This window comes from Euphorbia lathyris, chromosome 7, assembly GCF_963576675.1.
Source record: "Euphorbia lathyris chromosome 7, ddEupLath1.1, whole genome shotgun sequence".
Taxonomy (NCBI): domain Eukaryota; kingdom Viridiplantae; phylum Streptophyta; class Magnoliopsida; order Malpighiales; family Euphorbiaceae; genus Euphorbia; species Euphorbia lathyris.
Genome location: NC_088916.1, coordinates 36,993,211 through 37,062,260, shown reverse-complemented (window position 1 = coordinate 37,062,260; position 69,050 = coordinate 36,993,211). Strand labels below are relative to the sequence as shown.

Sequence of the window (69,050 nt, the reverse complement as noted above, 5' to 3'; positions counted from 1 at the left end):
GTGGTTGGGGAGCAGAATGAGAGGGAGCAGAAGGAGAAGGAGATTGGGATGGAGATGGAGAAGGAGACAGAGAGGGAGATGGAGGAGAAAGGGAAGGAGGAGATGGAGAGGGAGGAGAAAGAGAATGAGGAGAGGGAGAGGGAGAGGGAGGAGAAAGAGAAGGAGGAGAAGGAGAGGGAGAGGGAGAGGGAGAGGGAGGAGAAAGAGAATGGGGAGAATGAGAGGGAGAGGGAGAGGGAGAAGAAATAGAAGGAGGAAAATGAGAGTGAGAGGGAGGAGAAAGAGAAGGAGGAGAAGGAGAGGGAGAGGCAGAAGGAGAACATGGAGAGGGAGAGGGAGGAGAAGAAAATGGAGACGGAGAAGGAGAAGATGGAGAGGGAGAGGGAGAGGGAGGAGAAAGAGAAGGAGCAGAATGAGAAGGAGAGGAAGGCGAAAGAGAAGGAGGAGAAGGAGAGGGAGAAGAAGGAGATGGAGAGGGAGAAGGAGAATGAGTAGAAGGAGAAAGAGAAGAAGGAGAAGGAGAATGAGAGGGAGATGGAGAGGTAGAATGAGAAGGAGAGGGAGATTGGGACTACACCTAGTGTTATTGAGATTGATGTAAGTTTGTTTTTATGTTTTAAGTTTGTGATGTGTCTATATCCCTATGATATCGACACATTATCGATTGTGATGTGTCGATATCCCAACGATATTGACACACTATCGTTTGTGCTATGTCGATATCATTTGTATATCGACAACTTAAAATGTCGATATCTCCATCTACTAATATGTGTTTCTACTTGGTTTGCTATTTTAACAGGATGAGAGCTATGATGCTGATATAGACTATGGACAACTTAATGTTGTGGTCAATCAGGCCATCCAATCATCTTTAGATATGCGTCAAGACAAACGCATATTAGGAGAAATAGAAGATTTGACTCTTGAGGAGAAAAAGGAGGAGGAAGGGAAGGGTAAAAGAGGAGGCAGTGGAATATGAAGCATGGGAGGAGGAGGCAGGGGAAGAGGAGGAAGGGAAGGAAGAGGGATAGAGAAAGCAGGTGAAGATGAAGGGAATGGTAAAAGAGGAGGCAGAGGAGGAAGATGAGGTAGGGATGGAAAAAGGAAAGGGGAAGTTGAAGGGAAAGGGAGACCCAAACAAGAAAAGAAAAGTTGGGAAAGTCTGCAAGTCACCGTTCACTGATCCTCGGAACAATTTTCACTTTAATGATGATGATGATCAGTATCCGATTACACAACCGGATGGGCGTAATCATATAAGATTACATCTCCTACATGACTAAGATGAATGGAAGAAGAATACACCCCATGATGATTTGAGGATCGTGGGTGGATGTGATTGGGAACAGACTGTAGGGTGGTTTGTAGAGGCAGAGAAAACTGGAAACTACATAGACAATCAAGTAAGATACTACTCACCCTGCCTGTTTTGGGGTATATATCAACACATTAGCATTGGGATATCGACACATTATCGATTGTGATGTGTCGATATCCCTATGATATCGACACATTATCGATTGTGATGTGTCGATATCCCCATGATATCAACAATTCAAAATGTCAATTGGTCCTTAATAATATGTGTTTCTACTTATTTTGTCTTTGGCGTAGCTCGTAAATACATTTTTTTTGGTTATTGAACCATAAATATACTGACCAGAGGCCGGATTGGACTGCCATCGACTCAAATTTCTTTGGATTCATGGAAATGGAAAATATGATCGAGAATTACGACACACTCGGAGAATGGGAACACGTTGGTCTGTTTATACAGAGAATCAATGGAGACCAAAACTTTGGAATCGCCCATGTCATGAGGTAAAACATGTTCTAATACCGATCAACTATAAGTCAGAACACTAGATACTCGGGGTGTTCTATGTGGAAGAGATGAGGATGGAATTGTATGATAGTCTAGAGTCAAATGCCTCTAACGAATTGATAGACAAATGGCAGCAACCCTGGTTTCTTAAAATGACCAAAGCAATGGAAAAGGCCGATTATTGGAAGAACAGTGGGCGTCATGATAATGGGATTCGACGGATAGAGTGGTCGAGGGCTCGCGGGTGCCCACAACAGCTTCGCAAATCCAATGGTTGTGGTATCTTCTGTTGTATTTTTGGACAATATTATGTTGAAAAAGGTCCATTGAGTACTGACTATGGCTTCTCCGGGTGTGATGGGCGTCACTATAGGTTGCGTGTGTGCTTGGAAATCTTTAACCAATGTTTGTTCGATATTAACGATCTAATTGTCGGGGCTAATTTGTTTGGAGATTTTTTTGCACAGCCTTAAATCTTGTAAATGTGTGTTGGATATTTGCCTTCTGGTCGACATTTTGTAAATTGTAAATGTTTATAAATGTTTCCTCTATTATAAATGTTTCCCTTAAATCTTATAAATCTTGTAAATATCGGCAGATATCGACAATCTTTGTCGATATACATATGATATATCGATAAATATATCTGTGATATCGACAATTGCATTATGTAAGGTTTCCTCTGTGTCGATTTTGGAACAAAATATGGAAGGATATCTACATATTTTGTCGATATACCGGTGATATCGACAAGTTGCATTATGTAAGGTTTCCTCTGTGTCGACGTTGGAACAAAATATGGAAGGATATCGACAACCTTTGTCGATATACCTGTGATATCGACAATTGCATTATGTAAGGTTTCCTATGTGTCGACTTTGGAACAAAATATGGAAGGATATCGACAACCTTTGTCGATATACCTATGATATCGGCACATGTCGACAAATTAGTACATCACATATATAAAAACATAAAATACATAAACTCTCAATTCCAAAGTCTTCTTAGACATTAGTACAATATATATGTAAAAAACATAAAATACATAAACTCCCAATTCCAAAGTCTTCTTACATATTAGTACAGTACATATATAAAAAAACATAAAATACAATTATTTTCCAGATGCTGTCTTAGAGTAGCTTGCAGAACTTGAGATTGTAGGTGGAAGCCGTGAAGGAATTCATAGATACTAGTACAATTCGCTCGATTATGACCAGTATTCTCGCACCTAGTACATCTTGTTTGAATTACCTCCTCGCCCCTCGATGGTATTCGGTTTTGACTTCTCGGACGACCCACTCTTGGTGCAGGCTTTTTAGGAGGGAGCACCTTCATAGGAGTCTCACAAACTTTCCATTCAGATTGGTGGCCAAGTGGATGTATGGACTCAACATATGACAATCGTACAGTCTCATTTTTGTAGTAACGATGTACCCACGCATATGCATTATCTAATCGATGCATTGATGCAATTTTACATACGTGTTTGCATGGAAACTGTGACAATTGCCATTTCCTACACGTGCATGTTCCCTCTTGTAAATTCACAATTCCGCCCTTTCCTCGATCGCCGATTTGAAAATTTTGATTATCGATGGGGTTATATGAACAACGAATTGATTTATTTACATGACGTTGCATCTTCTTGTTATAAAACTCGGACAAATATGTCTCCCGTTCTCCTGAAAACACATATTTCTTATGTTAGCCATATATAATAACTAGATCAACTCTTAGTACCTTACAACAGAAATAAGTACCAATATCAAACCTGCTTTTGTGCGTCTCTCATGAAACCATGATTGGAGGATTGCCCTTATATACTCAACCATCAATGTGATCGGTAAACGTCTACCTTCCCCCATTCTAGATTTTAATGATTCTGATATGTTTGTCGTCATAACGTTATACCAACGAGCGCAAAAGTACGCACGTGTCCATTTCTCTCTTCCAGCTTCCTCTAGGTAGTCCGTTGCCCCCGGGTATAGTGTACGAAGTCTAGCGAATCTTTCCTCAAAATCAGAGATCCGATAGGCTTTTGCAACTCGCCAATACACTATGTCTAACTTTTTACCGCCTCTGAATTTAGCCTTCACATTCTGTTTTAAATGCTGAGCACAACTTCCATGTACCACATTTGGATACACCAAATTGACTGCATAATCAATGCTCTTATTCCTGTCTGATATTATGGCTAAATCTTCAACATCACCAATACATTCTTTCAACTTGGTGAAGAAATAAGTCCATGATTCATTACATTCATTCGGACCAATTCCGAATGCAAGTGGATAAATTTGATTATTACCATCTTTGCCAACTGCAACATACATCACTCCGCCATATTTAACTTTTAAGCGTGTTCCATCTACACATATAACGGGGCGAATATGTGCTAGAAAACCCCGGATTGAAGCACCAATAGCCATGAAGAAGAATTTGAAATGATCTTCATCATCAGTTTCAATATGTGTCACCGTACCTAGATTAGCAAACTTCAACGTTTTATATTTTTCAGGTAACAACATATACGTTTCTTGAGGTGAACCATTAGCACTATCTACCACCCAACATCTTGCTCTCCAAGCTTGCATATAGGATAGGTTAATTGAAAAATCTCTTTCAATATCCCAAATGATGTGACTTGGATGGTACACTCGATTCTCCATATCTAACCTATCTCTAAGTATGATACCTACGACTCGTTTCCCCGCTTGCCTATAATGCGGCAGTAGTTGTCCACCCCTATCGCAAGTGTGACTGTCCATACTGTCAATTCTTCGGAGCATGAACATATCTGAACCTAGTATGACTCCAGCTCTAGCCTGCCACTTGCATGTGTCAAAATGTTTGCATCGAACCTCAAACAACGACTTGTTTGGTTTGTGCACCTTCCATTCGAACATATTATCAATTGCATATCTCCCAAGTGCATCTTGCATTTCTCGTTTGCTTTTGAAAATTTCGTGCGCCTTCAAACCACCCTCCCCTGAAGATCCTGTAATATTCATCAGAATAGCCGGTTCCTCTAGTACCTTTAGAACATACCGAAATGGATCTGTTATCCTTCTCCTTCTGGCTTCCTCATCAATCTCATTCAAACTTGGTTGAACATTATCTATCGATGGGTCTGAAACAGATTTACCGCGATCACGATCATCGTATAAGTGATTGTCATTATCATATCCATGATCATCATTATCATAGCCATCATCATCCCCGTTCCCTACATTTTCATACCCAAACATTTGATCCTCAATAATATCGTCTAACCCAAGAGGAGATTGGGTATTTGGATTCATGACATGTTTTTCAAGAGGCCCACGAGTCTCAAGTTCTATGTTGGGAACACAAGAACTTAATCTGGATGGTTTACTTGGCCCAACATGCTCCTTGTTACGCGGCTACTGTACTTCCACAACACTTGTTCGCCGTACTTCCGCAACACTAGTTCGTCGTACTTCTGCAACACTTGTTCGTGGTGTCATAGAAACATATAATGGCATCACATCAGGTTCATTCCATCGACAAAACTCTATGAATCTAGCAATATCATTGTCCTCCACTATGGCTGCTAATCTTCCAAAGAGTTTATTTGGACCGTATGTTGTGTACATTGCCATATGTATGTCATGTGAGGTTGCATCAACATTCAATGAAGCGTAAATTCTCTCTCTTAACGTTTGATAATCAGTTGGCGTTGAAAAATGGAGCACCTTCGATTGACCATCAATGTATATCATTGTGTCCATGGGCCCCTCTTTTTTCCATTCTCCATTCCAAGAAAGCATACACAAACAAGTATTCGGGGTGGACATATTTCTGCATTTCATAAACAATGAACTATATATTATTTGTAACTTAAAGAAAGCTACCGAAACATATCAATGGATATCGACATTTGGGACTATAACTTCGGTCGATATATGTCGATATCGACAAATATCGACATTGAAGACTATAACTTCGGTCGATATATGTAACCCCCCTCACTAGGATCACATGATATCTCATACAACATCAGTTACAGACATGCTTTCAAGTCTCAATCATATAAACTTCAATCTCATATAAACTTTACATATTATACATAAGAGAAACCGGTTACAATTTACAATATATGTTTACGTCATTATCCTACATAGAGGATTTACAAAACAAAAGTACATCACAATACTCCAAAATGCCTAGACGAGAATGGACTGACACTGCCGGTGCAACCTTAAACAAGAAGAACTCCACCTAACCTGTAAAAATATGTTGGCAAGGGGTGAGCTGCCTACTCAATAAAAATATTACGCATATATGTATACAAAAGTAATGTAAAGAACAGAGATCAAAATATATCATCAATACTAAGTTAGAATTTTCAATGGAAAGATATTCACTTGTTTCATTTATTATAGTAATACTTATTCCAGTAAGTAAGGTCTTGATGTACTTAGACAATATATATATAAAATGGTCCTTGGGCCCAATCTGTATCCCGGCTCACTAAATTTGGAATACAATCATCTATGCTACGAAGGAGTTAAACTCAACTCACGTACTCATATATCTCAACACATGTGCTTTCGGCTCACAATATTCAGATAGCACTCTCAACTAGGACCATTTCACATATCCATCTAAGCAAGCTCATATTCATTTCTAATCCAACCATTATTCAGTTCCAGTATGTGCACAAGGCTCAACATGCCACATTTACTCATAACACTGCAACATACTCAATCATATCACTTTCTTATCTATCACAACGTATCACAAATGTTGGTCCCATGTAACGTGACAAGATTAGTTCCAAAGGGGGGGGGATAAGAACTATTCAAAAAATTTGTCCGTTAAGGCTGACTTCTTTTCTTTAGGAAAAGGTTTACACAGCAGTGCTGAGTAGTTTAAGACACAAGCTTAGTCAATTGGTGACTAAGTCTGCTTCTTTTCTTGAGTCAGGAGATAGCACTTGAGTCTATTCCTGAACTCAGCTTCTCAATGCACTTAACTCAGCGTGAGTTCGTTACTTGGTCAGTTTTATAGCAAGCACTATATAAAGGAGTTAAGGGTTAGAAATATGTTACTCAGCAGACATATCATGGTTCGGCCTCTCCGCCTATGTCCAGTCCCCGGAACACGTCCGAGCTTTTTGAATCCTCTACTGAGCTCTTTAAAGGTAGAGCACGAAACCTTTTACAACAAAAGCTGAGTATACAAGAGTACCTTCCTCTATTCCTCTACTCACTCCTATTACTACCGCTAAGTACTATAACCGAGTACTCAGCTTCTCCTTTCTATACTTCTAGAAATGATAAGTGTTTGTCCTAAACAACAATTGCTAAGACACTTTTAGATGAATAAAATCACTCTAGACTTTTACACAAGATTGGAATTGGTGTAAGATTTGCTTTGCTTTTCTCACAGAACTTCAAGTATTAATTTGGTCAGCGTTTCGACTTAATTGAAGATCTGCATCGAATGAAGCATTTGAGAGGCCTATTTATAATGACACTTCAAGCACCGGTGATTTTGAATTTCGAAATAACCGTTGGAGGCTAACGGCTTCCTGTCGCTTTCACTCAGTACGTGCTCAGCGTCCTCGGCCAATCATATTCTTGTATCTTCTGTCTTCACCAGTGCTCACCGGCTTTTCGTCAGAAGAAACAGAATGTTCCCACATTTATGGCAAAGTCTTCCAGACAACTTCCTGCGCCTTCTGAGCTTTACCCAAAGTAGAAATACTTTGTCTCCAAGTTTATTCTGTTCTGCCGCTGACTTGAACTTCGTGTCGTTTAACTCAGCAGCTTCATCTTGAAGCAATTGGAAAAAGGCTTCTAGATCCTTCTTGTTGCTGGGCTTATGTCTTACTCAGTACGACAACGTTTTGTCTTCATGGGCCGTGAGGTCTTGATCTGTTGACTTGGGTTGACTTCCACTTATTGGGCCTTTAGGCTTTTTATCTTAATGTCTTATAAATCAAATAACTCAACATTGAACAAACACATTAGTATGAATAAATCAAAGCATTTAAATTTAATGTGTTGGAATATTTTTATCATACATAAATAATTTTGTCAAATTAAAATCATGTGGAAAGGTGTTTCAATAAACTCCCCCATTTTGATGTTGGCAAAAATATTCAGTAAGGAACTCAGTGTTGAGCTCCCCTATGATAGTTGACCTTGTTTTTCTAAAGATACTCTCCCGTAAGGGTTAAGCTACTAACTTAGTTTTACTTTAAACATTTCAAGGTTTAATCAAGTAAGTCTAAGATCAGTTTTTCTGAATTAGGTCAGCTCATGGAACATATTCTTTTTACTCAGTTAAGTTATGCGAAAGATTGAGTTTAGATATCAAAGTACGCTGAGTATATCTTTGTTCAATGAGGTTTAGTTAAGAAGATATATAAACGAGGTCAATGAATAGATCAACACAGTAGACAGTCATAAAGCAATGTGAACAATTAACACAATTGATTTAATGAAGATACGTTAATGTTTAGCACAAAACATAATTAAGCATCACATAAGATTAGTCAATTTGAAAAATAGATGCATGCATAGTTTTGGATTAATGGTCAGCACAACAGAATACATCAGGAAAAGAATACAAGTTTTAAAAGCTAAATCTAGCAATTCTAGTCAAGCTATTTTTTCTTGTTGACTTGGGCAGAATGCTCTTTGGCTTTTCCCTTTTGTTTCTGCTGACTTCCAGATGCTTCTCCTGTATGCTGAGTTCTATCAGCTTGTTCTTTCTCCCCTGTTTTGCCAGCATCGGGAGGAGGAGGAATGAAGGTGTCGTTGAGAGCAGCACGAGTTAACCGCACAGAATATGCCTTAAGCTTTCTCGTGCTTTCATTGAGACCATCAAAGACAGGAACACCATCATCCAAGACAGAACCGGGAACCCTGACCGAGGCATTGAGCATACTCAGAATGTATTCTTGAGATTTCCCAACCCAAGTGATAGTATCAGTCAGCATGGCATATGCTTGATGAAACATTTTAAGTAAAGCCGAGTCATAAAACTGACGTTGAGCATTCGTGTGACGCGCATGTTTGAAGATGGATTGGGAGTATTGCAGAAGCTCATTTGTCTTGAGTTGGTCAGTTTCCATCTCTTCCTTACTCAAGTTGAGTAGACGAACAGCCTCACTAATTTGCTCAATGGAGCATTGGGAGGAGGAAGAGAGTTGAGCATTGGTTCTGGCCTGCTCAGAGTGAAGCTGGGTAAAGAGTTGATGAACTTCAGTAGAAGTTGCATACATGGAGTTCGTGTTGGGGTTTAGTGTCCTATAGACAATTGTTCTAGGATACGAACTTAATGTAAATGAAGTGTTCTTTATATCGTTTGTTTTAATGAGATATGTTTTCATAACTATATAAAGGCAATCCCTTTTAAGAACTAAATAAAGTCTAATAAAAGGAAATCCGTAAGTTCGTTTAAAGTGATTATAAAGTGTTCATACAAGCATGAAGTGAGACGAAACTTTATAATAAACTAATAAACTTAAAACCACCCCAAGTCAAGTAATATGTTCAGGATTGACATATCACTGTTGAGACTTGCATGTAACAATGTCTTCTGTCCCGACAGAAAGCTGATCTCACAAGCTTCATATATATAGATATCTGGACAGTTACATGTATCCAATGAAAAGAAGTTCATTAGGATTGGGGACCCAACTTGAGATAACAGGATGGGTAGATTCATCCTTGTCACCTGTTCATCTCATTGGTATTAATAGGTATAAGTAATCCTCAGACTCAAATGAATGTTAATTAGTAATTCTAGATTACGGAATGTGACGCTTTGATCTTGTTGTAACACGATCCAACAGAGATGACTCTGGGGAGTGAACAGCAGACGTTGGGTATCACAGGAAGTAATTGCAGGATAGTTATACATTAGATTGAGCATTTATCACTCCCGATAAATGGGAGATATGTCCATGAATCGCTTGTGGAAGACTTGACTCTAAATCCTTGCAAGGTGATAGCTTAAGATTGAAATGCAGATTTCTCTTAACCTATCTAATTGGAGTTGACTCAGCCTGTACAAGTAAAACGAACGTCTCGCTATATGTGACTTGACATTATCCATAGTCATAAGATTCAGTTCAAGGACGTAGTTGATAAAGGATCGAATTATACTGTAACTAATACGGAAAGGTCAAACGACAGAATCAACCTGTCTTCTTATAGCTCTGGAGGAATGATTACGGACTTGCCAATCACATTTTGCGTACATCATTCCGTTATGCAAAGATTAAATATAATTCTTTGAAAATTAATTTAATAGTTGCATACGGCTAGAAGCAATAAGAACCTAATGGGTCACACATAAGACTTGGAACCCAAAAGAGAAACAGATGTTAATTAATTGATGGAAGCCCAACTGAGCCCAATAGGGCCCAGTAACTAAAGGGGGGCGAAATTTATGTATTAATACATAAATAATTAATTTGATTTTATCAATCCTAATTAGATTAGGATTATGAATTAAATTAATAAAAAGGATAATTAAATTAGGAGTTTTAATGAGATTAAAATTACTCCTATTATTATCCAATAAGGTTATTATTATTATCTTTATATTTAGATATATTAATAGATAATAATTAAGAATTCTATTCCGAATTAAATTCTTATTCAGTAACCTAATTCTATCTAACTAGGGATTGGATACAAGAGATTATAAATACCCCCTAGTGTGATTTTCGAAACACCCTCAAGCAAACCAAGAGAGAGAATTTCGACCCCCCTGTTCGAGGACGAGATTATCTACCGCTTCCTTCCGTTCAATTGATTTCATCTCTTTCTCTTTATCCTTGATCTTGTGTTGATTAATTAGAGACAATCTACTTTGGTTGTTATAAACGGTTGATTCTAACTTGATCTTCCATTGTCTTGTTTTTGTGCTCGGGAACTCGAAGTAAGAGTTGTGGGCACTTCATTTGCAACAGTAGATAGAACTTCTGAAAGATATTTCTTTTATCCCTCTTTATATGAAATAACGATTAACGGATCTTGGGTTAATGGAAATAGGTTAAATTTTTTATATTTCCGCTGCTATACGTTAGCCTATTTTCCTTCAGTGGTATCAGAGCCTGTGTTAAATCCGTTATTTCATATATGAAAATTTAGAAGTTTTTCAATCAGGTTGAATAAATATTTATAGTTAGGTTAATTAACAAAACTGTTTTGATTAATTAGTTCTAAAGATAAATAAGTTTTAATTAATTGTTAATTAAAATAGTTTATGCATATGTTCCTAATTATTTCGGTTGATAATCATTATAACAAAATCTATTAGTTTTATAGTTAGATTGATAAAAGTTAATTTTATTGATTCTAAAGATAAAACGGAAAAATCTATAATAGGTTTTCTTATTTTCTGAAAATCGTTTTGAAACCGTTTTAGAACTGATATATATATATATAATTTTAAAAAAAAATTGACAGCAGCTCAGGTCGCGCCTCACGGCGCAACCCGGCTGCTGCCTCGCGGCAGCAACCGCGCGCGGCATTTGGCCACCGCTGCCGCAAGGCAGCGGCGGGCCAAACGTTTTAGGGCTGCTGCCAAACGGCAGTAGCCCACCCTTGGGCCCGACGCGAGACCCACTTATTTTAAAACTGTTTTAAAATTAGTTTTAAATATTTATATATATATATGTTTCAGAAATTAATAGTTTTCTGTTTTGATTATCGAATGAAAATTTATTTAAAAGTTTGTTTTACCTAATCAAAAGTATTAAATGAATTGAAATCAAAATAATTGGGACGTGCATAAATTAAAGTTTCGTATAGTTATATCAATCTAAAAGGTTAATATAGAAGATACGAAACTATTAGAAGTAAAATTGGATGAAAGTTAATTTGATTTGTTAATGTGATTAACCTAAATATTACATAAAGTAATTATGTAATCAACCAATTAAATTTATTTAATTGAGTCAATGCATGTTTGGAGTTATGGACATATTTGGACCCTCTTTTAGTCTTTTGGTATTTTTGAAATAGGGCATGCGAGTCCTGCCTCTCTACTATCTATTGTAATTTCTCCTCTCATCTAATTCCCTTCAAGTTAATTGAAGTTTTCTTTAGTAGAATAGAAATTAATATGTAATTTCAAGGCGCCATGGAGAAGACGGAGGACCTAAAGAGAAATATATAATAGTTAGTATTTCCCTAGGTTTGGCCTTTTATTCCGTCTCTAGCTCGACGGAATAATTTAGATAATATGTCCATAACACCAATGTATGTGTCTGATGTATGCTAAAGCAAATCAAGACTAAGTTAGATTATGAGACTTAAAATAAAAATCCCTCACAAATTAAAAGTTAAGTAAATAAGCAAGTTATTAAAATCGGTTGCCCCTCCCTAATATTATAATTCAGCCGACAGTACTGGGGGCCTTTGGGTTGAGTAAACTCAAGCTCGGGGTCTTATGGTAACACCTGAATTATTGAAAATAATCTTTTCATGAATATGGGGTAATACTTAAATTAGATTATGATAATTGGATGAGTAAACTCATGTTTTCATAAACTAATGGGCAATATGGTTGGGATTAATATGAATAACATATTAAGTTACTAAAGTGGTTAGTAACCCAATAACCTAGGAATCACATTAAAGATGTGATTGATTACATGAATCTACCTAACGAATGAGACTAGCTTATTGAGTAAACTCAAGGCGAAATCTCAGGAGTTAGGATCCTAGCTCATTAAAGGATTTGTGAAATTCTTTGAATTAATATGGAGGGCTATTAATTTGGCAAAAGGCCTATAATTTTAGATTGATGTACTTTAAAGCAAATGAATAACATACGTTTACTCTTTCTCACTCTCAGGTTTAATTAAACACTCTTAAAATCACGACTAAAACCAATCTGCAAAACATTCTTACCGATAACAAATTGAACGGTTCAAACTTCACCGACTGGTTTCGTAACCTTAAAATCGTTTTGAAGTTCGATAAGATAGGGTATGTACTTGATACAACGATACCCCCTATCCCAACTGATGATGCTCCCATCGAAGAAATTGATGCTTACCAGAAGCACAAAGCTGATGACGATCATGCAGGATGCATCATACTTGCATGGATGACACCGGAATTGCAAAGGCAACATGAGGAAATGGATGCCTATTCCATCATCATGCACCTTAAGGAGCTGTTTGGGAAACAGACTAGGTGCGAACGCTACGAGATATCCAAGTTGCTATATCGTTGCAGGATGCAAGAGGGCACATCTATGATGACACATTGTGTCAAGATGATTGGCTATATTACCAAACTTTCTAGTGTTGGATTCGCAATGGATAACGAACTAAGCATAGACTTAATTCTTCAATCCCTCACAGAGAGTTATTCAAAGTTCATCATGAACTACCAGATGAATGACTTGCAAACCTCTCTTGAAGAGCTTGCAAATATGCTCAAGTCAGTTGAGCCCAATATGAAGAAAGACAAGGCAATACCAGCTCTTGTCATAGAGGGATCAATGAAGAGGAAGGGGAATTTTCCCAATCCTAAATATCCCAAGAAAGGCAAGGGAGCCATGCCCACTAGAGCTAAGGGAAAGGAAGTGAAGAAGCCCAAAGGAGAGTGCCACTTCTGTGGTAAAGACGGGCATTGGAGAAGGAACTGCAAGGAGTACCTAGCCTCCCTCAAGAAGGGAAAGAGCGGTGCTTCAACATCTGGTATGTTTTATATTGAAATAAATACAGTTCCACAGTCTGAATCTTGGGTACTTGATACCGGATGTGGATCTCATATTTGTACAAATATGCATGAACTAAATCGGACTAGGGAACTGAAGAAAGGAAGCATAAATTTGCGAGTAGGAAATGGAGCAAGAGTTGCCGCCCTCGCCATTGGAGATTATGCTTTAAATTTGCCCTATGGGCTTGTAATAGAATTAGGGAACTGTTTGTATGTTCCAGAGATGTCTCGTAACATTATTTCTATTAGCCGTCTTGTTGACGACGGTTTTCATATTTCAATAAAAGACAAACATTGCGATTTTTATAGAGATGAGATTTTCTATTTTTCAGGAATATCACAAAATGGGATTTATGTGCTAGATGACAAAATTTCTGTTTTCGCAATTGATACCAAAAGACACAAGCTAGATAATTCAACTTACTTGTGGCACTGTCGTTTAGGCCATATAAACAAAAGACGCATTCTTAAGCTACATCAAGATGGGCTTATAAAATCAATTGATCCTAAATCATTGGAAACATGCAAAGCATGTTTAAAAGGTAAAATGACAAAGACACCCTTTAGCAATAAAGGTGAGAATGTATCAAACACTCTAGGATTAATACATTCCGATGTATGCGGTCCTATGTCAGTCCAAGCAAGAGGAGGATTCAGATACTTCATAAGCTTCATAGACGACCATACCCGATCCGATCGAGGTGGCGAATATCTTTCAGATGATTTTTTGAATTATCTAACTGAATGTGGGATATGCTCACAATGGACACCTCCCTATACACCACAACACAATGGTGTATCCGAGAGGAGGAACCGTACCTTACTAGATATGGTACGATCCATGATGAGCATAGCATTACTTCCAAAGACATTCTGGGGCTATGCCTTAGAAACCGCCCTCTTCACCCTAAATCGAGTACCAACTAAATCTGCTAGTTCCACACCATATGAATTGTTCGTTGGTAGGAAACCCGTGTTCTCGTTTATGAGAGTGTGGGGTTGTTCAACATTTGTCAAACGCATAGCGTTAGACAAACTAGATTCTAAATCTGATAAGTGTTTCTTCATTGGATACCCTAAGGAAACTATGGGGTATTACTTCTATCATCCAAATGATCAGAAAGTAATAGTATCCAAGCATGCAACCTTCTTAGAGAAAGAGTTTCTCGAAGAAACAGAAAAGGGAAGCATGATTGAACTTGATGAAGTTCAAGAACAAGAAACACCGACTGAAACAACAGAAGCGGTTGAGGAACCCAATGCAGTCCCATTAGATGAGACACAAGTGCCACCCCTTCGTAGATCACAAAGAGTTTGTGAACTCCCTATTAGATATGGTTTTCTAGTGGGAGATGATGATGAGGTTCCCGTGATAGACGACGAACCCAAAAACTACGAAGAGGCTCTTAACAGTCCAGATTCTAAAGCATGGCTTGAAGCCATGGATTCTGAGATGGATTCCATGTACACCAACCAAGTGTGGACTTTGGTTGATCCACCCGAAGGGATAAAACCCATTGGGTGCAGGTGGATCTTCAAAAAGAAGACTGATATGGATGGAAAGGTTAGCACCTACAAAGCTAGGTTAGTAGCGAAAGGATATCGTCAGAAACAATGAATTGATTATGACGAAACTTCCTCTCCTGTGGCTATGTCTAAATCAATCAGAATAATGCTCGCTATTGCCGCTCACTACGATTACGAGATTTGGCAAATGGATGTGAAAACAGCTTTCCTAAACGGAAACCTGCTTGAGGATGTATATATGATGCAACCTGAAGGTTTCATATCAAAGGATGCAAACAAGGTTTGCAAACTTCAGAGATCCATTTATGGACTCAAGCAAGCATCAAGAAGCTGGAACAAGCGTTTTGACGAAACCATAAAACAATTTGGTTTCGAACAAAATTGCGAAGAAGCTTGCATTTACAAGAAAGCAAGTGGGAGCTCAGTTGCATTTCTGATATTATATGTGGACGATATATTATTAATGGGAAATGACGTAGCTCTACTACAGTCGGTAAAAGTATGGTTATCTGGTAACTTCTCAATGAAAGACCTTGGTGAAGCAGCTTATATACTTGGTATAAAGATCTACAGAGATAGATCAAGAAGACTGCTTGGTCTTTCACAGGCTACATACATCGAAAAGGTGCTAAAGCGGTTTAGCATGCTTGAATCGAAACGAGGTAACTTACCCATGATACATGGAGTAAAGTTAAACAATCATCAATGTCCTAAAACCAATGATGATAAGAAGCGCATGGCTGTAGTCCCGTACACCAGCGCAATCGGTTTGATTATGTATGCTATGCTATGCACTAGACCTGACGTAGTGTTCGCGTTAAGTATAACGAGTCGTTACCAAGGAAATCCGGGAGACGAGCACTGGATTGCCGTCAAAAACATTCTTAAGTACTTGAGAAGAACTAAAGATATGTTCCTAGTGTACGGAGAAGGGGATCTGAAAATAGAAGGATTTTCAGATGCAAGTCATCTCACAGATGAGAATGATTTTAAATCCCAATCAGGATACCTGTTTATCTTGAATGGGGGCGCGGTCAGCTGGAAGAGTTCCAAGCAAGGAAGCGTAGCTTTCTCTACGACCGAGTCAGAGTATATCGCTGCTGCGGAAGCAGCAAAGGAAGCGGTTTTGATTAGGAAGTGCATTACTGAACTTGGTGTGTTGCCTGACATTGTAAATCCCATTACACTGTACTGTGATAACAATGGTGCCATTGCGCAAGCAAAGGAACCACGGTCTCATAATGCACCCAAGCATTACCTAAAGCGATACCACATTATAAGAGAAATTGTGGCAAGAGGAGATGTGAGAATAGAGAGAGTACCTACTGAGGACAATATTGCAGATCCGTTGACAAAGCCCTTAACCCAGAAAGTACATGATCGTCATCTAACTTCTACTGGGATAAGTTGTAGAAACAATTGGCTTTAGTCCAAGTGGGAGTATGTTGGGGTTTAGTGTCCTATAGACAATTGTTCTAGGATACGAACTTAATGTAAATGAAGTGTTCTTTATATCGTTTGTTTTAATGAGATATGTTTTCATAACTATATAAAGGCAATCCCTTTTAAGAACTAAATAAAGTCTAATAAAAGGAAATCCGTAAGTTCGTTTAAAGTGATTATAAAGTGTTCATACAAGCATGAAGTGAGACGAAACTTTATAATAAACTAATAAACTTAAAACCACCCCAAGTCAAGTAATATGTTCAGGATTGACATATCACTGTTGAGACTTGCATGTAACAATGTCTTCTGTCCCGACAGAAAGCTGATCTCACAAGCTTCATATATACAGATATCTGGACAGTTACATGGATCCAATGAAAAGAAGTTCATTAGGATTGGGGACCCGACTTGAGATAACAGGATGGGTAGATTCATCATTGTCACATGTTCATCTCATTAGTATTAATAGGTATAAGTAATCCTCAGACTCAAAGGAATGTTAATTAGTAATTCTGGATTACGGAATGTGACGCTTTGATCCTGTTGTAACACGATCCTTAACAGAGATGACTCTGGGGTGTGAATAGCAGACATTGGGTATCACAGGAAGTAATTGCAGGATAGTTATACATTAGATTGAGCATTTATCACTCCCGATAAATGGGAGATATGTCCATGGATCGCTTGTGGAATACTTGACTCTAAATCCTTGCAAGGTGATAGCTTAAGATTGAAATGCAGATTTCTCTTAACCTATCTAATTGGAGTTGACTCGGCCTGTACAAGTAAAACGAACGTCTCGCTATATGTGACTTGACATTATCCATAGTCATAAGATTCAGTTCAAGGACGTAGTTGATAAAGGATCAAATTATACTGTAACTAATACGGAAAGGTCAAACGACAGAATCAACCTATCTTCTTATAGCTCTGGGGGAATGATTACGGACTTGCCAATCACATTTTGCGTACATCATTTCGTTATGCAAAGATTAAATATAATTCTTTGAAAATTAATTTAATAGTTGCATACGGCTAGAAGCAATAAGAACCTAATGGGTCACACATAAGACTTGGAACCCAAAAGAGAAACAGATGTTAATTAATTGATGGAAGCCCAGTTGAGCCCAATAGGGCCCAGTAACTAAAGGGGGGGGGGCAAAATTTATGTATTAATACATAAATAATTAATTTGATTTTATCAATCCTAATTAGATTAGGATTATGAATTAAATTAATAAAAGGATAATTAAATTATGAGTTTTAATGAGATTAAAATTACTCCTATTATTATCCAATAAGGTTATTATTATTATCTTTATATTTAGATATAGTAATAGATAATAATTAAGAATTCTATTCCGAATTAAATTTTTATTCAGTAACCTAATTCTATCTAACTAGGGATTGGATACAAGAGATTATAAATACCCCCCTAGTGTGATTTTCGAAACACCCCCAAGCAAACCAAGAGAGAGAATTTCGACCCCCTTGTTCGAGGACGAGATTATCTACCGCTTCCTTCCATTCAATTGATTTCATCTCTTTCTCTTTATCCTTGATCTTGTGTTGATTAATTAGAGACAATCTACTTTGGTTGTTATAAACGGTTGATTCTAACTTGATCTTCCATTGTCTTGTTTTTGTGCTCGGGAACTCGAAGTAAGAGTTGTGGGCACTTCGTTTGCAACAGTAGATAGAACTTCTGCAAGGTATTTCTTTTATCCCTCTTTATATGAAATAATGATTAATGGATCTTGGGTTAATGGAAATAGGTTAAAATTTTTATATTTCCGCTACTATACGTTAGCCTATTTTCCTTCACTTCGCAGCTGACAGGTTTTGAAATTGACCCTGGAGAGAGTTCATGTGATTGACCATTGTCAGCTGGAGTTCGGCCAGCTTTACTATTGATTCCTGCTTGGGCTGTTGAGACTGGAGTGATGTCATGACACTCAGAAGATCCTTAAGACCTTTGATTTCTGTGAGAAGCTGAGTGACAGAGGAAAGTTGAGTTGGCTCAATAGGAACAGACCCAGCGACGTCGGCATTAGTTTGATGAAGGTCCTGGAGTAGGGCTTGAGCTGAGTCAATGATTCTTCGACCAGACTCAGTGGCATTCAGATAAGTATAGGATCCATCATGGTTTGGCCCAGTTGCCGGAATACGAGTAGAACCGGAAGATGGAGGTGTTTGGTTCCTTTCATTATTGGAAGTGCCAGCATGATCAGCGGCTGGACTTGAGTTCAGATTGCCAGCAGAAGCTGACTGGTTGATATTCTGCACTTGAGGATGTGGAAGAGGGTGATCGGCAGAATTATCTACTTGCTTAGAGTTAGGCTGAAGCTGACTGGTTTGAGGAGGTTGAGGAGTTTCAGCACTGACCTGAGCAGTTGTTTCGTTTGCTATCTCAATGTTTTGAGCAGCAGGGACTTCGAGGACCTGCTTGGTATTAACTTGACCTTGTGTAGCAGTTGGGTCGGCATGTTCCTTAGGGTGAGAAACAGAGGCTTGCTTTTTCTTTGATTTCCTTGGAGAAGGCTCGGTGTTCTTGGAAAAGAATTTGAATTGTAGGTCAGTGAGGTCAGTAATAGGATCTCTCAGAGGTGAATCATCCATCAAGTCAATAACTGGAGATTTATGAGCCTTTTTCTTGAGGCGTTTGAACTTCTTAGCCTTTGGAGGAGAAGGGTCAGTAGGAATGGAGTCAAGGGACTCAGAGGATGAGTTTAGTCCTAAGTCAGCATTAACTTTTGCTATTGGCTCAGTTTGTTCCTCAACCTGCTTCACATTAACTGTTCTTATCTGCTCATCATCCACTATCTCCTCAGTGTCAAACTGACCTCCGAGATTACCAAGTTCTTCTTCTTGTTGTTCAACTGGTGGTTACTCAAGGTCAATGCCGAGACTTCTCACAAAATGTGAGTCTTCAGAGATTACCGAGGCAAAAGGCGGTGCTTGGATGGGGTTCATCCCAGAAGAAGTTTTCTTCTTCTTTTGCAGAGGCTGCTCGGGTGTGTCTTCTTTTTCTTCTTCCTCAGGCTCAGCTTGCCTTTTGAGGTTTTCTGCTGACTTAGGTCCAACTTGACCTTGCTCAGTTTCAGTTTTCTTGCCTCTTGACACAATCTGAAGCTTTTTCGGGACAGCGTCAACATCCTTGGATGAGGTTTGAACAGCTTTCCTCTTTCTGTCAGCGCGAGCTTGCTTTACCTTCTTCCCTTCTCTAGTCAGCATGCCCTGAGATTCCTTATCTACGACACCTTTACCTTTCTTAGGTACAATAGGTTGATCGTAGACCAAACCGAATAACGCAGCTGCGGTGATCTCAGTCCCCTAGACGTTAATTTCCTTAACCAGGCTCACCTGGTGATCTTTGAGGATTCTGGTAATAAGGGAGCCTAACCTAAGGGTTCCAGTACTTCTTTGAAAACCACCGATTAGAAAGACTGGCATGTTGATCGGCTGGTAGGTCAGCATGTGCCAGATGAAGCACTGCTCGAAGTTCGACGCTGAGGAAGTGGAGTTGACCTTTGGAAAGAGGAAGTTGGTCAGTATGTAATGGGCCATCTTTTGATTCTGACCCATGGAGGTACTCGAGATTTCCCCGGCATGACCGACAGGTTTGCAAAACTCAGTGGGATAGTCAATTTTTTCGTGGTCACCTGTTTTTCGAAGTTTAACTCCTTCGGTTTTTAGTTTTAGCAGTTTGTCAAGGTAAGGAGGGTTGATGAAGATATCTTTCCCTTGAACCTTGGTGACCATGTAGTCCCGGTCATCATCAGCGGCTCTTAGGTTAGCGTAGAACTCCTTCACTAACTCAGGATAGGTGGCTTCTCGAGTCGAGAACAGCTCGGTCCAGCCGTTCTTTGAGATCCACTCACAGAAGGGTTGCTCAGCTTCCACAAATCCCTTCGAGAACCAGCGAGAGTGGTCAAACTTATATCCCCTTACGCTGTTGTAAACTAGGGAGTAGGTACGTTCCATCGGTTTCTTTCTCTTATCCTGCTTCTGTTTCCCTTTCGAGGAGGTAGCTTGGTCAGCGTGGGGTTTCTTGCTTGGTGTTGTGACCTTAGAATGGTCATGCTGACCTTCTCCTTGAGATTCAGTTAAGGTCTCCTCGTGTTCTTGCTCAGTTTGGTACGATGGATTTTCATCAGAGTGGTTGTCGTTGTAACTGCCTCCGGAGAGATTCAGAGAATCTGACATGATTTTCAGAGAAATTTGAGAGGTTTGGGAATTTTAGAAAAGAGAGGATTTGAATAACAGAAATTTCTAAGCGTAAAGAGGTACAAGTGGGAATTCGTCCACTATTTATAGAGGTGTCGAATTGATCTGAAGCGTTGAGATGGCGGTTTGACCTCGAGATACTCAACCGACAATGATTCTGACATTTATGACACAATCGGCACATGTATTTTCTAATTATTGCGCTTACGTCATCCTAGGTGGCTTTTTAATTTGCGTGTTTAGCATTAATTGTGCAACAGATCTTTACTCAGTGTTAAGAATTCTAAATGTTTAATGTTCTGAGTAGTCAGTTTTACGCAAAGGAATTATTCGTGTGCTTAGTAACTCAGCTTAAGCTAACCACTCAGCGTGTATATCTACTCAGCATGTAATAGTTATTGATTTAGCACAAATCACTCAGCATGGTAATCAACTCAGCATGCATATATCACATATTATACTTGGAATTTATTGAAGAGGATTAAACATACCAATGGCTTCTCTAAGTATGTTGAATTGCTCACGAGCCAGTGGCTCTGTGAAGATATCAGCAAGTTGCTCATCCGTTGGGACATAGGTCAGCTTGATCTCTCCCTTGAGTACATGATATCTGATGAAGTGATGTCTTATGCTGACGTGCTTCATCCTGCTGTGCTGGATTGGGTTATTTGATAGGTCAATGGCACTTTTGTTGTCACATTTGACTTCAATTGTTTTAGTAGGAACACCATAATCTTCTAGTTGTTGCTTAATCTAAAGGACTTGAGCAACACAGCTTCCAGCATCAATGTACTCAGCTTCAGTGGTTGATAGGGCTACTGACGACTGCTTCTTGCTAAACCAAGACACAAGACAGCTTCCAAGGAAGTGACATCCTCCTGAGGTGCTCTTTCGTTCAAGCTTGTCTCGCCCGTAGTCAGCGTCAGTATATCCAATGAGTGTGAAATCATAAGTATTGGGATACCATAAACCTGAATTCACTGAGCTTTGCAAATATCTAAGGATTCTTTTTACAACTATGTAATGAGATTCCTTAGGGTTAGATTGATATCTAGCACAAGAACATACTGAGTACTGAATGTCCGGCCTACTAGCAGTTAAGTAGAGTAGAGAGCCAATCATACCTCGGTACAATTTGCTGTCTACTGACTTACCATTTTCGTCAGCGCAGAGGACAGTGTCAGTGCCCATAGGAGTAGATATTGACTTGCAGTTTTCAAGTTCATACTTCTTCAATATCTCCTCAGCATACTTAGTTTGACTGATGAAGATGCCATTTTTCCCTTGTTTGATTTGAAGTCCAAGGAAGAAGTTGAGTTCTCCCATCATTGACATTTCAAACTCAGTCTGCATCTACTTACTAAATTCCTTACACATGGACTCATTAGTGGCACAAAAAATAATGTCATCAACATATATCTGAGCCAGTAGGGTATCTTTACCCTTCCTCTTAATGAATAAGGTTGTATCAGCTTTACCTCTGACGTAATTTCTAGTCAGCAGGAAACTGGTCAGCCTCTCATACCAAGCACGTGGTGCTTGCTTAAGACCATACAAAGCCTTTTTAAGCTTATAAACGTGGTTTGGGAACTTGGGATCCTCAAACCCTAGAGGCTAATTAACATAGACTTCCTCGTTTGTAACTCCATTAAGGAATGCACTCTTAACATCCATTTGAAATCATTTAAAGTTCATATAACTTGCATATGCACATAAAATTCTTATAGCCTCTAGCTTTCCACTGGGGCGAAGGTCTCACCCTAGTCAATACCTTCTTGCTGACTATAACCCTGAGCTACAAGTCTTGCTTTGTTCTTGACCATGTTCCCTTGTTCATCTAGATTGTTGCGGAAGACCCATCTTGTTCCTATGGTCTTCTGGCTTCTTGGATTTGGCACTAAGTCCCATACTTCATTTCTTCTGAACTGATCAAGTTCTTCTCGCATTGCACTCATCCAGAACTCATCGTGTTCAGCTTCAGAGAAGTTCTTTGGTTCCTGAACTGAGATGAATGCTACGTTGCTGAGATATCTCCTGAGTTGATTTCTTGTCATCAGGGTGTTTTTAGCAGCATCGAGAATGGCACTCTCTGAGTGTCCTCTTGGTATTCTGATCTCTTTTGGTAGAGTGATGTCTTGAGCTGGTTGTGTTTCAACAATCTCTGCAGGTATAGATTGGTCAGTGAAAACAATTTGAGTTTCGCTTTTACCTTTGGTCAGCCCTTGAGGTAGTGACTCAGCGGCTGTTTCTTGGTCAGCAGGTGCTGAGTATGGATCATCCTCAGTCAGCTGCTTGTCTTTTCCTATAGGGTTAGTTTCATCGAACTCAACGTGTACTGACTCTTCTAAGACCTGAGTTCGTTTATTGAAAACTCTATATGCTTTGCTGTTTGTTGAGTAGCCTAAAAAGATAACTTCATCAGCTTTTGAATCAAACTTAGCAAGGCTGTCTTAGTATTTAAAATGAAACATTTACAACCGAAGGCACGAAAGTATCCAATGTTGGGTTTTCGTCCTTTCCAAAGTTCGTAGGGAGTCTTCTTTAATATGGGTCTGACTAGAGCCCTGTTAAGTATGTAGCAAGCTGTGTTGACAGCTTCTCCCCAAAAGTACTTTGGAAGCCTATGCTCACTCAGCATTGTCCTGGCTATTTTAACCAAGGTTCTGTTTTTCCTTTCAACTACCCCATTCTGTTGAGGCGTTCTAGGAGCAGAAAAATTATGGTCAATGCCGCTGGCTTCATAGAATTCAACAAACTGTTGGTTTTTGAATTCTCCACCATTATCACTTCGGATGTGAGCTAACTTTAGGTCTTTATCATTTTCAAGTTTTCTTACTAATGTTGAAAACGTCTCAAAGGTTTCATCCTTGCTACTCAACAAGATGATCCAAGTGTACCGAGAAAAGTCATCTACAATGACCAAGGAAAATCTTCTACCACCCAAGCTCAGCGGATAGACTGGTCCGAAGAGATCCAAGTGTAGCAACTCGAGTGGACGCTTGGTTGAGACAATGTTTTTACTATGAAAAGATGTTTTAGTTTGTTTTCCAGCCTGACAAGCATTGCATAATTGATCCTTTTCGAACTTAAGTTCTGGCAGTCCCTCAACTAATTGCTTTCTTGCTAATTTGGCCAGGAGGTCCATGCTTTAATGACCAAGTCTCCTGTGCCATAGCCAGGAATTTTCTTCCTTTGACACTAAGCATACATTTTTCGAAAATTTCTTTTCCAAATTCAGCATAAAGACATTATCAATACGAGGGGCAGTTAAAATCAATTCATTTGTTTTTCCCTTGAGTATTTTACATCCAGTGTCATCAAATATAACTTTTCTCCCGTTATCACATAGTTGAGCTACGCTGAGTAAGTTATATTTAAGTCCACTGACTAGGGAGACTGACTCAATAGTAGGATTACCACCAACGGTTCCTGACCCTACTATCTTACCCTTTTTGCTGTCTCCGAAACTTACGCTTCCACCTCGTTTACGCACAAGTGTGATGAACTGAGTTTCATCACTAGTCATATGCCTCGAGCATGCGCTGTCAATGTACCACATCTTTGACTTCTCAGCACACCTCAAGCTTACCTGCAATATAGCTAGTTATCTTTAGGTACCCAAGTTTTTTTGGGTCCTTGTTTGTTAGGCTCAGTAGGTAAAACATCATATTTAATCTTATGATGACACACTTGGATAGTGTGTCCATTTTTTCCCACAGAAGTCACAGCTGACCTTCCGTTGGGGATATCTCACTGACTGGTCAGCACCCCAGTGCTGAGCATGCCAGCACACCTTTGTGGTGTGTCCTTTCTTCCCACAAAAGTCACACTGGACATTCCACTGAGGATTCCATCTCTGCTGACTAGTACTTCGGTACTGAGTATTCAGAGGAATATTTCTTTTATTCGGAACCTTGAATTGATTCTGAATAGATGTGACATCCTTTCTCAGTTTTTTAGAATCTGATTGGATCTCAGAGACAAACTTGTGCATAGTTTCTATGTTGCCATGCAAAGTTGAGTTGTCTTGGAGAAGATATCAAAGGTCACTGAGTTTGACCTCTTCAATCTCGTCACATCGCCTGCTGAGTGCTCTAACCTTCTTGTTACACTTTTTGATAGGTGTGTAGAGGTCACTCAGGGCATTTATCATTTCATTTTCTGAGCAGGGGTAGTGATATTACCTCAGTTGAGTGTTCCTCATCGTCAAATGCAACGGAGGGGTCAGCATGCTCAGAGACACAAGGCTCAGCAAGCTCATCAGCCATGAAACAAATCTTTGCTGACTCAGTGGCATCAGCTTCTGATGATGATGACTCATCACTGTCACTCCAGGTTGCCACCATTGCCTTCTTGCTGTTCCTCTTATCCTTCCTCAAGGTAGGACAACTTGATTTGATATGGCCAGTTTGATGACATTCAAAGCATGTGATGGGCTTTGAGTTGTCCTTCTTGTACTTGCTGTCGCTGGACTCAGCTTTGTACTTGTCAAACTTCTTGTAAGGCTTCTTGGAATATTTGTCATTCTTTCTGAATAGCCTTTTCATTTTTCTAGTGAACATGGCCATTTCTTCATCGTCTGTTGAGCTCCCATCAGTGGAGTCAGCTTTCATGACAAGAGACTTTTGCTTCTTGTCCTCAGACTTCTCCTTCACCTCAAAGTTCTTCATTGAGATCTCATGGGTCAGCAGAGATCCAATGAGTTCATCATATTTGTAGGTGGTCAAGTCTTGAGCTTCCTCAACAGCAGTTTTCTTGGCTTGCCAGCTTTTGGGAAGACTCCTCAGTATCTTCTTGACTTGCTCTTCCTCAGTAAAGATCTTGCCAAGTCTTTTGAGCTCGTTGATTATGTTTGTGAACCTTGAGTTCATTTCAGAGATTCCTTCATCATCATTCATCTCAAACAGCTCGTACAACCTCATGTGCTGGTTTACCTTGGACTCCTTAACTTTGTTAGTTCCTTCATAGGTGACCTCCAGTTTCTTCCAGATTTCCTGTGCTGACTCACAACCTGAAATTTTATTGTACTCTGCAGCATCTAACGCACAGTGAAGCATGTTTATAGCCGAAGCATGATTTGTAGCTTCTTAAGGTCATCTTCTGTCCACTTAGTCTCAGCTTTAACAACCGTTTGGCTGTCAACAGTTTCAACAGGAACAAATGGGCCTTGGACTATAGAAAGCCATGCACTCATATTTGTTGCCTGAATGAAGTTTTTCATTCTGTTCTTCCAAAAGGTGTAGTTAGACCCGAAGAACAGAGGAGGCCGAGTAATGGACAGTCCCTCAGGAAGAATCTGAGTTGTCTGATTTCCTGGGAGGAAACGAGTGCTGTTCTCAGCCATTGTGGGGATCAGCTCAAGATAGTTATATCTTGCTCAGTGAGCTTTTAAGCTCTGATACCACTTGTTGGTCCCGTGTAACGTGACAAGATTAGTTCCAAAAGGGGGGATAGGAACTATTCAAAATTTTTGTCCGTTAAGGCTGACTTCTTTTCTTTAGGAAAAGGTTTACACAGCAGTGATGAGTAGTTTAAGACACAAGCTTAGTCAACTGGTGACTAAGTCTGATTCTTTTCTTGAGTCAAGAGATAGCACTTGAGTCTATTCCTGAACTCAGCATCTCAATGCACTTAACTCAGCGTGAGTTCGTTACTTGGTCAGTTTTATAGCAAGCAATATATAAAGGAGTTAAGGGTTAGAAATATGTTACTCAGCAGACATATCATGGTTCGGCCTCTCCGCCTACTTCCAGTCCCCGGAACACGTCCGAGCTTTTTGAATCCTCTACTGAGCTCTTTAAAGGTAGAGCATGAAACCTTTTACAACAGAAGCTGAGTATACAAGAGTACCTTCCTCTATTCCTCTACTCACTCCTATTACTACCGCTGAGTACTATAACCGAGTACTCAGCTTCTCCTTTCTATACTTCTAGAAATGATAAGTGTTTGTCCTAAACAACAATTGCTAAGACACTTTAGATGAATAAAATCACTCTAGACTTTTACACAAGATTGGAATTGGTGTAAGATTTGCTTTGCTTTTCTCACATAACTTCAAGTATTAATTTGGTCAGCGTTTCGACTTAATTGAAGATCTGCATCGAATGAAGCATTTGAGAGGCCTATTTATAATGACACTTCAAGCACCGGTGATTTCGAATTTCGAAATAACCGTTGGAGGCTAACGGCTTCCTGTCATTTTCACTCAGTACGTGCTCAGCGTCCTCGGCCAATCATATTCTTGTATCTTCTGTCTTCGCCAGTGCTCACCGGCTTTTCGTCAGATGAAACAGAATGTTCCCACATTTATGGCAAAGTCTTCCAGATAGCTTCCTGCGCCTTCTGAGCTTTACCCAAAGTAGAAATACTTTGTCTCCAAGTTTATTATGTTCTTCCGCTGACTTGTACTTCGTGTCGTTTAACTCAGCAGCTTCATCTTGAAGCAATTGGAAAAAGGCTTCTAGATCCTTCTTGTTGCTGGGCTTATGTCTTACTCAGTACGACGGCGTTTTGTCTTCATGGGCCGTAAGGTCTTGATCTGTTGACTTGGGGTTGACTTCCACTTATTGGGCCTTTAGGCTTTTTATCTTAATGTCTTATAAATCAAATAACTCAACATTGAACAAACACATTAGTATGAATAAATCAAAGCATTTAAATTTAATGTGTTGGAATATTTTTATCATACATAAATAATTTTGTCAAATCAAAATCATGTGGAAAGGTGTTTCAACAACAAGCACTCAAACATTATTCACATCATTCACATCAGATTCAACCACATCTCACACTCAACAAATCACAATCCACAATACAGTCATACACATATATAAGCAATATGCTTACCGTCGCACTCGGTTCGATCTATTCTACTCAATCGGGTGTGCGTTCAATTGCACCTTGTCCTCCTAATGTCACATAACATTTATAAAATTAGCCTTAACATAAACTTAATGAAGATGTAAACTAATGTATGCTATATGATTTACAAGACACTAACTCCACAAAGTTCATGCACTCTAATCCTTTTGTCTTAGATCATCACATGACCTACTTGCACACATTCTGCCATAACTTTCTCTATATGAATCCAAATGCCATGTTTCTTGAACCTACTAAAACTAGACATATATTGGTATAATATATCCAAAATTCATATTAATATCACTTCTACACAATATATGGCATGCAAAATGATCCTGTCCTGTTTCCAGCCAAGAAACAGACTACCCAACTTTGCATCTACCATAACTCAGTCAACCTATCTCACAATAAACACAATGGATTTCCAAATCCTTTTACAGACATATACTTCAAGTAGTTAGGAACACTTTTGTACATATAAACTTTCCCAAATTCTGACTCTAAGGTCCTCAAACTTCTATATCAACATGGCTGCCTCATATGACATTCAATTTCGAGACAATCATGTTCCATCTCGGTTTTCTTCATCTATATATTGAATTAAAGTCTCATATTTTACAGAGAGTTTCTTAAGATATATAGGAACATATTTGATTTTATGTCTTTCCCAATTCGAACAATATCAATATGAAAAACATGCTCCAAGTTGACTGAAAGCAGTACCCTATATTTCTGTTTACGGCACTTGACACCTCATGCTTAGTGAGGTGCTTACTTACTAAACTTCATTTCCAACCCTCCATAAGTCTAATTTAATCAGTTAAGGACATATTCATTCATTCATTTAAGTCCTAACTCAATTAAACAAATCGTTACATCTTAACGACACACTAATCGCATACTAATCGCACGGTAATCGCATTATGCATACGAAACTTCCAATGACAATGAGATGAATCTAAAATGTATGTATTCAATCATGAAAACATATATGAATGTGGGAAGACTCATATGTTAGGGTTTTAGGGATGTTAAAATATATGTCGATATTGCATTTGATATCGATAAATATCGACAAATATCGACAAATATCGACATTGAAGACTATAACTTCGGTCGATATATGTCGATATCAAATACAATATCGACATATATTGACCAATATCGATACGATGCAATATCATCATATCTATCGATATTGATCAGAAATCGACAGATATCGACACTATCGTGGAAAAATCTGAAACTGATGTTCCAACCAAAATGCATTTTCAGACAACAATGCCACTATTTTTGGGGTTCATACCACCAAGAAAAACATGAAAAAGGAAGAGAAACAATATACATTGGGTTGTAGAGAAACAAACTGCTAGATCTTAACGATGAATGGACTAAGCTTTAAATCTTTTCAATGAAACTAAAAACCAATGAAAAACTTACATGATTGTAGCAATCTTGTTGTATGAACTGTGGGTTGGATTGATTGTTGTAGTATTCGTAGTCGTTTTGTAGATTATTCTGTTCTTTAGAGAGAGAGAGGGAAAGACACAAAGTTCTGTTTAGGAAGAAGACGATGGCAAAGTTGGAAGTTGTCTGTTAAAATAGGTTAGTTTTGTAAATTTTTTTGAAAGGGGCTAGAAATGTAAACTAACCCCTAAAAGGGGCTAGTTTAGTAATTGTCCCTAAAAAACAAGGACATTTTTTAATTTTTGAACAAAATTGAACCTATTTAAACTAAGGTGGTAATGGATAGCGCGTGGGTAATATCATTTCCAAACCCTTATCCTTTTATTTTTTAATTATTCATACCCATTTCATTGCCTTTTTATTTTTTAATTACTCATACCAGCCTCATTACCCTAAGGGGTATGCTTTTTGCATCCCATACACGTTCCATTTAATTCGCGGGGTACCCTTATCCATTAAAAATCAATAAATAAAATAAAAAATATTACAAATTTAACAAACTATAAATTTAATAAATCATCAATCTAAAAATTGAACATCAATTAATAAGAATAAAGTAGTTTAGTGGTATCACTCCATTATTGAAAAATAAAAGGTTGGGGTTCAAATCTCACGTCTTACATCTAAAAAACAATGATATTTATTAATATAAAAAAATTATGACGGGTACCGGGTATCCTAGGGGGTATTCCCATACCCGTCCCATTACCCTAACGGGTAATGGTTTTGATCCCATAACCATCTCATACCCTTTTATACAGGGTGCGTGTAGTCCCATTAGGGTCGGATAGTGCCGGGTACCTGTGGGTACACTACCCGTTGTCATCCCTAATTTAAACACCTCACCTAGAGGTCACTCTCACGCTCAAGTGTTTAGGGTATTGAATTTTTTTTCGCGCAAGTCTTGATAAAAACACTAACTATTAAAAATTTGCATGGTCATCCAAATCCTTACCAAACCTGACTGACTATAAACACGATTAAAAGGTCTTTTATGGGTTGTAACACTAGTTGGAGGTAAAGGTGTGGAGAATGAGAAATTTTGTGGGTAGATAAATTTACGGAGTAATTATTTTAAAATATGTGATAGACTCGCAAGAATTTTGTCTGTTGGCAATTCAGAATCTTATTTTTGTAACAGAAATCTCTCATTTATTATTTTTTTCATTATTATATATATATTATTATATATTGTATATATATAGTATGAAATATATAAAAAAATGGAGATGTATAATCGTCATATATCGGTAGAAGTACTTGTCTGAATTCTGTCTTCATTGTGAATCATCAATGTCTCTTGAAATCAACAAACATATCAGTTACTTTCTCTAACTATTTGCACAACTTGTAACTTTGTTTAACAAGTTTGTGTCACTAATTTCTAACTACAACCACTTTAAAATTTGAAAATGATCATTTATGCAATGCTTGTCAATATGGAAAACAATCAAGAAAATCTTTCAAAAGTAAAAATGTTGTAACAACCAAGCGTCCTCTAGAATTACTACATCTGGATCTCTTTGGTCCTGTCCAACCTCTAAGTTTGGGTGGAAGAAAGTTTTTCTTAGTCATTGTAGATGATTTCTCTCGCTATACTTGGATCATCCTACTCAGTAGCAAAGATGAGACTTTTGAGACATTTTCAACCCTCTGTAGGAAGATTGAAAATGAGAAAGACTTGAAAATCGCTCATATTAAAAGTGATAATAATATAGAATTCAAGAATCAATTAACTGATGAATTCTGTGAAACTAATGGCATTGACCATAATTTTTCTGCTCCTAGAACTCCCTAAGAAAATGGTGTTGTAGAAAGGAAGCACAGAACTGTGGTAGAAATGGCCAGAACAATGATGAGTGATAATAGGCTTTCGAAGTACTTCTGGGGTACGCTATTTATAATATTCCAAAGGGTACGGTGAAGAACGTGTCCGTTGATGAAGAGTTGCCTCTATCCGAATGAAAGGATGTGTCGCTTAGAGAAATAAACATGTAAAATGTGCTAAATGGCTTTGCTGTTTCTGTAGAGATTTCAAAGAATCTCGTACGCGACAACGGGAGAAGGAAGGAAGGAAGGAAAGGCGCATGGCTGCTCATACGCATGTCGCGGTAGAGATTTTCAAAATCTCTGTAGTGACAGAAACTATTCTTTTCCTCTTTTGGTTATGTGCTTCAATTTCTCTGACGCGACTTCTGATTCTCGTACGAGATTTTCACTAAAGCTTGATTTCTCACTCATTTCTACTCCATTTTTGTTCCTATTTGGATTTTTCCAAATAATTAACACCTTGCACACAAATAACAAATACCAACGTGAAATCTTTCCAAAATAATATAATTAATATATTTTTTACATGAAATTGACATATTTATACATGTTAATTTAGGTATATTTTGGACTTATCAAATCTCCTACACTTAATTTTTGCTAGTCCCGAGCAAAATTATCATTAAAATTCATCCGTCAAACGATCTTAAAAACAGAATATATTCCACATAAACATTTTTAAATTAGTCAAACCAAAAGATAAATTTCATATGGAAAATTTATATGCAAAACATCAAACTAACTAGGATTAAAGTGATTATCATCCGACTTGTATTGCAATTTTTATAATGAAGCATTCGGGATGGGTGAAAGCACGCATGTTTTTTATCTTCGGTCTCAAGGCATTTCTAAGTACAAAAATTTTCTTTTTCCAAACTACATTATCTAATATATATAAATTTTTGTTTTTGTTGCTTTATTTGTTAGTCACGTTCGTGATAAGGGTGGTCTCGACCGTGACTTTATGAACTTATTTAGTTTGTGTCCGTTTAAGAGGTCCCAACCATACCATGGGTGGACGCAACCGTGACTTTAAACTTAGACACGCTATTTTGCTTTTAATTTATATTTTAATGTTCATTTCATACCATGATCGTGATAAGGGTGGTCGCAACCGTGGCCAAAAGTACCGTTTTATCTATTTTTCTTCCCTTTCATACCTCGACTATGACATGGGTGGTTGTTATCGTCGTAATTTATAGTATTTAATTACTAGTTATTTTATACCATTTTAATAAATTTTAATAATGGTTTTTGTATATTTTCTTCATTTTATGTATCTAAGCCACTTTGTGTGTTTTCTAGGCACTTTCGTAAGGTTTTGGGCATAAATAACCAAGTCGGGGCTTAAGGCGACAACTCGGGAGTAAAAGGGACTAGAAGAAAGGAGTTTTAGTGACACCCATCATGTACCTCGTCGCGGATGGGTGCTGTAAGATAAAAGTCCAATTGTTCACACTAGGATAGATTTGACACATTTTCGTATTTTCAATGTATCTCCCTCATACGGACTCGGATTGAGGCGATTCAAAATGCATTGGAAAGCTAAGAGAAAGATGAAAAAGTGAATAACAACAATCATCTCCAAAGTTGATGAACATGTTGGAGCCTATGATTCCTTTCCCACCTTTACACATTTCAACTCCTAAATTGTCAAAGTCTTCCACCACCCTCTCTTAAAGGCTGAATTCAGAACATTAGGGAGTGGGAGGCCACAAGGAGACTTGGTCTTTGGAATTATGTGTGCTATTTTACTATAAAAGAAGACCTTGGGTGCCATTTGAAGACACACCAAGCTTAGGCTTAATTCTTCCCCCCCTCTATGTTAGTTTGTTGATTCTTCTCTTCAAGAATCATTTGTATTTCCTTTTGTAAGTGTTGTTATTGTGCTTAAGTTGTTGTTTATGCAAGAGTTCATCCAATAAAAGTAAGTTTAAAGCTACCGAAGAAGTTCGTTCGGCAATCGTCATTACGGTTTCTTCTAAACTTCAATCTCTTTTAGAATTATGAACTCCATTATCTATCTTTCTAAGATGTGTTTTAATCTAATCATGGGCTAAAACCCCCCTTAACTAATGCTAAAAGCAGATCTTAACCTTAATTATGTGGTAATTACGTTTAACCTATTTAAGCTATGTTTATCCTTTTTGAGAACTAACTTATGTTTCTTAATGCTTGTAGGAGATTGGCCAACTTCCTACTTGAATATAATTAATCGTTTATATTGATCATGATTAAATTGATTAATCGAAACTCATAAGTTGGACCTAATGACCATTTAGTATGGCTTATTGGTTTTCCAAGGTTTTCATGAATCTTATTTACAAATCTTAGATTTATTACTTGAGCCGGACTAAGGAAAAGTAATAAATCGAAGGTTTGGAACTAAGAAAACTTAATGCTTCTTTGGATTAATTACTTGAGCCGGACCAAGGAGAAGTAATTAATCGAAAGTTTAGAACTAATTACTTGAGCGGTTTTTCTTGAATCTTAAGTAATCACTTTAGCCGGATCAAGGTAAAGTAGGTTAAAAAGGTTTAGATTATTAAAACTTAATGCTTCTCTAAATTAATTACTTGAGCCAGACCAAGGGAAAGTAATTAATCGAGAGTTTAGAGCCAATCTCGAGAATCTATTAGTTAATAAGAAAAATCGTCATCTTAAAAAGGATAAAACAACTTAAAAGGGGTTAAGTGTTATTACCAAGCAAAGAGGTTAAGTGAAGCTAGAAGCCTTAGTTTCTTTCATTATAAGTATTTTCTCATCTAATTTTGTATAATTTTCAGAACATCTTCAGCATCAGGCACTGTATTGCCCTAGGTTAAAAAAGATAAAGACCCAAGCTTTTTAGCAGTGAATCTAACAATGAATACAATAAAATCAGTGTATCTAAGCGAGAGATCTAACCCTTTCAATAAAATCGGTGCTCTTCCCTGTGGGGTGCCGTTGGGATCGGCGGGGGGAAGCTCCGACGCTAAAGTTAGTAAAGTATAGAAGGATAAACTATAAGCACGAAGTAGGGTTAAGGAGAGCGCGTGTGTGTACCTCAATAACTTGGGATGCAAGCTATTTATACTCATATAGTTGTAACTCTTGGCAACTAGAAAGTCTCCATTAATGCCTCATTAATGGCGGTTACTGATCTTATTCAAGTATGACCGTTAGCTCATTAATGGGTTATAAGTTGCCTTTATGGGAAATTGGCTCAGCCGCTCAGGGGGCGTATCGAGGCGAGATGGCGCGTCTCCCAAGAGTTTGACTATTGATGGAGTATTGAGGAATCTATGTCCAAGTGGCTTACTTGATACGCCATAGCTTTCACGATCATCTTTATATTCGGTCGTTTGGTTAATTACCCTTTTGGTCCTGTAAATAATATCTGGATATTATCAAAAGCCCCCCTTAAGTGTCGTTAAAGTCCTTTAGGGCTTTTTGTCTTCCTGGCGTGCCGTCAATAGGTGACATATTGATGGCTGCTCTATCCCAGGCCATTCATCGATTGACATGTGTCGGGGACACACCGCTCGAGGTATGTGACGTCTTCTCTTTTAAGTCTCCCTCTTTCTCTCTCATTCGATTTTACTTTCCCATTGCTAAGACCTTTGATTTTCGCCTGAATTTCTCCGGAGCTCTCTTCGTGTCAAGAACTCGAGTATCTAAAGCTTCTTCTTTCTTACTTTTGGAATTTCATGTAAGTTTTGATTTCATTCTCCTCATGTTTATCTGCTCTTTTGCTTTTATGAGTTCCTCCTCTAGTTCTACCATTGAGCTCTTCAATTTGACTTCTTCTATCGATTATTCACTTAGTTTAGGATCCTCTGAAAGCACAGATTCTTCCGAGAGTACTCCGAGCTGTGACTTATCTAGTTTGCGTAGTGCTTTAGAGGACCGTAGGAATCGTTGTTCTGGGTTTATAGAAACCCAGAACTCTTTCGCCGCTGCTGCCCCTGTTGCATCGGTGGTGAACTCCAGAATTGTCTCTGGGATGGAGGCTTCTTCTTGAACCCCTAATAGGAAAAAGGGCCCTCAGGCAGAGATCACTTCATCTCGCATGAGCCCCACGGATCTTGCCTATTTGGCGGATCACTATCCCTGGATGAAAAACTTTGAGTTAACGCTCGCGGATGCCCATCAACGTCCTGCCTATCCTCCTAGGGGATTCCTTTCTGTGTATAGAAGCCACATTGAAAGGGGTTTCCGTCTTCCTCTTCCCCAAGTGATGAGAGACATTCTTGACTTTTTTGGAATCACTGTTAGCCAGCTGCATCCGAATGGCTGGTTAGATGTAGCTCTGGATGCTTACTTGGCCTCTAATCTTGGGGTAAACCTTACTCCTCGGGTTTTCCGATCCCTCCATAAACCTTCTAAGCGAAAAAGCGAATCCTTCATAACTTTTGTTAAGTTTAGAGGCTATTCGCCTTTTAGTGATAAGATGTCGAATGTTCATCTATGGGATGAAAAGTTCTTCTTCGTCAAGTTGAAGGAGGGAGAATTTTTGGGATTCGCTGCGAATTGGAACCACAAACCTCAACATATGGCTGGTGATTTGATTCAATTGACTCCCCTTAAGGAAAATGTGGCGAATCTCATGAGGAGCATCAAGACGGATTTTTGGACATACGCCGACGCTTTAGAATTCATGATGAGCAAGGTTCCGTTGGTCCGCCGAGTGGGGACCCAGATCAACTATGTGAATTTTACCCAACTTGATGAAGGTACCTTTATTCTTCCTTTTGATTATTTTGTTGTCCCCTTGTCAAGGAGTTGTCTGAGGCCAGTCACGCCCTTATAGAGAGGCGAAAGAAGATGAAGGAGCAAGAAGCAAAGAAGGATGCGCCGGTGGCGAATCTCAGCAAGAAAGACGGGAAACGTCTTTTGGATGGTGTCCCACATCCTGTGGGCAAGAGGACTAGAATGGCTCCTACGGGTGGAGCAAAGCTGCTAGCGGATGTCGCAAGGGCGAGTAAGTCCAAGATCGACTGGCTGGGCTTTAATCAAGAACAGGTACAGTTCTTCCCCTCCTACTCTGCTTTTTGTTATGGGCCTTAATTCCCTCTTTTTCCATCTGACCAAACCTGATTTGGGGAAATACGGGTTCGCTAAGTATGGAGAAAAGGGGACCCTCGATAGCGAGTCGGTTGTAAATGACCTAGATTGTAAATGACCTAGATGAAGCTATTGGCCAGTTGGGAAAGGTGCAGGAGAGTCGAGCCAAGTACCCTAGATCTGCCCATGCCAAGTACCCTGGATCTGCCCATGCCAAGATGGGAAAAAAGGATCTCCTTTCGGTGAGTTTCTCGTTACTTCATATTTTTGGATGAAAGAGTGATCCTTGTTGGACTGATCTAAATGACCTTTTCCTTTTTCAGGCATATGCCCATATGTGCGCGATGGAGGCGGACATTCTCCAAGGTGTAGCTGATAAAGCTACCATCAAGAAGTTGGAGAATGAAGTGGCTGTCATCAGTGCCAATGCGACTGCCACCATAGCTATTAATGAGAGTAAGGATGCAAAGATCCAGGAGCTAGAGAAGAAAATAGCCGAATGTGCTAAGGATCACCAAGCCGCTTTGTTGAATGTGGAGATTTTGGCTGGTGGCCGCACCTATTATTATGGCGAGCGGATCATGGCTTATGTTAGACTGGCTTATCCAGAGATAGACTTCGTGGATCCAGAATATGTCATTCCCAAGGTTGAGGAGGCTATCAAATATGACAGAATGGTGAATTTTCGTGACTTTATCCATGTTCAAGTCCGGAATGAGCTGAGGGGCTTGAATGAAGAAGATAAAAAACCTGTCGTCAACCTCGAGGCGGATGACCTTAGCGAAGTATCCAAAGAGGTGGTTGACAAGGTTGATGTTGTGGAGATTGATAGCGGAGTTCCTCAGGCGGGGATTGTTGACACAGAGAATGAGTCTCCTCCAAAGGATGCAACTTTAGAGAAAGACGCAAAGGAGGATGCCGTTGTAAAAACTTAGTTTGTTTTGGATGTAACTAAGTACAATTTTTGTTTTTAATGAATCCCCTTTTCTCGAATTTTACTTTATACCTTATATCTTTTAGCAAGTAAGTTTCTAGGTTTAGGACTTGTTTTGATTGTTCAGGGCAGGTGGCCAGCCATACCCCGAAGTGTGGGCCTTTTTGAAGGCTAGAAGCTTTGTTCCCTTTGAGGAAGTTTAAGCTGCCCTAGGCGATCGATTTTTCCTATCTTTGAGGTAAATCGATCCGCCAACGGGTCTTTTGATTCTCTTTTGAGGAGAATATTGAGGGTGTAAAGATCTCATGTTTGGGAATTTTTTAACCCGCATTTGACCGGGGTCAATCATTTTCCTATATTTGAGGTAGATTGATCCGCCATTGGGATTGCACTTCTCCTATCTTTGAGGAGAGGGTAGATATGCAATAACGGCGTTGTTCTACCATGGGAATGCTTTTGTTGCCTCCCCTTTTTGAGTCTGGAATATTTATATTTCTGCAAAAAATACTTAAAAGAGAAATTGCAAATGAAAATTTCATTTTATTGAATGGTGATTCGCCTTATTACAGCAACTTGGTCTTTTATGTGAGCCTCGTTAAAACCTTTAATAAGAAAAACCACATGGGATAAAACCTTACTAAAGGAAAAAGAGTACTCAAGACCTTTGATTACATTATACTCTCTGGGAAAATGCTTACGGAGGTTCTGGATATTCCACGTCCGTGGTACTGTGTTCCCCTCCATGTCTTGAATTTTGAAAGTGGCGGGTCCAATCTTAGTAATTATTTTGTATGGCCCTGTCCACGTGACTCCCAGCTTTCCTCTGCCCTCCATGGATTGGATTTTGTCAGCTTTCCGGAGCACCAAATCTCCTTGATTCAGATCCACAAGTTTGGCGTTTCTATCGTGATAGGCTGCAATCCTTTGCTTATAAGCGGCGATTCGGACATACGCCTTCTCCCTTTTTCCTTCCAATTGGTCAAGACTTTCTCTTAGCTTCTTCTCGTTCTGGTCCTCACAATAGAATAGAACCCTGTCACTTGGGATCTAAACTTCTATAGGAATAACAGCTTCTACTCCATAGGTGAGGGCAAATAGCGTTTCACCTGTGGCAGTTCGAGGAGTAGTTCTGTATGCCCATAGGACATTCATCAACTGATCCGCCCACTTCTTGTTATGCTCACCTAATCTCTTCTTTATGCCTTTCACGATCATTCGTTTGGTGACTTCGGTCATTCCATTTGATTGTGGATAGCATACTGAGGCAAATCTATTCTGGATGCCTTGATTCTGGCAAAATGACCTGAACTCCTCACAATTGAACTGCGTTCAGTTATCTGTGATAATTGTGTGGGGGACTCTGAATCTTCCAACAATATTATCCCTTACGAACTCTACCATTCGCTCTGCACTTATGGTGGAAACAGCTTCAGCCTCTACCCACTTTGTAAAGTGATCAACAGCTACCACTACGTATTTCCTCTGTTTCTTTGTGGAAGGAAAAGGACCAACGATGTCAATACCCCATGTGGCGAACGGTCGTCCTTCGATGATGGGCTTTTGTAGATGCTTGGCCGTATGGGATTCATTTGCATGAACCTGGCAGTTGTGACAGTACTCCACCAATTTTTGAGCATCAAGCTCCGCAGTAGGCCAATAGAATCCGGACAGCCTAGATTTCTTGAAAATGGTGGCGGATGCTTCGTAGGCTCCACATGTGCCCTCATGTAATTCTCTGATAATCTCTTGTCCCTCTTCTGTTGTGACACACTTCAACCAAGGCTGGCTAAAAGATTTTCGGTACAGGTGATCATTTATCATAGAGAAATATGTTGCTTTTCTCACCGTCCGCCTAGCTTCTTCTTTGTCTTGAGGCAAAGACCCATCTGTAAGATACTGCTAGATCGGCGATTCCAGTCGCCTACGGCGGATGTTAGAAGAGCTATGACTTCTGGGGCGAATGTTGGTCTGGTTTCACTTCGAATGGGCACTCAAGATCCGCCTATTGATCCTTGCTAGAAGCCAATTTAGTCAGGTGGTCTGCTTTTGTATTTGACCCTCGAAGTACATGGATCAACTCCCACTTTGTTTCTTTGCTTTCCAAGTGGGTCAATAGCCTTTTGGCCTCTTCCACATATTTGACTAGGGTTTCATCTTTTACATCGAAGTTTTTGATTACCTGGTTGACCATTAGTTTGGAGTCACTATAGATCACAACCTGTTCCGGTGTAATCTCTTTCAACAAGCATAGCCCAAGTATCAAAGCCTCGTATTATGCAGTGTTGTTCGTTGCAGGGAACTCTAGCTTCGCAGCATAATGTAACTTGATATACTGAGGTCCCTTGATTACTACGCCTATCCCAGCACCTTCCGCTGATGAAGCTCCATCGGTGTTAATCGTCCATTCCTCCAATTTTGACTGAGGAGGATTAATACCTTCTTCGGTGAATTCGTTCACAAAGTCTGCCAAGACTTGGCTTTTCAAGGCGGACCTGCCTTCATAGCGGACGTCGAACTCGCCCATGCGGATTGCCTATTCCATTAACCTCCCCGAAGTTTCTGGCTTTTGTAATACCTTCCTCATAGGTATGTTGGTGCGGACAATGACTCTGTGGGCTTGAAAGTAGGGTCTGAGGCGGATGGAGGTGGTGACCACAGCTAGCGCCATCTTATCCAATCTTGAATACCGAGTGTCGGCATCCTTCAAGACTTTGCTTACATAGTAGATTGGATATTGTTGACCTCCTTCTTCTCTGATCATGACAGTGCAAACCGCTTTATCAGTGACAGAAACATACATGTATAAATCCTCACCTTCAAGGGGCCGGCTCATTAGAGGCGGTTCCGTGAGGAAACGCTTGATTCCTTCGAAGGCTAGCTTGCAATCTTCATTCCATTCAAATGCTTTCTGCTTCTTAATCACCTCATAGAATGGCTGACATCTTCGAGCAGAGCATGAGATTAATCTGCCAAGCGCTATGATCCGCCCGTTGAGGCGTTGCACTTCTCTAACGTTTTGTGGAGCTTTCATGTTCAATACAGCCTTGATCTTGTCTGGATTGGGGCCCACTCCCTTCTGACTGATCATATATCCCAGGAACTTCCCGTAAGTTGCCCTAAAAGTACACTTCTCTGGGTTCAGCTTGATATTGTGATGGCGTAGGACTCCCAAAACTTCTTTTATGTCCTCAACATGCTTTTCCATTGTGGTGCTTTTGATGATCATGTCATCCACATACACCGATAAGTTATTTCCCTTCCTTCCTTCAAATATCTTGTTCATCATCCGCTGGTAGGTTGCTCCAGCGTTCTTAAGCCCAAAAGGCATAACCTTAAAGCAATAGGTTGCTTGGTGGGTTACAAAGGAAGTTTTGATCCTGTCAGATGGCTCCATGGGGATCTGATGATAGCTCGATTTCACATCTGTAAAGGAATATATGGCATGTCCTGCTGTTCCGTCAACTAAGATGTCAATGCAAAGCAATGGGTAGTTGTCCTTGGATGTGCCTTATTAAGGTCTGTAAAATCAATACACATGTGGTATGATCTGTCTGCCTTCTTAACTAGGACCACATTCGCCAGCCATTGCGTATAAATAACTTCCTCAACGGCGTCTGCTTTTTTCAGCTTAGATATCTCCTCCTCCATCATTTTCTGTCTCTCCGGACCATGATTCCTTCTTTTCTGAGCCACAGGAACCGCATCTTCGGCGATATTCAGCTTGTGGGTGATCACGTCCGCACTGACCCCTGTAAGGATCTCGTCCTTCCATGCAAACACGTCTTTTGACTCAAGGAGGACCTTTGTGACATCATTTTCGATCTCTGCTCTCAATCCTTTGGCGATCTGTACTTGCTTTCCATCCGCAATGAGGAACATTTTCGTATCTCCCAGGGCGACTGTAACAAGCTCCTCTTCTTCTTCATCCCTAGATTGAGGGTGGATCGATAAGGAGGCGGAGTATGTTTCTTGAGCCACTTTCTGATTTCCGCTGATCATTACCCCTCCCTTAGCCGTATGGATATACATCGCCAAGTGGCGTATTGATATCAGAGCTGCCACTTCTGAGATAAAAGGGCGTCCCAAGATGATGTTGTAAGCCAATTGTCCATCCATGATAGAAAACTCGAGATCTCCAACCCATGCTGATCCTCATCCGCCAACTCACATTCTAAGGTCACTTGTCCCTTCGTTTGGATCGTATGGCCTGTTACTCCCAAGATGTCCACAATGGTGGTCTCTATTTGGATCGGATCAACTTTAAGTTTGGCAAAAGCTCCTCTGGTGATAACGTTGCATGAGCTGCCTGTATCTATCATGACTCGCTCCATCTCCCATCCTTCTACCATCATAGTGATAACAAGAGCGTCCACGTGTGGAGGAATTGTTGAACCAATATCTGCGAATGGGCGATTGAGTGATGCTCTATCAAGGGCAGTTGTTTTGGATTTTTTAACTGAGGGCTGGTATCCTGGTCCGCCGGCGATGACATTGATAATGCCCTTGGCCTTCTTTTTTGGATCATCTCTTGGCTTATCATCATCACTCTTTTTATCGTTCTGGACGAACCTATCCAGCTTTCCTTTCTCAATGAGCCTCTTAATTTTTTGGCGTTTCTCCCCGTATTGGTGTATTCCCCCCCCCCCCCCCTTTTGATTTGGGGTATGAAATGCTCAGCTTGTGTTGGCTATTTTCTAGCCACATCAGCACTTCACTTTTAGGGGTGTTCAATGGTGTGAACGATGGTCTATACACCGATTTGTTCCTAGAACCCCTCCGTCTACTTCTGGAGGATGAATCAGGGAGCTTTTCCTTCTCTTTTTCACTCTTTCGGGACTCGCCTTTCCCTTTTTTAGGAGGAGAAGTAGATTCTCTTCGGATGTCATCAACTTCCATGAAATCCTTGCATCTTTCCATCACTTCTGCAGTGGTCCTGGGCTTGTGCCTGATCAGATCCTCTTGCAGGCTTTTGCAGGTCATATTCTTTATCACTACTTCAACAGCCATGGAAACATCCACATCCACCACTCGGATGCATAACTTGTTAAACTTATTGACATAATCTCTAAGGGACTCATCTTCCTTTTGCTTTAACTCAAAGAGCTTTCGCAATGAAACAACTGGCGGAATACTCCCTGTGAACTTTGCGCAAAATTCACTGCTCAACTGATTCCAGCTATCTATTGACCCTGGCAGGAGGGATTGGAACCAATCATACACCGGTCCCTTCATCATGGTTATGAACATTCGGCACAAGACTGCTTCGCTGGCGCCATTAATCGCGAGCAACATGCGGTACTTCCTTGCGTGGGCCTCATCTTCCCCCGAGTAACTGGGTATGTTTGGGATTTTGAACTGCCTATCAGTTTCCACATCTTCGATCCGCCTTGTGAATGGTGATTCTCTGTTGGCGAAAGGATTGTGCTTGGCATTCTCTTCATTATGCCTTCGCATTTCCGCCCGAACCTCTTCAGCTATGAAGTTGCGATCCATCCTCGGGCGTCTCCTACTGTGGGATCTACTCCATTGAGAGGAGGAGGAGCTAGACTGTGATGAGGGATCCAATGGTGATCGTCTGCCACCTCTGCCTCCTCCTCTAGGTGGAGGACGTCCGCCTCCTCCTTGTTCTGGTGGTGGTAGTGGTATTTCCTGGCGAGGTGATCTGGTCCGCCTTCTACGGTGGGAACGAGATCTAGACCATCTTCATCCACGAGATCTGGTCCGCCTTCCGCACCTAGGATCAATACGTCCGCCCTACGGGTGACCAGGACCCGCGGCCTCATTGGTTTGCCTTTGGCCAGCCTGCGTTCCAGTTTGCACCGGAGGAATTCGAGGTTCGCCAATAGTGATTCCTGGATTAGCCGTATTCCTTTGGGGAGCCTGATTATTCCTCCGACTTTCTTCTGGCACTTCTTCAAATAGTCTCCTATTTATTGGTAGGGCACTTCCTAACTCTGGATTGGTGACCACCGAATCCGTAGGTTGAGAGAGCAAGAATGCTGAGCCGTGACGAGCCTCCGGCCTGAGAAAGGTGGCCTGCCACGCTGATGTACTCGGCCTTGGCGGGTGACGGTTTAGTGGTGGGACAGTTCCCTGTTGTGGGTCCACCGACGACGGGATTCGCCAGGTAAGCTCTCAATCGATCCGCCATAACTGTTCCATAGAGGTTTCCCACTGCTTTTGCACAAATATCCATGAAATACTCAGGCGACATTTCTCTTTCATCCTGAACAATCGGTGCATTGGGATCTATATTGCCGGTGTTTGTCTGGGGATTATTGACTGAAGTTGGTATTGAAGGTGTTATTGTTCCAGTTGAAGGGTTCGACCCTCCACTTGCCATCTTTGTGTTTGTGAACTAAGTTCTTTTATGATCAAAACTTCCACGATCACCGCACCAATTGATGACTGGTGGTGAATTCTTGATCGGTGCTCTTCCCTGTGGGGCACCGTTGGGATCGGCGTGGGGAAGCTCCGATGCTAAAGTTAGTAAAGTATAGAAGGATAAACTATAAGCACGAAGTAGGGTTAAGGAAAGCGTGTGTGTGTACCTCAATAGCTTGGGATGCAAGCTATTTATACTCATATAGTTGTAACTCTTGGCAACTAGAAAGTCTCCATTAATGCCTCATTAATGGCGGTTACTGATTTTATTCAAGTATAACCGTTAGCTCATTAATGGGTTATTAGTTGCCTTTATGGGGAATCGGCTCAGCCGCTCAGGGGGCGTATCGAGGCGAGATGACGGGTCTCCCAATAGTTTGGCTATTGATGGCGTATTGAGGAATCTATGTGATCCGCCATCCAGGTGGCTTACTTGATACGCCATAGCTTTCACGATCATCTTTATACGCGGTCGTTTGGTTAATTACCCTTTTGGTCCTATAAATAATATCTGGATGTTATCATGTATTTAAGTAAAAAAATTCCTTATTTCAATCTCTATTTTATATCATGTAAATTCATGATACAATAAATCTTATTTTCAATTTTCAATCAGGTTTATAGACATTAAATTGAACTAACAAATTTTAGCTCGGTTTTGATTTCGTCTTACATTAACACCAATGGAAGTTTTTAAGGAAACTTTAGCCATAATACATGTTAAATTTTAAGTCAATATAGGATGAATGTGCTATTTTTCTTTCTCCCAATTTACAATTTTAATTTTATAACTCGTGTTAATTAAATCAAGTAGTCCTATTCTTAACTTTTGGCCACGATTGAGACCAACCTTATCACAATCGAGGTATGAAAGGGAAGAAAATTAAGTAAACAATACTTTTGGCCACAATTGCGACCACCCTTATCACAATCGAAGTATGGAAGGAACGTTAAAATTAAAGCAAAAATTAAACGTGTTTAAAGTTTAAAGTAACGATTGCGTCCACCCATGGCATGATCGGTACCTATTAGGCATGAAAATGACTACAATAAAACATACTATTTGTGATAAATTAGGGGTGTTATAGGCGTAAGATTACTTAAAAGAAGGACTAATAAGTGTTTTATGCAGATTTGAAAAGATAAAGTCAACAAGGCTCTTATGCAGCCTGTTTTGCAACAACCAAGAGGAGAAGTGCACCATTTGATCCAGCGGATAACGCTATGTAACTAATGACGGACAGCGACTTTACAAGCGGGCAAGAACGGGCAGAAATGGGCGGCAGAATGCAACATGATGACATGACCAATCGACCCTTGAGTGTTCAAGGGTCAAAATTTTTTAACCACTTTTAGCAATCCCCGATCTCTTGAACAATCTTTCTGTTTTTGTAATATTTTAGTTTATTTTGTGTACTTGTGATCTTTTTCCCTCCTATTTATATCGGTAGTGGAGGAAAAGAAGAGATACTTTTTGGAGAAGAAGATAGGTAATTTTGAAAACAATTTTAGAGAGAGAAGCTCTCTACGAAACATTATGACTCCTTCATGGAGTTCTGTAGATACAACTCAGGCTGTTCACTCTTTAGCATGAGTGAGTAGTCGTTTTGAACTGGTTCGGCCAGCAAGGGCTGGTTATGTAAGTCTTCTATTTTCCTTTTTATGAATGAATGATGATATATGCTATTGCGTTTGATAAAGCTTTTATTCCATTGCTATATGCGTTTGATAAAGCTTTTATTCCCTTTGATCCAGCGGATAACGCTATGTAACTGATGACGGACAGCGACTTTACAAGCGGGCAAGAACGGGCAGAAATGGGCGGCAGAATGCAACATGATGACATGACCAATCGACCCTTGAGTGTTCAAGGGTCAAAATTTTTTAACCACTTTTAGCAATCCCCGATCTCTTGAACAATCTTTCTGTTTTTGTAATATTTTAGTTTATTTTGTGTACTTGTGATCTTTTTCCCTCCTATTTATATCGGTAGTGGAGGAAAAGAAGAGATACTTTTTGGAGAAGAAGATAGGTAATTTTGAAAACAATTTTAGAGAGAGAAGCTCTCTACGAAACATTATGACTCCTTCATGGAGTTCTGTAGATACAACTCAGGCTGTTCACTCTTTAGCATGAGTGAGTAGTCGTTTTGAACTGGTTCGGCCAGCAAGGGCTGGTTATGTAAGTCTTCTATTTTCCTTTTTATGAATGAATGATGATATATGCTGTTGCGTTTGATAAAGCTTTTATTCCATTGCTATATGCGTTTGATAAAGCTTTTATTCCCTTTGATCCAGCGGATAACGCTATGTAACTGATGACGGACAGCGACTTTACAAGCGGGCAAGAACGGGCAGAAATGGGCGGCAGAATGCAACATGATGACATGACCAATCGACCCTTGAGTGTTCAAGGGTCAAAATTTTTTAACCACTTTTAGCAATCCCCGATCTCTTGAACAATCTTTCTGTTTTTGTAATATTTTAGTTTATTTTGTGTACTTGTGATCTTTTTCCCTCCTATTTATATCGGTAGTGGAGGAAAAGAAGAGATACTTTTTGGAGAAGAAGATAGGTAATTTTGAAAACAATTTTAGAGAGAGAAGCTCTCTACGAAACATTATGACTCCTTCATGGAGTTCTGTAGATACAACTCAGGCTGTTCACTCTTTAGCATGAGTGAGTAGTCGTTTTGAACTGGTTCGACCAGCAAGGGCTGGTTATGTAAGTCTTCTATTTTCCTTTTTATGAATGAATGATGATATATGCTGTTGCGTTTGATAAAGCTTTTATTCCATTGCTATATGCGTTTGATAAAGCTTTTATTCCCTATGATCCAGCGGATAACGCTATGTAACTGATGACGGACAGCGACTTTACAAGCGGGCAAGAACGGGCAGAAATGGGCAGCAGAATGCAATATGATGACATGACCAATCGACCCTTGAGTGTTCAAGGGTCAAAATTTTTTAACCACTTTTAACAATCCCCGATCTCTTGAACAATCTTTCTGTTTTTGTAATATTTTAGTTTATTTTGTGTACTTGTGATCTTTTTCCCTCCTATTTATATCGGTAGTGGAGGAAAAGAAGAGATACTTTTTGGAGAAGAAGATAGGTAATTTTGAAAACAATTTTAGAGAGAGAAGCTCTCTACGAAACATTATGACTCCTTCATGGAGTTCTGTAGATACAACTCAGGCTGTTCACTCTTTAGCATGAGTGAGTAGTCGTTTTGAACTGGTTCGACCAGCAAGGGCTGGTTATGTAAGTCTTCTATTTTCCTTTTTATGAATGAATGATGATATATGCTGTTGCGTTTGATAAAGCTTTTATTCCATTGCTATATGCGTTTGATAAAGCTTTTATTCCCTTTGATCCAGCGGATAACGCTATGTAACTGATGACGGACAGCGACTTTACAAGCGGGCAAGAACGGGCAGAAATGGGCAGCAGAATGCAATATGATGACATGACCAATCGACCCTTGAGTGTTCAAGGGTCAAAATTTTTTAACCACTTTTAACAATCCCCGATCTCTTGAACAATCTTTCTGTTTTTGTAATATTTTAGTTTATTTTGTGTACTTGTGATCTTTTTCCCTCCTATTTATATCGGTAGTGGAGGAAAAGAAGAGATACTTTTTGGAGAAGAAGATAGGTAATTTTGAAAACAATTTTAGAGAGAGAAGCTCTCTACGAAACATTATGACTCCTTCATGGAGTTCTGTAGATACAACTCAGGCTGTTCACTCTTTAGCATCAGTGAGTAGTCGTTTTGAACTGGTTCGGCCAGCAAGGGCTGGTTATGTAAGTCTTCTATTTTCCTTTTTATGAATGAATGATGATATATGCTGTTGCGTTTGATAAAGCTTTTATTCCATTGCTATATGCATGTATCTTAGTGTTAGATGAATGATGGGGAACTGCTTTCATCTTCATGGAACTTTTTTATCAAACATCCAATACCCGAATCAGGAATGTTAGGGGATTGTATCAAGGGTTTTCTAAACTGAAATGCTGTTTCGCTCGTAATGCAAGAAAGAACCAACTTTAAGGACGCTTAGGGTTGTAGTACATCTTAGAATCTTAATAACACATGGAAGTTGACTTAAGTGAGATTTAAAGCAGAGACCTTGACTTCACTTTACGTCATTCATGAATAAATAGGATGTTTAAAGGATGAATGTAACCTGTTCCGCTATGGCTTAACCTGTTCTCTCTTTTTATCATAACAAACACCTTTTCTTAAAACTGAATATTTATCATCAGTAGTTCTATTTCACATTATCAAATCATTTCTCAACAAAAGAAAATCACACACCATGAACACTCTGTTCTGCAAGGTTTTTCTAGTAAAATTTGGTCATCAATCCCTGTGGAGACGATACTCGACTTATCATTTTATTACTTGTATCTAGTGCACTTGCTAGAGTCTGTTTTGAGGACATCAAGTTTTTGGCGCCGTTGCCGGGGATTGAAAGCAACAAAGTTTATCTGAAAATTTCTGTGAAACAAGGTGTTTTTAATTTTTTTGTTAAGTAGTGCATCCAAGGGCAGTTTTTCTCACTATCTATGCGTAGAGCTGGACCACTAGTTTTTCCTATCGATCTTGAATTAGAAAGAACGTGTAGACGAAACCAAGCGGGAGCTCGACGAGCAAGACAAAGAGAAAGGCAGAGAAAAAGAAGGATGGCTGGAAAAGTACCAGAACAACCTAATCAGGAAGGAGAAGGTGAAAACAACAATCCACCAGTTATGAGAATCAGGGATTGCTCCAGACCTACCACAGAAGGACACTCGTCATGCATTGTATTGCCTAACGAAGGAAACAACATGTTCGAAGTAAAAGCATCCATGATACAGATGTTGCAAGCAGACGTGCAATTCAATGGATACCAGTCTGAGGATCCAAACGCACATATCTAGGAGTTTGTTACGCTGTGTAATACTTTCCGATCAAACAGAGGAGTGTGCGATGATGTGATAAGGCTGAAGCTGTTTCCTTTTTCTCTCAAGGATAAAGCAAAGAACTAGCTAAAGAACTTACAGCCAGGAACCATCGCAACCTGGCAGGACATGTCCAGTGCTTTTCTGATGAAATACTTTCCACCAAGACAAGCTATCAAACTCGGAAATGAGGTGTCCCGTTTCGTACAAGAAGAGGACGAATCTTTGGCCGAAGCATGGGAAAGGTACAAGGAGCTGTTACGAAGGGTACCAAATCATGGCATCCCCATGTGGATGCAAGTGCAAAATTTTTACAATTGAGTCACTAACACGTACAAAATCCAGATTGAGTCCATTGCGAATGGTAACCCCGAGGATCTTGAACCACAAGCCTTGTATGACCTCATTAAAAAGGTTGTAAGCACAAGTTATCATTCGCACTCAGCAAGGAGTGAAGGGAAGAGGACGGCAGATGGTGATGTAGTTTCCAAGCTAACCACCCAGGTGGAACAGCTTGCCAGGCAGCTCAACAAAATTAATGTGTCATCCATCCATAGTGAACCACCATTTAATGATGTATGTGATTTTTGTGGAGGGCCTCACTTCAACATCAACTGTCCTGGAGTGAAACAAGGAAAAGGTGAGCAGGAACAATGTAATTATGTTGGATACAATTAGAGGAACCCACCAAATCCTTACTCCAATACATACAATCCAGCCACTAGAAATCATCCGAATTTCGGATGGACTGGACAGCAAAACCAGCAGGAACAACTAAGATACCAGCAGCAGCAAGGAGGACATTATCAAAGGTAGCCTCAATAACCTTACAAACAGCCTGTTCCACCAAAGGAGGACATCAGACAGGACATGAAGACCATGATGATGCAGTTTATGAAGCAAACACAGGCTTCCATCAAAAATTTGGAGACACAGGTTCATCAACTGGCAGCTTCATCATCAAAAGGAAAAGGGGTGATGCCGAGCAACACCGAACCAAACCCTAAGGGAGATGTCATGGCTATCACTCTACGGTCTGGTAAGGAAACCACTCCTCCTTTGATAGCTAGTAAAAGTGCTGAGTATGCATGTACATCCAAAATTGCAGAGAAAGAAAGGGAACAGACTGTTCCTGACCAAGAAAGGCCCATCGAGACTGATCTCACATCTGACCTGAATCAGGAGGAACAAGGGAAGAAGTACTATCCACCTCCTCCCTATGTACCACTTGTACCTTATCCGGCGAGGCTCGTGAACAAAAAGCTTGAAGAGCAAAACTCCAAAGTGCTAGACACATTGAGGAAGTTACATATTAGCATCCCCTTTGTGGAAGCGCTTGCCCAGATGCCCACATATGCAAAATTCCTGAAAGATATCATGTCCAATAAGAAGAAATTGGAAAACATCTCAATGATCCAGCTGAACAGGGACTGTTCGTCCATACTCCAGAACAAGCAGCAGCTTCCTAAAAAGCTGAAGGATCCAGGGAGTTTTTCAATCCCATGTTATATTGGCAAGTTAAATATTGAGAATGTATTATGTGACCTAGGAGCTAGTATAAATCTGATGCCATACTCTATTTATGTTAAGCTAGGGTTAGGTGAACCACAACCAACTAGGATGTCAATCCAATTGGCTGATAGATCTATATGCTATCCTAGGGGAGTTGTAGAGGATGTGTTAGTCAAGGTAGGGAAGTTCATACTACCTGTTGATTTCATAATAATGGATATAGATGAGGATTTGCATCTTCCCATAATTCTAGGTAGACCGTTCTTAGCAACGGGTAAAGCATTGATTGATGTGGGAGAAGGGCAATTATTTTTGAGAATTAATAGGGAGGAAATCATTTTCAAAATGAATGAAGCCATGAGATGTGCTAACACCAATGATGACATCTGCTTTTTCCTAGATGATTTCCATAGTTTATCTGATTCACAGGAACAAGGACAGGACATGTTGGAGGCGCTTTTGGGAGAAGAAGTAAATCTTTGTGAAGGAACAGGTTGTTCCATTGAAACAGAAGCTTCACCACTTCCCACGGATCCAACTGTGCCTACTCATCAAGAACCACCAGAAATACCCACTGTGCCATTGTCTAAACCTGAACTAAAACCTTTGCCTTCACACCTCGAATATGCTTTCCTTGAACCACCAAATGGAAGCCCTGTAATTATATCTTCCAAGCTAACTCCCGATCAGAAAGCGCATCTTATGGAGGTTTTGAGACGTAACAAGGATGAAATTGCTTGGAAGATTGATGATATTAAGGGAATCAGCCCGACGGTGTGTGTGCATCGAATTCTAATGGAAAAAGACCACAAACCGTGTGTCCAACCACAGCGCATACTGAACCCGCACATGAAGGAGGTTGTAAGAAAAGAAGTGATCAAGCTACTGGATGCAGGCATCATTTATCCTATATCTGACAGTATCTGGACAAGCCCTGTGCACGTTGTGCCAAAGAAGGGGGGGGGGGGGGGGTACTACAGTTGTTTTGAATGAAAAGAATGAATTGGTTCCTACACGAACCATAACCGGTTGGAGAGTGTGTGTAGACTACCGAAAGCTCAACGAGGCAACGAGGAAAGACCATTTTCCTTTGCCATTTATAGATCAGATGCTAGAACGCTTGGTAGGATATGCGTTTTACTGTTTTCTTGATGGGTATTCAGGGTACAATCAGATTGCCATTCACTCCGAAGATCAGGAGAAAACAACCTTCACATGCCCCTATGGGACTTATGCTTACAGACGTATGCCATTTGGGTTATGCAATGCACCTGCAACATTTCAAAGGTGCATGATGTCAATCTTTCATGATATGGTGGAACGAACTGTGGAGATCTTCATGGATGACTTCTCCGTGTATGGAAATTCATTTGGAAGTTGTTTGAATAACTTGGAGGCTGTTTTAGTTCGTTATAGGGAGACAAACCTGGTCCTAAATTGGGAGAAGTGTCATTTCATGGTCACAGGAGGAATTGTACTCGGACATCAAATCTCGGAAAAGGGAATGGAGGTTGACAAAGCAAAGGTGGAAGTGATCGAGAAACTGGCTGTTCCCAATAGTGTCATAAAGGACTTCTCAAAGATCGCGTTACCACTATCAGCTCTGCTACATAAAGATGTGGATTTCACGTTCGGAACAGACTGTGTAAAGGCATTTGAGATTTTGAAAAGCAAACTGATCAACTCACCCATTCTAGCCGCACCAAATTGGGAATTGCCATTCGAAATGATGTGCGACGCTAGTGACACATGCATGGGGGCTGTTCTTGGCCAGCGAATAGTGAAGAAGTTTCGGCCAATCTACTATGCAAGTAAAACATTGAATGAGGCACAACAGAACTATACCACAACAGAGAAGGAGCTTCTTGCGGTGGTATACGTTTTCGACAAATTCAAACCATACTTGGTTTTGTCAAAAGTTATGGTCTACACTGACCATGCTGCCCTCCGCTACCTGTTTGCAAAGAAAGATGCTAAACCGAGGCTGATTCGATGGTTGCTGTTGCTTCAAGAGTTTGACCTCGAAATCAAAGACAAGAAGGGAACAGAGAACGTAGCTGCTGACCATTTGTCAAGGATCTCCCCTGAAGTCAGCCAGAAACAACCAGAAATCCTAGAGAGTTTCCCTAATGAATGGTTGTACTCTCTAAACCTCACTCCTTGGTTTGATGACATTGCTAATTATCTGGCTAGTTCAATTAAACCGCACAACTTATCCACTAACCAGAAGAAAAAGTTCTATACAGAGATCAAATATTATTTTTGGGAAGAACCATATCTTTTCAGGTTATGTGCAGATCAGATCATAAGGAGGTGCGTCATCCAGGAGGAAGGACAGGCTGTTCTGAGCCATTGCCACGACAGAGAAGCTCGTGGGCATCATGGTGCAAGCAGAACAGCCACGAAGGTGCTGCAGTCAGGTTTCTTTTGGCCAACTCTATTCAAGGATGCCCACATGTTCATAAGTATATGTAATGAGTGTCAAAGATCAGGTAATATCTCAGTCAGGAATGCTATGCCCTTAAACAATATTGTTGTATGTGAAATATTTGACATATGGGGCATAGACTTCATGGGACCCTTCCCTTCATCTTTTGGTAACAAGTATATATTGGTTGCGGTTGATTATGTAAGAAAATGGGTCGAGGCAATAGCTAGTCCCACTAATGATGCCCGTGTGGTTGTAAAAGTCCTAAAAAGGTTGTTCGCCCGCTTTGGTGTCCTACGAGCTATCATTAGTGATCAAGGCACTCATTTCTGTAATGCTCAATTTGAAAGACTAATGGGCAAGTTTGGAGTCACTCATAGAATTGCCACACCATACCACCCACAAACTAGTGGGAAAGTGGAGATCTCAAATCGTGAGATCAAAACAATCCTTGAGAAAACAGTGGGCAATTGTAGGAATGACTGGGCGAACAAGCTTGATGACGCATTGTGGGCTTACAGAATTGCTTACAAAACACCAATAGGAATGTCACCATTTAGACTGTTATATGGAAAATCATGCCATCTCCCGGTTAAAATGGAGCACAATGCATTTTGGGCGCTAACTTTTCTAAATTTTGAGGAACAGGCTGTTGGTGAACAGAGAAAGACGCAGTTGAGTGAAATGGAGGAGTTTAGGCTGTTCTCTTACGAAAACGCAGTGAACTATAAGGATAAGACCAAGAGATGGCACGACAAGAAAATCCAGGGAAAGGTGTTTCATGAAGGACAGAGAGTACTCTTGTACAACTCAAAGCTTAGATTATTTCCTGGAAAGCTGAAATCAAGATGGTCTGGACCTTATATTGTGAACAAGGTGTTCTACCATGGAGCGGTCGAAATAGTTCAGAACGGTCATGAACCTTTTAAAGTAAATGGACAAAGGTTAAAACCGTATCTCGAGAATGAATTCTAGGGGGCAATTGACACGGTCCATTTCCAGGATCCTTTAAGCCATTAGACTCAGAGACAGGGTGTCCGCTGCAAACACCAATTGCAGCAAGCAAACGGGGGTAACCCTAGAACCTCGTTACCTGTTTGAATTTTTTTTGTAGATTATCTTTTATGTTAACAATGTCTATGTTACTTAATTTTGTGGTGAAATTAGGGTCCGTGAAACTGTGAGCATTACCTTAAGTTATGAGCAAACCCTTCTTTTAGGGATAAGTTTTAATTTTTACTTATATGAAAAAAAGAAAGAAGTGCAAATGGGAGGGAAATATATAGGCCAAAACTTTTAAATTACAAAATCTTGAGGATAAGAGGCCCGTCACATCACACCTTTTAGGGCTACTTTTTGTACTTATCCTGCACACCTCTCTCGGTAAATTCGAAGTAGGTAAAGTGTAGTTAATTTCAAAAAAGTAACCATTTGCACCCCTCCCTAAGACGTCTCTTCAAGCTTCCGCGGCTGTTGCCACACCAACTCCTTACAGGTGGCGGTAAGAGAAGCGTCGTAATTATGACGGTTCTGGCAACAGGCCATTTCAAAAAAATTTCTACTTAAATGACAAAGGGTGGAATGCGGACCCTAGTAAACCTGTTTTTCTTATTTCTCTCTCTCACACCGTTCCCCATATTCTCTTGATAACCATTTTTAGTGCAGCTATTTAGTCTCATTCGCAGGATGAGGACTCGCGGCTCTGGAAAGACAGTAAAAATAGAGGGGGCGAAGAAGGACAAATCGAAAGGCAAAATGGTTGGCAAGAGTGCAGTGGCATTCGTACCAGATGAAAATTAGTGAAGAAATTATCACAGTTCAAAGACACAAGCATTCAACAGTACTACGAGGATTTGGCCCAGCTTGAGTTCGGGCCAGTAAGAACGATCTGCTGGCAGACTTTGAAGAAACTTAAACTTTCGGGTCATGTTAAGGAGCGCATGGAAGCAGGCCGTTTCGACTATTTCTTTGAAATGAAGGAGCCCGCTTATAGGGAACTCACGCTGGAGTTTCTGGCCACTTTCAAACATGATCCTAAGATAACTGACCCTGAAGAAGAAGGGAAATTTAGTTTCCGGCTCATGACCCACACCCAGCGGCCGTCTCTGAACACCTTTAACCACCTGCTAGGTGCTACTGATGACGATGACTTGGAATCGGAAGGTTACAAGGGGGCTTTCACTGAAAGCCCAGATGAGTTCGACCCAACGATTTTCTAGCATTCTATTTCGGGCCAGCCAAGTTATGATGGAAGTGCCTCTAAGGCATCTAACATCGAGGACTACGCCCTCCCTTATCTGCACAAACTGGTGTTTGGAACCATCTTTGCGCGAGAAAACCAAGCAACCATCCCCAACACGGATCTTACTGCTCTGTGGAGCATGATGACTGGGCGCATGATGAATTTAGGGTTCTGGTTTGGTGAATATGTTAGTGCTTTTGGGCAGAAGAACTCTTCCCTCATATATTGTGGCAACATCGTAACGTGCATTGCAGAGGCAATAGGGGTCTTCAAACCTGAAGACCGAAACAGGCTGACGGTGGTAAACCACCCGGAGCAAATTGATTTGAGAAGCCTACAAAGCATCATGTTCGGGAAGATGGTTAACGGAAAGTGGGTGTGGATGTCGGATTTCGTCGAGTCGAAGAGGGTTGAGAGCAAGAAGAGGAAAAATGAGCCAGCAGTGTCAGTTTCATCGGAATTTGAGAAGGTAGAACAGGCCAGGGATCTAGGCTTCTACCGAAAGTGCTCCAAGCTCTCCAACGAAGATATCCTCTCCCAGTTGAACGCCATGTTCGCCCAAACCAAAGCCAACAGAGACCAGATACAAGCTCTGGAATATAAAAATGCTCAGCTACAGGGCGAGGTTGATGTTCTGAAGCACATCTGTGTGGAGGAAGATCAAGGGCGGGAGAGTCCCTCTGGTGCCTCGATTAAAAGTCCGGTAAGAGCAAAACCTGAGACAACCACCAATGCCGTAGCCTCCTCGAAAGGGGATGGCACTGTTCCTGAAAAGGATCGAGAGGTTGATTCCTCTCTTTCCCCGCTTGTCTGAACATTCCATTTGTCGATGTCCGAAGCATCTGGTAACACTTATAACCCTTCTTTTTACCTGTTTAACTGACATTTGATCATGTTATGAAATTTCCTATGCCTGCTGATGATAACATTGGGGACAATGTTATATTTTAATTTGGGGGTGGGGAATTACATTGAGAATTGCAATATCCTTATGCATAACATGATAAAAGTTTGTACAAAGTATCAGTATGGTATGTTCTGAAGGACACATTACCCTTGTGACCACTTGGCATGAAAAATTAATATTGTTGTCTGTCCTTAGTAGATAGTTTTGTGTTGCGCCAGTTGTTTCACCCTGTGAACAACTCATTTGTTTGTTATTTTGACATTGCAGATATTCTTAAGTGATAAAAATCAGTGCATGTATGTTTGAAATGTGTGGTGATAGCCTTGTGGTAATTCTTGTTCCTTAGCGTTGAAGTTCCAAAATTTTTTTTGCTTTAAATCAAAGTTCACTTGAAGGACCTTTAGCCTTGATGCATAAAAGCCCCAAACTGTGAGAACTTGAGCCTACATTAGCATATAAATGCTTTGATTCTTTGAGAGTGGGCTAGTGCTTATGATCTTTAGGGAGAATTTGCTTTGGTAGCCCTGTCGAAATGGTAAGATTTTTGACAAACATTGAATGATAAAGGCACTTAGGCACCCAACTAAATCCATCAAAGACATAACCCGTGCATTGCACCCACATTGTAGGATGAACCACTTGAGCTTGGCCATTTCTTTCGTTAACTTCGCCAATAAACAACCACATTTCCGTCACTTTGATCCTAAAGCACTATGAATTTGTCTCATGCAAGCTGTGTTGATTAAAGATATAGGTGTTTCTGGGGGAACTTGCGCGCTTATTAAGATAAAATATTTAAATGAATAAGAGATGGTGATCAGGAGGGAAGCAATATGATGAATCAATAATGATACCTCCTGATACATTGCACACAATCACATTGTGTGCCTAAAATAGTGAGATTGGTTGTTTAGTGGTATGTTTTGATGAGAAAAATTGGTTTAATCATCTGTTGAACAACAAATGCAGAGTTGTAGGTTAAGACCAAGGTATTTGTGTAAATTGCATGAGGACATAATTCTTACACCTAAAAAGCCATTCACTTTCACACCTCTGCCTTAACCATACAGTACAACCCATAAAGACCTTTGGACTTTGTTTGAAAATTTTTGATCCATGGAAATGGGACCAATGAGCAAATTCACACCCTACGGATATATTCACTGAGCTAAGGAGAGAAGTTGCATTCCATTCCTTATGGCTAAAAAGGGTCATTCGAGAGTGAGTGAAACATCCCTTCCTTGGTAAGGCATTTAGTGTGAACATGTTGTTCAAATGAACGTTGAGGTAATATCTTAAAGCTTTGAGGAATTTCTCGGGTTAGGGGATGCATGTTTTAAATCGGGCATAACCACTTTTTTGAACATTGCTTGCTTAAATATATTCCTCTGAGTGTCATCTTCTGTCCATCTGTTAGTCTGTTGTAATCTCTTTTCCCTGTTCTATCTGTATGTTCGTCAAATCTTTCTTCCTTATCCTTTCATTCCTAAATTCTTCCAGTAAATTGTTCTGTTTTCTATTTCTGTTTACTTGAGGACAAGCAAAGATTTAATTTGGGGGTATTTGTTAGGCATGAAAATGACTACAATAAAACATACTATTTGTGATAAATTAGGGGTGTTATAGGCGTAAGATTACTTAAAAGAATGACTAATAAGTGTTTTATGCAGATTTGAAAAGATAAAGTCAAAAAGGCTGTTATGCAGCCTGTTTTGCAACAACCAAGAGGAGAAGTGCACCCTTTGATCCAGCGGATAACGCTGTGTAACTGATGACGGACAGTTAACCACTTTTAGCAATCCTCGATCTCTTGAACAATCTTTCTATTTTTGTAATATTTTAGTTTATTTTGTGTACTTGTGATCTTTTTCCCTCCTATTTATATCGGTAGTGGAGGAAAAGAAGAGATACTTTTTGGAGAAGAAGATAGGTAATTTTGAAAACAATTTTAGAGAGAGAAGCTCTCTACGAAACATTATGACTCATTCCATGGAGTTCTGTAGATACAACTCAGGATGTTCACTCTTTAGCATGAGTGAGTAGTCGTTTTGAACTGGTTCGGCCAGCAAGGGCTGGTTATGTAAGTCTTCTATTTTCCTTTTTATGAATGAATGATGATATATGCTGTTGCGTTTGATAAAGCTTTTATTCCATTGCTATATGCATGTATCTTAGTGTTAGATGAATGATAGGGAACTGCTTTCATCTTCATGGAACTTTTTATCAAACGTCCAATACCCGAATCAGGAATGTTAGGGGATTGTATCAAGGGTTTTCTAAACTGAAATGCTGTTTCGCTCGTAATGCAAGAAAGAACCAACTTTAAGGACGCTTAGGGTTGTAGTACATCTTAGAATCTTAAGAACACACGGAAGTTGACTTAAGTGAGCTTTAAAGCAGAGACCTTGACTTCACTTTACGTCATTCATGAATAAATAGGATGTTTAGAGGATGAATGTAACCTATTCCGCTATGGCTTAACATGTTCTCTCTTTTTATCATAACAAACACATTTTCTTAAAACTGAATCTTTATCATCAGTAGTTCTATTTCACATTATCAAATCATTTCTCAACTAAAGAAAATCACACACCACGAACACCTTGTTCTGGAAGATTTTTCTAGTAAAATTTGGCCATCAATCCCTGTGGAGACGATACTCGACTTATCATTTTATTACTTGTATCTAGTGCACTTGCTAGAGTCTGTTTTGAGGACAACAGTACCTTTTAAGCGAACACAAAGCAAATAAAATAAAGTTACGATCGAGACCACCCTTATCACGGGCGTAACTAAGCAATAAATTAAACCTAAGTACTTATTCATTTCATATTCATATAATAGTTTAGGTTTGGGAAAGGAAATTTTGTGCTTTGAAATACCTTGAGACGAAAGACTCAAAAACATGCGTGCTTATATCGTCCCGAATACTTCAATTTAAAAATTGAAATACAAGACGAATGATATATCGCCTTTATACTAGTTAGTTTGATATTTTGCGTATAAATTTGCCATGCAAAGTTAATCTTTTCGGTTTAACTAATTTAACAAGGAATACAAGGATATATGTTTTATTTTCATAAGAGATTAGTTAAAGGATAAATTCAGTGAAATTTTGCTCGGGACTAGCAAAAGATTAAGTGTGGAGATTTGTTAAGCCCAAAATATACCTAAAATATCATTAATATTCACGTCAGTTTTGTCATGAAATCGTGCTATTTATATCTATTTAGAGTACTTTTACGTCCGAATATTTTTCTTTGATCCAAGGTACCTAAATATTTGGTAAAATCCAAATAAGAGCGAAAACGGATCAAAAACGAAGGAAAAACCCTAAGTTACGAGCCAAAAGGACGAGAAAATAAGCACATCGATACGAGGAGACGGGAAGCGGCGCAACAGCGGGAGGAGAATCCCGTGTCGCGACCGAGATTCCCATATCTCGGTCGCGACACACGATTTTCAGGCACGTAGACATGTCTGTTCTGAAGGAAAAAGTTGCTCCCCATGTCACAACAGGGATCCTAGAATCTCGGTAGGATCAGCAACTCTGCAGCACTAATTTCACATGTTGAATTTCCAAGAAGCACGTCTGTTCGGGTGGATAGAAACGACTCTTCGTAGCGGACACGACCCTTCAAATACGACTCTTCAACATCTATAAATAGAGAGTTGATTTCAGAGTTAGTAGGTTAGATTAATTAAGATTAGAGAGCAGAATTTATGTAGAAATTCTGAGTCAGAAACGATTCAGAGTTAGATTTCGATTTTGTAAAGCAATCTTGATGTACACAAATTGTTCTTAGATTTATTACAAACACAGTAGTGATTAAGTTTAGATTAAGAATTGATTCGAAGACGAGTTTTCATTCTGGTAGAAGACAAACCATCTCTATTCCGAAGATTCAACGAAAAACGAACAGCGGAAGCGACACTAGAGTCCGACAAACTCCAACGAAGTTTGAGGAAAGGATTGACAACCTGAAACTCAAATTAGTTAGAATGCTTACCATGTTTTCTTTTCTCTATTAACTTGTTATGATTCACAAATTCTATAATAAAAAAGCTTACACAATTCAATATACATTTCTGTAGTTACTTTGATAATATCTTCGAAGTAAGATTCTGGTGTTTCCATTAAAATGTATTTAATTTCACATAGTTACAAGGAAATTTAGTTGAACACTTGAAAGAATTAGTGTTTACGGATGATATGATCGTTAGGTCGGCTTATCGGAAATAAATACCAATTTGATTAAGGTAGAAATCTACTCCGAACCAGAGAGATTTCTACGGTTCAAAGCCTATTAATTAAAGGAATTTACTTTTTATTACATGCTTATAATCTTTACAAAGTTTAAGTTGATATCTTTGCTTAATGCAAATAAATTTAACGTTTTTCTTACTTTAAACGCTAAAAGTTTCTGTCTTGTAATCCAATCTCAAGACATAATTGTTTTCTAAAATTTCTAATATAAAGTTCTCATCTGATTCTGATTGATTCAATTCAATTCAATCCAATTCAATTAAACGGTATTCTATAATATAAACCTAAATACGTATTCAAAACTGCATCAAAGTAAGTTTTTGTGAAAAAACGTTCTCTGCGATATCTTTTTATTACTACAAGCGAAACCGTGCACTTGCGGAAATCACTCAACAGTATCAAACATCGTCTTTTTTTTTCATTTTCCCTTTTTCTGCTCTCTCTTCGCTCGGAGTTCTTATATTAAGCATCGGGTCTTCCATGTCACTCGGAGGACCCCCAATTCGCATTTGGATACGTGTATTGTGACTCCATTTAATAATTAAAATAGTAAAGTCTCTTATAAAATATGTGGGTCCATGTTATACGTGTCAAAATACGTATGAAAGGTCCTCCATTTAATATGGAGAAGAAGATGTTTCTAATAATTTGTCCTTCGATTGATTACGGATCATCCTTGCCTGAGGGCGTTTCTATAATTTTCATTTCTATAGTGCTCCCAATATTTCGACTTTCACTTATCTATCTCTCTTTCCCTGCGAGGCTCAAGCTATCGATCTCTGTATTTAGACTTTGGCGGCTTACAGATTTCTTCTTCATTCAATCGGCTCCTCTTTTTTATGTAAGTACAATACTATTAGATATTCCTTGAATTGTGTGGTTCTACTTTCGGATTTTATAATCCTTCAAATGTGGTTCTGTTCGGCTTTTTTTTTTCCGGCTTTCTTCCCCATGTTCGTGTTTTAGTTCCTATTTTTGCCTTTTCTTTTTAGCTGATGTTCTTTTGCCCCGCTCTGTTTTTCTTGATAACTTTAATTGTAATAGTTTTCCCTTTATATTCATACCTTTGACCTTAATTTCATCTTTAGAGCAATGGTCATCTGTGTTGAGCCCTTTGGTTACCCATGAATGGTTAAGCTGTTCGTAAAATAGATTTATTATGCACGCTAGTAACTGTAAAAAAATGAAGCTGATTTTGCTAGGGTATCTGGATTTCTTATTTACTTTGTTTATTTATTTGGTCTAGGGGGAAAACTAGAAAAAAAAAAAAAAAAAGAGGTTGTTAGTTTCCATTAAATTGAAGTCATTCAGCTTTATTTCTAATCTTTTTAGTTCTCTTTTGTTCTTGGTTGCCAAATAAATTCGATGTTGACTGGGAGATGGGATCCAAGATTTTTAGTTCGCAGCAAGTAATGCTAAAGGTGTGTTTCTGATGCTCATAATTCTATTGCAGGGTCCTTCAAGTGTTATTGAAGAAACCAACAACTGTGGCGATTTTTGTCTAACAGAAACATTATGCAGTGGTTTTTTAGTCTTGCAGTTGACGTTTACCGGAAAGTTATCTCTTTGAACCTCTACTGTAGAGTCATTCTATAAATTTTTTTCTTCCAATAGCAAACCTTAGCGGCTACTCTCCATATTTGTGGCTGTGTTTTCCAATCTACTTTCCATGGGATCTACATTTTTTTATTGTTATTCCCTGCTATGACTGCCACATTAGCTGATCGAGGGAATCTATCCTGTTCAAATTGCGCCCTCATTCTCAATTTATTGTTTTGGCAATAATTCCCGGTGATTGTTTTAGTGTATCTGTTGGTTCTTGGTAGTTTCTGTATTGCACATCCTGTTGTCTATATATCTGTTTCTCTTTCAACGCCTTCTGCTAGTCTACACATTGAGAGCCCTCGGCTTTGTTGTTGTCTGGAATATTGCATTCTATCTATTTTCTCTATATTGAAGGGTTGGGAAGTAGTTATGGTGTGCCAAGCAGCGGGCCAAACAAATTTCCGGGCATTAAAACACGAAAATGGGATTGCTGGGATCGCTACCATTATAGTTAGGGTAGTAGCATGCTTTCAACCTCTTCAAGATTGCCAGGTTGGTGAAACAAAATTTTATTCTTGGCATCAGTTTTTTTTTTTTTTTTGTCATGGGAATTAGATACCCTAGTAGGATATAATTTTTTTTTTGTTAGTTTTTTTTTTTCTTTTGAGATTCTTGGTATTATTATCTTTGCTTTTTGTAATTGTTGCAAATGTTATGAAATATTTCTCTTTTATTGATTTTTGTTTTTGGTTGACTATTTGCCAGGCTGAATATTTTCGTCATCTGCTTAAACCAGTTACGTAGATTTAGTTTTTCAGTATTCCTTTTCAAGTTAAGTGAGCTGGAGTTTTTTGTTTTTTCTGGTATTACTGAAAGAAACATCAAGTGAAGGACAGTTTTGCCCACTGCGAATTCTTCTGGTATGTTTTCCTGGACAATTATGTATAAACTGATTTGTGAAGTCGTCATGGTGTCTTTCATCATAAGCCTTATAATCATTCTGGTTTTATTATCAACAGGTGATTGTTTTGGTTTGATGGTTGAAGACTGGGGATCCTGGTTTCCTCAGCAACAAATTGATATGCAATCATCCAACTTGAATTGCTTGGGTCCACCACTTGGCGGCGGTAAGCGGTGTGCTACCACTTCGATTGTGAACCCTGCTACTGACATGGTTTCTATCAAGGCTACATCATCCATATATCAACCACTTGAGCCATTCCAATGGCCTCAATTTCCACAGGCTTACACGCCTGCTTTAAACTATGGTTTCAAAGGTAAATTCCCCACCGTCCCGTATGACAATCGCAACGAGGTGGTCTCACCCAAGATGGAGTGTGGTTGTGGACAGAAGAAATTCCTTGTCTTTGACCAGTCAGGTGATGAAACAAGTTTGATATTTGGTTCTGGTATGAGGACTCCTGTTGGATACTTTACTTGTTTGGGTACAAATACCTCTGATACATGTAATGTAAAGACAGGAGACCCTGGAACTAAAGATAATATGAGTATTCACTTGGGGGCAATTGAAGGTGAGCAATGGGCTAAAGTCAATGGAGCTGATTTGGGAAGTGAGATGCAGGAAGACACTGATGAACTGAATGCGTTGCTGTACTCAGATGATGAGAGTGATTATGGTGAGGATGATGAAGTTACTAGTACAGGTCAGTCGCCCAGTACAATGACCTTTTACAAAAAGCAAAAATGGTTAGAGAGAAGCATAGAAGGGGTGGGAGGGTCCAAAGGGTCAAGTAAAAAGCGTAAATTGTTGGAAGGAGCAGTAATGGACAGAGCTAGGTCTGTGAAGGACAGGTATGAGGATGATGCGGAATCTAGGTGTGAGAATAGAAAAAGTTGGGCATTGGATGAGATGGTTTGTGAATGTAAGAAGAAGAAGATGAGAATAAGAGAGACAGTGAAGATTCTGCAAAAGATAATTCCATGTGGAAAGGGCAAGGATTTAGTTGTGGTTATTGATGAAGCAATTAATTACTTAAAATCGTTGAAGCTTAAAGCAAAAGCATTAGGAGTTAATGGTGGATGATCAAGCATAGAAGTAGGAGTTGTGAATTGTGTGAAGAATAAGTGAGATGGGCATGGATATATGGTGTTAGGTTGGCGTGAGAGAATGAGAAGACTTGGTAATTCTGGTCTGGTGGACCCCTCAGAAAGAGGATAAAACTGCACGCTGCTTTGGTTATTCGAGCAACTTTTTTTTAAGTAGTTATTTTTTTTATTAACTTGTACATATGCTAGTAATACAACTAAATATTTTAATTATATTGCTGTTTGGGAGGTTTGATAATTTGTTTAAATTTTTTGTTTGGTAGGCATAAAATTGAGGGATAAGATGTGAATTTGCTTCTATCATTTTTTAGGAAATGTAATACGAAATTATGTAATTTTATGTTTTGAACAATATTAATTTTACTCATGGCTAACAAAAAAATTTGCTTCATCATTTAATTGTCATATCAAATTTTTCAAATATCAATTAGTTCTAAATATTTATAAACAACCTTTTAAAATGTGAACATTTAACTCTCTTCCATACAGGTTAATCGTAAAAAAACTGTCTAAAATGGTTACTATTTTATGAACAACCTAACAATATCTAGGAAACTACTTCAGTTTATTAACAAAATTTGTTTTGAAAAATCTGATGTGGCAGTCAAATAATTATCAAATCAGTCCATTCAAATATTCGGTTAGGTAAGTGTAAAGTTGATCTTGTTTGGCAACTTATAAGGTAAAATTATATTATTTTATACGTTGGAGTTGGGAGTAAATATGTACTTCCTTAAGAATGAGACAAATTTGCATCTGAGTCTATAAGCCCTTGATGCAGCTTAGACATGCGTTTCTCGCTTATATGGCCTAGGTGACATTTCCACAAGTAAGTTGAATTATCTATCCTTTAGTTCCAGATGTAAAAGCACCATCCTGACCCTTCTTCTTGAGAGAGTCTATGTACTTCTTACAGTTCATTTTCTAATGGTGGCATTTCCCTTTCGACTTCTTGCATTTATGGACTTGGCTTAATGCTCTTGTTCTTTTTGGAATCTTTAGAATTGGGAAACTTCCTTTTTCTCTTGTGAGATCCTTCAATAACAAGTGTATACATAACTTTCTCTTTCTTAAGATTGGGCTCAACTGACTTGTGCATATGCAAGAGCTCTTGTAGAGAGTGTTAGATAAATATTGTGTTTATGGTAATTATATATTGTGTTTATGGTAATTATTGTTGGTCCCGTGTAACATGACAATATTAGTTCCAAAGGGGGGGAAGGGGGGGGGGGGGGGTTAGGAACTATTTAAAATTTTCACGTAAGGCTGACTTATATTTTGAACTTAGACTTTTATTAAGTCTTTTAGCACAGCAATGTTGAGTAAGGTTAGAGGCGGATTTAGTCAACTGCTGACTAAAACTGTTTCTACCATGAGTCAGGAGATAGCACTTAAGTCTATTCATGAACCCAACTCTCAGATTACTCAACTCAGCGTATGTTCGTTAATGTTCACTAGGCAGTATTTTAGCAAGCAATATATAAAGGAGTAAAGGGTTAGAAGTTACTCAGCAGACTTATCCTGGTTCGGCCTCTCCGCCTACGTCCAGTCCCCGACATTCCTTCCGAGCTTTTCGAATCCTCTACTGAGCTCTTTAAAGGTAGAGCACAAACCTTTTACAAAATAGTCACTGAGTATACAAGAGTACTTCCTCTATTCTTCTACTCAATACTATATCTACCGTTGAGTGCTATAACCGAGCAACTCCGCTTCTCCTTTCTATTCTTCTAGAAATGATAAGCATTTGTTCTAAACAATAAGCTAAGAACACTTTAGATGAAATTTAATCACTCTAGACTTTTACACAATGATATGAATTGGTGTAAGATTTTTGATTTGCTTTTCAACACAGAACTTTGAGTTGTGATTTGGTCAGCGTTTTGACTTGATGAAGATCTGCATCGAATGGAGCGTTTGAGAGGCCTATTTATAGTGACACTTGAGGCACCAGTCATTTTGAATTTTGAAATAACCGTTAGAGGGAAACGGCTTCCTGTCGCTTTCACTCAGTCAGTGCTCAGTGTGTTCGGCCAATAAGAATCCTGTATCTTCTGTCTTCGGCGGTGCTCAGTTTGCTTTTCGTCTGGCAGGTCAGAATGTCTCTACATTTTTGGCAAAGTCTTCCAGACAGCTTTCTGCGTCTTCTGAACTTTACCCAAAGTAGAAATAATTTGTCTTCAAGTTTGTCCAGGTTAGCTGCTGACCTGACTTCCTTGTCATTCAACTCAGCAGATTCGTCTTGAAGCTATTGCGAAGGCTTCTCGATCCTTCTTTGTGCTGGGCTGTGTTTTGTTCAGCTTGTGCCGCGTTTTGATCTGTTTGGGTCGTGTGGCTTTCAACTGATGACTTGGGCTTGACTTTCTCTTGTGGGCTTTTGGGCCTTACACTTTTAATGTCTTGATACTTATAAATACAATCAACTCAACATTGAACAAACACATTAGTATTAATAAATCAAAGCATTTAAATTTAATGTGTTAGAATATTTTTATCATGGTGAATTAACTATGCTTAAATAATTTTGTCAAATCAAAGTCATGTGGAAAGGTGTTTCAATAAACTCCCCCATTTTGATGTTGGCAAAAATATTCAATTGGAACTCAGTGTTGAGCTCCCCCATGATAGTTGACCTTTTCTAAACTTCTGAGAATTCTCCCCCGTAAGGGTTGAACCGCTGACTTAGTTTTACTTTAAACATTTTAAGGTTTAATCAAGTAAGTCTAAGGTCAGAGTCAGAAGTAGGTCAATACTTAGAACTTTTTATCCTTACTCAGTTTTTGATACTTGTTGAATGAAAAATGTAGTTCAGTTATCAGAGTAGGACTGAACTGAGTAAGTTCATGGATGCTAAGTAGTTTTACTCAGTGGCCAATACTTGTATGATTTTCATGTTCATAAGTTCAATTAATTTTGTGCAATGATTTTTAAGCATTAGACATATGAGAATAGTCAATAGTAGTTCAACACAGCAGATAAGCAAATAACATAAGACAATATAATAATATACTCAGTTGTTATTAAAAGATACGTTCTTATATTAACTCAGATCAACAGGAGACATATCAGCACAATCATCAAAACAAGCAAGTTAAACAAAAAAAATTTATTTCTTAATATTGACTTGAACTTGTTTGGATTTGGATGTTTTAGATTGCTGACTAGGCTATGAGGTTCCTTGTTGCTGAGTTTGTGTTAGGGGCAGCAGAAGTAGATGTTGGTTCTTTCTGTTGAGTTCCTTCTGCCGGTTGCTTATCTTTATTTTTCTCCCTGGTTTTGCCAACATCACTGGGCAGAGGGGCAGAAGCATAAAATTGCCCCTTTTGAACAGCACGAGTCAGTATAGTTGAGTATTGTTGGAGTTGACTTGTACTTTCCTTAAGACCTTTAAACACTTTCAGACCACCTTCCATGTTTGCCGCTGGAATTTGCATGGTAGCACTGATGACACTGAGTATGAACTCAAGTGACTTACCCATCCATGTGATAGAGTCAGTCATTTTGGCATATGATTGATGATACATTTTCAACATGGAAGAGTCGTAGATGTGGCGCTGCGTTGTCTGGTGTTTGACATGGTCATATGTAGCTTTGGCATAGTTGAAGATGTCACTTGCCTTAGCCTGATCAGTTTCCATCTCTTCTCGAGTTAAGCTTAGTAGTCGCACAGCTTCAGTGACTTTCTCGATCGTGCATTGAGAGGTAGATGAAACTAATTTTCGAGCTTTGATAAGCTTAGTGTTCAGCTGCTGATAATGCTGAGTTACTTCAGCAGAAGTGGCGACCGTTGAGTTCACAGCAGATATGGCATTTATTTTGCCTTCGATGGAGTCCATATGATGAATCATCAGCATGTGAAGGTCAGCCAGTTGGACAAGAAATTCCTGCTTAGGCTGCTGAGAGACCATGGAGGTCATAACATTCATCAGCTCCTTAAGACCTTTTATTTCGGTCAGAAGTTGTGTGATGTTTGATAGTGGAGACGGCTCAGCAGAAGCGGATTCAGCAGCATTGGCTTGACACTTTTTGATTTCATTGATGAGCGCAGTGGCTGAGTAGATGATTCTTCGACCTGATTCAGAGGCATCTAAGAATCTTAAGGGATCTACTTCAGCATCAGTTAGTGGAGTCTCAGAGGTCGTATTCTCGTCAACAGCAGGTATTTGAATTTGGGGTTGCTGGATAGAAGTTGAGTTGCACGTTTGATCAAGGTTGGAAGGTTGAGCAATGGGAGCGGCGACCTCAGTGGTGGTTCCATCAGCGGGTGCTGACTGGTTTACTAACTGCTCAGATGGTGGAGGTGTTTGATCAGCAGTAGTATTCACATGCTTAGTGTCAACCTGGAGCTGAGTTGAAACTTGGGGTTGAGTCAGCTCGAGGTTGTCTTGAGCATGTGTATCTTCAGTTGCTTGCTCTTTGAGTTGAGTAGCAGAAGCTTCGAACACTTGCTCAGTAGAGGAATTCTTAAGAGTAGCGGTGTCGGCAGATGTTGGGCCCAATTTGGGTTCAGTTTCGGCATGCTCCTGAGAGCCAGAGACATAGGCTTATTTTTCCGTGCCCTATTGTTGAGTGGGTTCAATTGGACTTGTGAAAATGTTGAAGTCCAATTTTGTCAGGTCAGTAATGGGGTCTCGAAGCGGTGAGTCATCCAGAATGTCAAACACTTGTGGTTTGTATGACTTCAGTTTGAATCTCTTTTCCCCACTTCCCATGTGGTGCTTGGATTTCTTAGAGGGCCCAGTGGGAATAGGTTCAGTTGAAGGAAGGGAATCATCTTGCTGGATGTTCTCAGTGGGCTCCTCGGCAACAACTTCTTTCTCAGGAGTCTCAGCTCCTTGCTCATCAGCCTGCACTCCAGCAGCTGAGTTTCTCAGTTCAGTAGCTCTTATCACCTCAACGTCAATCTGCTCCTCAATAGAGATTGATTTTTCTTGTTGAACATTTATGGAGGGAGTTGAGGAAGCAGCTGGTTTTCCTTGTTGCTGACCAGTAGAGGTAGAAACACCTCGTGACTATAGAAAGAAGGCATCCTCTGGAACGGAAAAACCCAAAGGAGTTGCATCCTTCACTTTGAGTTTGATGGTTTGCCTCTTTAGTGGCTCTTCATCCACTTCTTCAACTTCATCAGCGTCAGGGGCTGGCCTCTTCTTTGGCAACTCAGCAGATTTAGTCTTGGGCTAAGTAGAAGATACCCTGACCTTCTTTGCAACTGCCTTTGCTGCTGGTGTTGGTGACTCAACAGTCTTTCTCTTCTTACCCTTGCTGGGCAGGTCAGTTTCAGCTTCCGTTTCAGCTTCCGTTTCTTGGACTTCCTTACCCTTGGTCTTAGGCTTGAAGGGCAAGTTGTGTGTTAAGCTGTTTAGAATCCCAGAAGTGATTTCAGTTCCAATCACCTTCTCTTCCTTCGCCAAGTTGACCTTGTAGTCCTTGAGGATGGCCGTGATGAGGGATCCCATCCTAAGTGTCTCGGTACTTCTCTGAAATGCCCCAATTAAGAAGATGGGCATGTTCAGTGGTTTGGTCTCAAGCATATGCCAGATGAAGCATTGCTTGAAGTTAGAGGCTGATGACATTGAGTTGACCTTTGGGAAAAGGAAGTAGGTCAGTATGTAGTGTGCCTGACGATGAGGTAGAGACAACGAGGTGGATGAAACTTCTCCTACAAATCCTTTGGGCTTGCAGTACTCAGCTTCATACTTGATGTTGTTCACATCTTTTGTTCTCCTCATTTTGGTCCCTTTTGCCTTCAGCTTTAAGAGAGTCTCAATGTATGTTGGGTTGATGATGATCTTGGTGCCTTTTACCGTGGTCACCATATAATCGATATCGTCATCCGCTATCATTAAGTTCAGATAG

The 69,050-nt window shown here is 39.6% G+C and overlaps 1 protein-coding gene and 1 non-coding gene across 2 annotated transcripts; one reads left to right on the top strand and one right to left on the bottom strand.

Moving 5' to 3' along the window:
• Window positions 1-48,406: 48,406 nt before the first annotated feature.
• On the bottom strand, window positions 48,407-48,513 carry LOC136201754 (small nucleolar RNA R71). The gene has a single exon (XR_010674096.1). It is a non-coding gene; the product is annotated as a small nucleolar RNA R71 (small nucleolar RNA).
• Window positions 48,514-60,265: 11,752 nt separating this feature from the next.
• LOC136200798 (transcription factor bHLH145-like) lies at window positions 60,266-63,532 on the top strand. The gene is made up of 4 exons (XM_065991253.1): window positions 60,266-60,426; window positions 61,039-61,682; window positions 61,896-62,050; window positions 62,150-63,532. The coding sequence occupies exon 4, from the start codon at window positions 62,167-62,169 to the stop codon at window positions 63,172-63,174; it is 1,008 nt and encodes a 335-aa protein (XP_065847325.1). The 5' UTR covers window positions 60,266-60,426; window positions 61,039-61,682; window positions 61,896-62,050; window positions 62,150-62,166; the 3' UTR covers window positions 63,175-63,532.
• The last annotated feature ends 5,518 nt before the right edge of the window (window positions 63,533-69,050 follow it).

Bases quoted from the DNA above. Each gene is read 5' to 3' on its own strand.
- LOC136200798 (XM_065991253.1), top strand. From the start codon at position 62,167: ATGGTTGAAGACTGGGGATCCTGGTTTCCTCAGCAACAAATTGATATG.